This window comes from Pelodiscus sinensis, chromosome 17 (assembly GCF_052426305.1).
Source record: "Pelodiscus sinensis isolate ZL-2025 chromosome 17, ASM5242630v1, whole genome shotgun sequence".
Taxonomy (NCBI): Eukaryota; Metazoa; Chordata; order Testudines; family Trionychidae; genus Pelodiscus; species Pelodiscus sinensis.
In genome coordinates, this window is record NC_143068.1 from 15748660 (window position 1) to 15820748 (window position 72089).

General features: G+C 45.8%; 1 protein-coding gene across 1 annotated transcript; it reads left to right on the forward strand.

The window, feature by feature from the left end:
- Nucleotides 1–25874: 25874 nt before the first annotated feature.
- LOC149523461 (uncharacterized) lies at nt 25875–27648 on the forward strand. Its single transcript, XM_089769664.1, has 2 exons — nt 25875–26726; nt 26922–27648. Exons 1-2 carry the CDS (start codon nt 26177–26179, stop codon nt 27512–27514), a joined length of 1143 nt encoding a protein of 380 aa, XP_089625790.1. The 5' UTR covers nt 25875–26176; the 3' UTR covers nt 27515–27648.
- The last annotated feature ends 44441 nt before the right edge of the window (nt 27649–72089 follow it).

Here is a 72089-nt window from a genome sequence, read left to right on the forward strand (position 1 = left end):
CCGGGAGCAAAGGAGGCGGAAGGGCGCTGGGGTATAAGATGAAACCCTATCGTTTAATTAAAAAGATAGGGGGTCGTCTTATACGCCCAGTCGCCCTATACGCCGGAAAATACGGTATGTAAGACAGGACAAAAGAAGAAAATGGGAGAATATTAACAGTCAGACTCCTATGGAAAGGAGATGCACAAGAAGACCCAAAGTGATCAGAATTTTAAATCCATCAACTTCTGCATGGTTTCTCAGGAGCTTTACTGCTCCTGTAGCCCATCCCCTCCGAGGCTCGGTCTACACTACAGCAGAAGGTCGAAATAAGATACGCAACTGCAGCTACATTCATTACATAGCTGGAGTTGTCCTACCTTAAATTGAGTTTCCACGTCATCCACACAGCAGGAGGCTAATGGGAGCCAACGCACCCATCGACTTCCCTTACTCCTCAGAAAAGGAGGAGTCCTAGGCACCAGCCAGAGCTGCCCTCAGCATTTGATGTATGGGTCCATACTTGATCCACTAAATCGAATGCCAGAAGACTAGCCTCTGTCGCATCAGTCTTCTGTGTAGTGTAAATGTGCCCTGAATGGCATATAGACTTGACTACAAGTGAACCAAAACAAAACACCTACTTATGCCATTGCAAACAATTTCTTGACAAATTTCTCTTAAAAACTGAGTGTTTCTAGAAATGGGGATCTGAATTTTAGTAGAATTTCTCACTGATAAGTCTCAACAGATGTTCCAGTTACAGATGAACAGAGTTAAGTATCTGAAATGGGACTGTCTCCAAAATCCAAAATGTACGTTTCCATCCACATCTCCATGGAATATAATTTTTCTTGAATCATCTCTTCCTATGCATCTAGCATTGATTTAATTGTATTTTTTGGCACAGCTTTAAAGCTTAAAGTGCTTTTAATTGATAAAATGTGTTGTCTGTTATTTGTCAGTATTCTACAGGGAATCTTATTGTTCTGAATGTGTTCTTAGACACTCATCAATACACAAACCCCTGCAGACATCAGTTCGAGTACTGGACCCAGGGAACAATGACTAACAGGCTTACTAAAATGAAGGACTCAATTTAAGGTCCAGAACTGGGTTGCAAAAACTATTCTTTGTAGATTTCCTTTAACAAATGCACTGTTTGTAATTTGTAAACATCTAATTATACTCATATTTACATGGGTCAGGCCAAACATCCCCAAGACCACAAAGTAGAGAAGAATGGAAAGGAAGATGAAAAACATACAGCATAATCAGAACATAATCTGATCTGAATTTTTAAAATCTTATGTTTGCATGGCATGAAAAACCATGTTAAAAAGCTAGTTTGAGTAGCTTAGATCTTTGTCATGTGTTTTACATGAGAACATTTTTGGAGTTGCTGGAAATTTTGCTTGAAGGCTAAACATTGCAATGGGCAGTATTTGAGAAATATTTCAAATTTCTAATTTAGACTGTTGTTTTTGGGTATTATTCATGACTGATTCATGAAAAGCCATGGCTATTTTTAATTTAAGAAAACATTTAGAAGACCAAAGAAAAGTGCCATTTGTTTTTATCATAATTTTATTTTCCTTGTTCACCCCCATTCCTCTTAATCCTCTTTCACTAAAAATTAATCTAGATGTCAAATTATGTTTTGCTTTAATACCCCCCTCCCCCGTTTCATGCCAGATATCTTGTCCGGACGAGGCATGGCTGAAGTTTCTTTCTATTTCACTGGAAAATCATTACTATTCCATTTCCATTTTAGTATCAGATGAATAATTCCTGTATCATTCCTTTTTAACATGATCAGAACATCTCTATAGGGCATATACTTCCTGTCAGTCTCCAGTCGCCTTTGTTTTTTAGTCAGTCTTTGCAAACTCACAGATGACCCCATCAGAATGGCATTAGAGAAGAGACCTGAGAGGACTAGTGACAGCATGCAGCCTTGTTTTATCCTATTAGATATGGGGAATAGTTTAGAGAGGATGTCCTTGAAAGGTCTTTGACCAGTCACATTTCTTGGAAATGCTATGTAATATTAACAGATTTGGGGACATGACCAACCTCTTTTAGAATTTTCCAGTGGTTATTTCTGGCCAGCGAGTTGAATGCTTCCTTCAGATCACTGAAGACAGTATCCAGTTCCAAGTTTTGCAATGTATTTGCAAAAGTCATGTTGTGATGCTCTGACTTGATCTAAATATACATTGGGCATTGGGCCTCTGGTAGAATAAGCTGCTTGAGGAAAATACCAGGTAGCAGGAAATACCCCAGTAAATGCCAGTGTCAGTTTTGTGGTCTTTATTTCTGTATAGCGTATAATTGCATCTTTGATATCATGAGGATTTTTTTCTGTTTCCCAGTTAGTTTTAGTATTTTTTCTAGAAGACTGACAGTTTTGAGGACTGCAAATGCATAGGCTTCAGCAGGTTTTCTGTTTTTGCCTGGTTGTTTTCCTGACTTAGTTTATTTAATAGCTTTCTGCATTTCATCAACAGTGGATAACTAGATGATTTCTCCATGAATGGGGTGCTATGCTAGTTCTTCTAATATCTGTGCATTGAGAGCAGAAGGATTGTTTCAGCAAAGAGCTCAGTGAAGTGCTGCACCCATCTTTCAGAGACCGCTCACTTCTCCCTGATGAGGGTAGATCCATCTGCACGCTTTACTGGAGCTAATCACAGTTTCAGTTGGCCATAAAAGGGTGTCACAAGGAGGAAGGAGAAAATTTGTTCCTCTTGGTTTCTGAGGACAGGACAAGGAGTAATGGGCTTAAAGTGCAGCAAGGGAGGTTTAGATTGGACATTAGGAAAAAATTCCTGTCAGGGTGGTCAAATATTGGAATAAATTGCCAAGGGAGGTGGTGGAATCTCCCTCTCTGGAGATATTTAAGAACAGGTTAGATAGACATCTATCAGGGATGGAATAGACAGAGCTTGGTCCTGCCTTGAGGGTGGGGGGCTGGACTCGATGACCTCTCGAGGTCCCTTCCAGTCCTATGATTCTATGATTCTATGATAAATGCCCTTTGGGGAGTCATAAACCAGCTTTGTGTTGTTAGCATTAGCATACAGCTATACTGCTTCTGCTTATTTCTCCCTCAGTTGTCCTGGGAACTGCAAAGCCATCTTTGAGCCTTAGATTGCAGGTATAGGTTGAAAACCTCTGTGGTTCAGGACTCTCTGGTTCAGCAACTCCCGTGGTCTGGCAGGACTACAGATGTTGCTGGATTAGAGAGCACCAGCGGCAGCGGTTGCCAGCGGCTCAGATTGGCTTCGGCTGGTGGAGCAATGGAACCTGCTAGGACACCAAAGTCCACATCTGGTAGAGCAGGAAACTAGCAGGGGAGGGGCTTGAGCTCACGGGGATGTGGGGCCACTGGAACTAGGGCAGAGCTGTTGCAGTTCATGAGGTTGGGGAAAGGAGGCTGTGGAGAAGAGCCCAGGTGGAGGGTAGATAAGAGTAGCCCAGCAGGGAGGCTGGCACCCCTGTTCCCAGACCTTTTCTGGTCTAGCAAATTCCCTTGTCTGGGAACAATCAGGTGGGGAAGTTGGTGCCCATGATCCTGATGTCCTTTTGCTAGACAGTGACCACTCAGGCAGGTGTCAGTGCTTTGGTCTTGGATGCACCCACCAAGTTTTCTATTTGTAAGCTTGTCTGAAAACTCTGTTGGTAATAGAGAGCTCTTGCTTTGCATACTTGTTGAGTAAGAGTAGATCATTGCTGTTGATTTTTCCAGCTCTATTGTTCTTTCTCACACCACTCCATGCGTCATTATCATTTCCAACTCTTGAAATAAAGTCTCCCAGAAGAATAAGTGTATCTTCACTGGGAATAGAGTTGATTATGTCATCCAAATCAGAACGGACTTGTTCTTTTATTTGTTCTATATTGTTCACAGTTGGTGCATAAAAGAGCCGCAAAATGTGAATTTCCAGCAGGAAGCTATAGAGTCATTAAGTGTTCATTTTTTGCCAATAGGCAAGGCTCTGTGAATTGAGAGAGCTACTTTTTATTGCAAAACCAATGTAATGAAACTCACTTCCTTGCTTTTTTCCAAAAGAAGTTGTAGTCACCTTCCTCCAAAAAATATTTTAAATGACTGTAGATGCAAACAACCATTTAGATGTTTAGCTCAGCAGTTCTATGCAAAAATGTCTCACTTGTGCAAACAACTGCATTAATGAAACCATGGTGTGGAGGATATGGGGGAAAGAGAGTTGTGTACAAACATCCCCACTCTTTTGCCTCTCAAAATAGGGCAATGAATAGTGCAATGGCTTTTCTCTGTCACTGACAAGTGAGGTGAAGGCTTCAAAGCTTTTCATGGAGTTGCCTCCGTATGTGGGAGTCACATTCAGCTAAAATGAAATACCAGCAGAACAACTTTAATTTAAAACAGATCATAGTTGTACTGCTGGGAAAGAGGATAGTATGAGACCAACATTTCTCTTTCCCCAGTTATTCACTGCACACCTTCCAACTTCTGCCACAAAGGAGGCAGGGATCTTACAGGCTACAGCCTTCTTTCATTATATAATCCTGGTTCATCCCCAAAGCAGGTCCAACTTGTGCACTGAACAAGGCAGGGGTCCTGTGGAAAAACAATGTGTGATTATGTAATTAAAGATTATATTTTGTAGGCACAGTAACGGCATTTCCCAACTTTTGAGTGCTTAACTGTGCAACCTTAATGTTCTTTTAAGGTAGCTTTTTATATGCAATATATATTTAGAAACCAATCTACAGGGGTGTGTGTGTGTGTGTGTGTGTGTGTGTGTATGTGCGCCCATGTGATATCCAGTATGGATAAGAGCAGGATTACTCAGAACAGAACGACACTGCGGTCACAATGACCCTTATGCAGCGAGAGGCTTAAATTACCCAAAGCAAGGCCTCTCGCTTGTTAGATCAGGAATCCTGACAACCGCTCCTTCGTGCTTAGGGATCATTTTACTTTGAGCCACACACAGCAGATACTTGCGGGGAAAGGCAGCCATAATATAATATACTAAGTTATAATATACTAAAGAACATATACACAGAGATGGAGATAAGAAGAAAGCAGTCTGGGCAATCTGAATTCTTGTCCCTCAAGTCAGTGCTCTCATGCTGCCCATCTCCCACCACACTGCATTACTGTGAGGAAAATCCTTTCTCTTTTCTGTTTCTTTTTCTTTTCTATGCTGTATTTCACTTTTCTTCTTCTTGGCATATTGTTTTAACAAGGCCTTTTGGAAGACACTGACCACTTTGACGTGGTTGCTGTTTGTCTGTTAATGTTGTGCTAATGAAAAGTGCGGACTGGACAGCCTATGAAACCAACATCATCAGTTTTTCACAGACTGCAGATGGCAGAGGCAGCAGCTCATTTGTTTTCCCCTATATTGTCCCAGCAGCGTAGCTTGGCTCTGATCTGGGGGTGTAGATTCTGATCTCAGTTACAGCGCTTAAAGCTAGAATGACTCCATTCACTTTTTACATTAGACCCTAACACAACATCACTCAGCTCAAACCTTTGCGTAGGCCACTCAATGCTCAAGCTATTAAAGGTGAGCCCGACTCTAGGGAATGTTGGATCCAAATCCACTCTCAGTAGCTGGCTGGCCCCACTCTCTGCAAAATACATTGATGGGTTCCAACGCAAGAACACTGATGGACCAAAATCTGAGAAGTGAAAACTCCCTGAACTTCAAGGAAGTTGAGCACTAGACAAAGATCAGGAACTGAACTGGACAGTACCAGCCCATCTTTCCCATGCTATACAGGGGTATGCAAAGCTTAATGCCTTATAATAATGCATCCCCATGATAGGATCCCAGTGCTGTCACCTTGAGTGTTTATTTGAGTGTTTATTTCTCCAACCACAGCATCACTACTGGTTGATGCACATTATAGTTTTTACAAAATGCTCCATTTAGAAGCACACACTTTTCACAGCCTGACTTGGGAACTGGGCGCTGAAGTGGGATGTGTAAAATTCACCAACTTCTGTTCCCATGGCGTTCATATGCTCCACTGGAACTGCTCTACTTCACCAGGATTTCCAGAGCAGTACGCACTCCGGCCTTACCCCCATCCAAATCACCTATCTCTTTCATTATGGTGGAGCATATCAAATCTTGAGGATTTTGTTACCCCAAAAAATTCCTACTGGAGACCAGCCAAGGTTACACTAGCATTGGTTTATTGTTTGAGGAATTAGCACTCCACGGTATTCACTAAAAAAAATAGAGTAGCCACCAAAGGTTCTAACTAAAGAGGGAACCAGCTTTCTCTCTCTCTCTCACACACACACACAAACACCTCCATCCCCCACTCCATTAATTCACTCATTCACACACATTCATTCCTGCCCTCAGGCACTCACACACTTACACAGGCATATGGGTTGCAGAAAGAACCAATGCATGTTGGTTCTGGAGGATCTGTCTGCTGATCATGGCTGGGAAGCTGGTCAGGAAAGACACTTGCTGTAGTGAAGAGTTTCTCAGGAGCAGGGGAAGAAAGAGACTCACATGTGTCTCCCTCTCCTTTACATTGTGTCTGAATGGCCCCTCTGACTCAACCACCTCGTCACCAGGGAGCATGCCCAGATTTCCCTTTATCCAGGAAAGCAGCAGTCTGATGACTCATCACCATGTGCTCCAGCCTTGCACCTCCTAACAATCTCTCTCTCTCTTTCTCCATCAGTCGGGGAGAATGTTACAAAGTGGTGCTGAGTTACAAAGATTACAAAGTTGCAGTTTACAGTACATTTCTGAGGATTACAAAGTTTTACAAAGATTACAGCAAGTTGCAAGGTTTGACAAAGGTTACAATGAGTTGAAGTTTAAAACCTTAGACTTTACAGTTAGGCTGTGTCTACACTGGCATGAATTTCCGGAACTACTTAAAACGGAATAATATTCTGTTTTCAGTTTTTCCGGAAAAGGAGCATGTACATTGGCAGGCTGCTTTTCCGGAAAAGCCCTTTTTCCGGAAAAGCGTCTGTGGCCAATGTAGACGTGCTTTTCCGGAAAAGAGCCCCGATCGCCATTTTCGCGATCGGGGCTTTTGTCCGGAAAAGACTACTGGGCTGTCTACACTGGCCCTTTTCCAGAACAGTGTTCTGGAATAAGGACTTATGCCTGAGCAGAAGCAGAATAGTTTTTTCTGGAATAGCGGCGGATTTTGTACAGTAGAGCGTCGTTGCTTTTCTGGAAATTCAAGGGCCAGTGTAGACAGCTCGCAGCTTATTCCAGAAAAGCGGCTGATTTTCTGGAATAAGTGGCCCAGTGTAGACACAGCCTTAGTGTATTTTCAGAAAATGCACGTGTAAAATCAAGTAAGCTCAGGTGGAGGCTTTTTTTATGTAACAGATTTTTCCTCAGGTCACCTTGACTTGCTCTGACAGGGAACAAAAATTTGCAGTGGCCAAGGATCTGGCTATAGAGGTTCATGATGCACTAAGGGTACGTCTACACTACAGCGCTAATTCGAACTAACTTAGTTCGAATTAGTTAATTCGAACTAAGCTAATTCGAACTAACGCATCTAGACTAAAAAACTAGTTCGAATTAGCGTTTTGCTAATTCGAACTAGCATGTCCACATTAAGTGGACCCTGAACCGGGCTTAAGGATGGCCGGAAGCAGTGCTGGCAGGGCATCAGATTAGGACTTAGAGTATGGAGCTGCTGTCTAAAGCTAGCCCAGGGCTGTGCTTAAAGGGACCTGACCCCCACCCCAGACAGACAGTTCTCAGGGTGCCCCACTTGCAAAGCAGTCCTGTCTTGGAGTGCCCTGAATGCCCACACTGGGCACATCACAGCACTCGGCCATCAGACCGGCTGCACTTGCCGCAGGCTGCTATCCGGGGGGGGTGTCAATCGGGGGGCTGCAGGAGAGCTTCCACCCCGAGGAGCCCGCAGAGCCACCCCAGTCCTCCCCATCGGGGGCTCGTACCCCATTCCTCCCTCACCTCCTTCCACTTACCCCTCCCTAGCCCCCCTTCCTGATGTACAAAATAAAGGACACGTGTGTTCAAAAATAGAAACTCTTTTTATTGAAAAGAACTCGGGGAGACTGGGAAAAGGAGGTGGGAGAGGGGAAGAGAGAAGGTGGGAGAGGGGAGGGGGAAAGCTGGGAGGAGGGAGCTGGAAGGGGGAAGCCAGGGAAAGGAGGGGGTGGGGAAACTCAAGGATCAGGGGTGGGGGTCTCACCGGGCCAACCGCCTCCCAGCATGGCGAGGGAGGGGGCCTTGGCATCCCTGGGGGGATGGGGTGGAGGGTGCGGAGGTTGAGGTGGGGGGTGTGGACATTGAGGAAGAGGGTGTGGGGGTTGAGGAGGAAGAGGTGGGAGGGGGGGCAGGAGTGGGAGGAGGGACAGCAGTTGGGGGGCAGCAGGCGCAGGACCAGCACGGGGCACCATGCTCTGCAGCAGGACCTGCAGGTTTGTGCTCAGCCCTCGGACGTCAGCCAGCAGCTCATGGCGGAGCTGGAGGTCTGCCCGCATCCAGGCCTCCAGTGTGCGGTGCACGGCTCGCAGGGCCCCCAGGTGCTGGTCACAATACTCCTGCTCCGTGCTGGCGGTCCGGAGCAGGCCGCGGGTGCGGGAGCATGTCCCGGGCGGGGTGGTGCGCCGTGCACGAGCAGCTGGTGCAGCTGTAGAGAAAGAAGAGAAGTGGTCAGTTCTCCCTGGGGACGCAGAAGATGATGCCCAGCCCTCTCCCCCACCCCGCAACATAATTAGAACTACTTACCCGGTACGGTCTCCCTGGATGCTGGGACATCCTGCGGTGGCCCCTCTGGCGTGCCCGGGTCAGGGCCCTCCGGTCCTGGCTCGCTGTCCCCCGGGTTGGCACGGACCGCCCCGCCCCCCAAGAGTCTGTCAAGGGCGGGAAGTAGGGGCAGGTGGCAGCCCCTGCTGCGGCACCGCCCCTGATGGCCCTGGCGTGCGCCTGCTGCAGTTGCTTTATTTTCAGGCGCACCTGCTCCTGGGTGCGCCTGTGGCCTTTTCGGGCCATGGTGGCTGCTATGCGGCCATAGACGGCCGCGTTCCTCCTCCTAGTGCAGAGATCATGGAGGTTGGGTGCCTGCCCCCAAACCTCAATGAGGTCCATATCCTCCGCACTAGTCCAGGAGGCCATGCGCCGTCTACGGCCCCTGGATGGCCCCTGGGTGCTGGGGGACTGGGCAGGGGATGGCTCGCTGCCACTGGCTGCCTGGCTCATCATGCAGCCACTGGGTCAGGGGCAGAGACTGCTGGCAGGGCTGGCTGTCTCAAGTGCCGTCTGGCCACAGTCTACCCCTTTAAGGGCCCGGGGCTGGGGGAGAGGAGAGGAGTTTTCCTGGTTGTGCCCAGAGAGGCCACCAGGGGGAACCTGGGAAGGGCTAGCCTCCCACTAGTTCGAATTAAGGGTCTACACAGCCCTTAATTCGAACTAGTAAGTTCGAACTAGGCTTAGTCCTCGTAGAATGAGGTTTACCTAGTTCGAACTAAGCGCTCCGCTAGTTCGAATTAAGTTCGAACTAACGGAGCGCTAGTGTAGCGCCTATCAAAGTTAATTCGAACTAACATCCATTAGTTCGAATTAACTTTGTAGTGTAGACATACCCTAAGTGGCCAGTGAGAAAGGAGAATGTTGCTCTTGGACTTCAGCTGACCGGACAACTTGGCAAGAAATTATCATAAAATCATTAGCAGAGTAACAAGCTGAGGTTCATTTTGGGCCAGATTCTCAGCTGGCACCAAGTGCCATAATTTAAGGTTTGTCTTCCATAAACAGTGGATTGATGCTGCAGCGATTGATCCACTGGCGGTGTTTTTATCGCACCTGCTTAGATGTGATAAATGGATCTCCCATTGACTCCGGTACTCACCAGGGTGAGAAGAGTAGTTGAAGTCAACAGGAGAGCAGCCCCTACTGGCCTTACCACACACAAGACGCCACAGTAGGTACGTTGACTTCAGCTATTTTATTTGTGTAGTTGAAGTTGTATGGATTAGATCGACAGGGAGGGAGGGAGGGAGGGAGGTAGTGTGCACAAGGCCTCAGTTAACTGGAGGTACATCACTTGCTCGGGGGGAGAAGGAGGGGAGGCTGGCCCTCTAAATGCATTTGGGGACAGTTTCTGCATCCTCTGCTGACAAAGTCAATAGACATTTTACCTCAGCACAGGCAGGTTTCTTTTTCTGTTGTTACTGGGTTTTCCATCATTGCTTTTTTCCCACTGATCTCATATCCATTTAAGTTTGTTCCTAAATTTTAGAGCTTCCTCTTATCCCTTTACTCTCCCAGTCCATTTTCAGACTTTATTATTCCAGCTCTTCATAATTCTCCATGTTCTGACCTTTCTCCTCTCCTTGTGTCACCTCTTTCTGCTTTGGGTCTGTTTTGCACCGCTCTTCCTTCAGTTGCTTTTGCTTTTCCGCCTGCCCCCTCCTCTCTGCAACAACTGTTTTCCTACAACACCAAAGCTGCGCAGCATACAACAGGAAAGAACCCTTCCCCTAACATCCACCCCAGAAGGTGACAATGAGCAAGGTTGTTTTGATCATGCAGGTGCACAAAACTGGAGTCTGCAGAAACACTTAGCAAGTCAAAGGATCTGAGTCTCACTTATACTAAAGCCTCCACAGGGGTGCCGACTGCCTCCTTGAGCCCCTGGGCAAGGTGTGTGTGTGGGGGGGGAGGAGTGGGAGTGGTGGTGATGGCTCAGCACTTCTGCAGCAGCGAGAACTCCAGGGCCCTTTTGAATCACCAGCCCCCTTTGTCCCTTTCCCATTGGTGGGCCTAGGGCTCCATTAGACTATTCAGGGGGGAATGGTGTAAAGGAGCTTGGCTGATACAGACTACTGTTAGCCCCTGAGGTGAAAGGCTGGGTTGCAGTTGGCTGCTAAGGCAAGTGGTGGGACTAAGGACTGCCAGTCTCCCAGGAGGAGGGAGATAGCGGAGAGGGACAGAGCTGGAGGGCTGTGCCCAGAAGAGGACGCTGCGGTCTGGGGTTCTTCGTGATCCCAGAGTGGTGGAGAGAGGGGAAGTGACCATGGGCAAGACACCGCCTGGCAAGGGTGCGCTGTTAGAATGAGCTAATTCCTAGGACAGCCAGTAGGAGGTGCCGCAGTGGTGAGCACAACCTGTTACAAATCCCAACAGGAGTAAGGATGACAAACTTACCACAGAAATTAGTGGATCTGTTGCTCTCTCAATATTACTTTTGGTGGCTAAAAAAACTGCAGCTGCTGCTTATTTACTTTGAATAAGCAGAATGGCATCTGCTGTTACTGTGAGTTTAAATTGCCATATATGGAAAATAAATTAGTGCTGATAATGCCTTGTTTGGCAGGTGATCATGCATTTTGGACTAGGATATTTTTTGCTGATGAGAGTCTCATTAATCTGACTTGATAGAAGATACTACCTTCTACCATCTTGTTTCTGTGGGACTTGTAAAAGGATGGTCTGCTCCTTACCGATTATAGACTCCTTACTTCCAAGGGTGGCAAGAGAAACCAGAAAGAAAAATACTGTATTTTAAAATCCACTCCCTATGTTCATAGTGCATTTCTGATGCATTTTGATTTTGTGCATTTTATTTTTGTCATGTGGGAACTGACCATGTAAGGATGAATCTGGATTGAAACGAATTGTAAAAAAGGGAAACTGAGGCACATGGTCATCCAATTTAGGCTTGATCAATTTTTCACCTTTATAATTTTTCAGTCAGAATCATTGGCATTTATAGTTTCTGATCATATATATATGCCAGACAATAAAGGGTACGTCTAGACTACAGGCTTTTGTGGACAGAGGCTTTGTCGACAAAGAGCATCTGGACTCCAGCCAGTTCTGTAGACAAAGCAAGCCGCTTTTTCAACAGAGAGTTTATACGCTCTCTTTTGAAAAAGCACAGTGTGGATGCAATAGCGCCTTTTGTCGACATAACTGTCGAAAAAAAGGTGTTATTCCTCATAGAATGAGGTTTACTGCCTTCAACAAAACTGCCTCATTCTGTCAACTTACTGTCGACAGAACTTGATGGTAGTGTAGACGCAGGTATAGTTTTGTCAACAAAAGTCCACTTTTGTCAACAAAACCCTGTAGTCTAGACACACCCTAAGGGTACGTCTAGACTACATGCCTCTGTCGCCAGAGGCATGTAGATTAGGCTACCAGACATAGGAAAATGAAGCGGTGATTTAAATAATCGCCGCTTCATTTAAATTTACATGGCTGCCGCGCTGAGCCGACAAACAGCTGATCAGCTGTTTGTCGGCTCAGCGCGATAGTCTGGACGCGCGGGTGTCGACATCAAAGGTATTTGTCGACCACCCAGGTATTCCTCATTCCAGGATAAACTGGAACAGATTACTAAATTCCAGGGTACCAGTAGGTTCCCCACGTCGTGGTACTCGCTTCAGTCTCTGGATTGGTGTTTTCTAGTTTGGCCCCTTTGCCACCTGATTTTTATACACTGAATTGCTCTCTATATCACCTGTCATTCCACATACCCAGTTACACATTTACTCAAGCTGTTTTTTTATTCTGCATTCTATATTATAAATCATCAACATTCCATTAACCCGGCTCCATTCTCCTTTTACCATTCTACACACATTGTCAAAAACTATTTTCGTTAAACAAACAAGACCTAGCCTATATTTTTCCCATTCAGCTATTTTCCCTCTTTTAGCATCATAGTTCAATACATGTCAATCATCCCAAATTATTCATTGACATAATCTTATTTTCTCTTATTTGAATAGGAAAGTTAGGGGGAACACCATTGCCTAACACCAGTATATTCTTACATTTCCCAAACATGGGTTTTCAAGGGACTTTTGCCATGAGATTAGCATGTTTCTAGATTATTAGAAAGCTGTATTAGCAATTTTGCCTGCAGTATTTTGTGGGTGCTTATTCAGTTAGGGCCTAGATTTTATAGCTTTCCCCCACCAGAATGCTGTCTGTGGAACACACTTCCTCCACTTCAGACTCACGCCTGAGCTTTGGGGAAGTTCAGATCTGGACCCTAAGTCACGTAATGGAAGCACTAGACCTGAGATCAAACTTTGGGAAAATTTAGCCCTGAATCTTCCACAAAGTAATTTGGTGAATTTGCTCAACTTGCAACCACGCATCCCTCAGTGCAAAGGGAAACTATGGAGACTAGATCTGGAGAGGCAGACCAAAGTCCAAATTTCATGACTTTAGTCCGTGTCTATGAAAGTGTTTGTGACGGCGCGTTGGGGTCCCCCGTCTCCTGCACCCCGAAATGGCGCAAACAGACTGCACCAGCCAGTGGAATTGAGGGTGGTTTATTGCTCCTCCAGCACAGCGCAGCACAGATGTAGTCTGGTCACAGGAACTGGGCTAGGATGCCTCAGGCCCCCTTGAGATGGGGGAGACTGGGCCCCTAAACTCCAGCTCCTCTCCCTAGGCTGTCTCATCCATCCTCACAGACCGCCACCAACCAACTCACTCACTTCCAGCCCTGCCCCCCAGCCAAGGCAGCGTTCCACCTTCCTTTGTTCCTCTCCATGGGGGGTGTCTGGCCACTGGTTTGCATAGTGACTCATCCTGTTTTGCTGGGTCGTGGTACCCACAGCAGCCAGTGGGGGTTCCCCCAGAGCCAGCAGCATAGAAACCAGCCAGGTACCCCCACTACGTCACAGTTCTCCCCCCTCCGAGAGCGAACTGAGCAGGGTCACTCCGCTCGTGACCTAGGGAAGTTCGGGTCCTCTGCGTGGGAACCCGCCCTGAGGACATGGGTGCTCCCCTTGACTCGGGCCGGCCGTGGCGAGGCCCCACATGAATTGGCTTCCCTCTGTCCACTCGCCGCCCCGCTCCAGGGTGACTGGCCCAGGCCTGTCCTCGGGGGTCACACCCACCCTTCCGCTGGCCTTGATCTCTGGCCGGGGTCTCTCGGGCCAGGGCCATGAGCCCAGCGAGCCTTCTCTGGACAGCCAGGGCGGCTTCCACCCCCGATGCTCCATCCAGGGAGGACTTCCCCTCCCATAACTCTCTCAGCAAGCCCAGAGGGTCCTCTATCTGGGGTAGAGACCCCCAAGCCGCGTTCCTCCTGTCTTGGGCCTTCCCGCCCCTCTGGCAGGAGTCACAGGACCGGCAGTACCGCTGCACGGCTGTAAAGATTCCCGGCCAATAGAAGTGCTGGAGCAGCTTCAGCCGGGTGCTCCGGATCCCCCGGTGGCCCCCAACGGGGACATCGTGGGCCAAATACAGCAGCTTGAGGCGATACTTTCGGGGGACGACCAGCTGCCGCTCTACCCTCCATGCCCTCGCCTTCCTGGGGGGGAGCCACTCACGGAACAGGAGCCCACGCTCCCGCAGGAATCTCTCCTGGCCACCTCTCCCCCGGGGCTGAGCTGCACGGAGGCCAGCCTGGTCCCTCAGCCTCTGCAAGGAGGGGTCTGCCTGCACCTCAGCCTGGAATTCAGCTGCTGAGGCAGGGATCGGGACCTGTCCCCCACCTCTGCCTAGGTCCGGAGTCCCAGCCTGGCTGGACCCCGTGTCCACTGGGATGGGACCCTGAGGACGCTGCCAGGAGTCCTTCCCTGGACCCACGTTGTCAGCCCCCCGCTGGCTCTGGCTCCGGGTAGTGACTAGAGCCCGCTGGGATTCATGGGGCCACTCCTCTAGGTCGTTCCCCATCAGCACCTCAGTGGGCAAGTGCGGGTGCACCCCCACTTCCTTGAGGCCTTCCTTCGCCCCCCATTTCAGATGCACCCTGGCTACAGGCACCTTAAACGGGGACCCGTCTATGCCCTTCAGGGTCAGCTGCGCGTGGGGTAGTATCCGCTCCTGGGCCACTATGTCAGATCGGGCCAGAGTCACCTCCGCCCCCGTGTCCCAGAAGCCCGTCACCTTCCTACCATCCACCTCCAGGGGTATGAGGCACTCGCTCCGCAGGGGCCGTCCTGCCCCCACCCGGTACACGGAGGAATCCGCCTCCTGAGAATCAGACCTCCCAGGGGAGGTGCACTGAGCATCCTTCCCCTCTCTCTGAGCTGAGGTTTGCCTGCCAGCCCCTGCCTCTGGGGCAGCCTGCCCTTCCTCCCGCCCCAGCCAGTTAACCCTGGACAGTCCCCGGTCCTGGGACCTGGTGCACTGAGCCCTCTTGTGGCCTTTTTGCCCACAGCGATGGCAAGTTAGGCTTTGGGCTGTCTCTGTCCAGGCCCTGGCTGGTTCTCTGGGGCGCAGACGACCTGTTCCTTGGTCTCGCCCCGTAGTTGACTCCCTCCGTCGCTCAGCCGAGATCCGGTCTCTGCGCGGTTCCCTTTCTCTCCGGGACTCCCGTTCACACCCGGACCGGCTCTCCGTGAACTCATCCGCCAGTCTCCCGGCCTCCTGGGGGTTCTCTGGTCTCCGGTCCTTGAGCCACAGCCTCAGTTTGGGTGGGCACGCTTCATAGAACTGCTCCATCATGACCAGCTTGAGCAGCTCCTCTGCGGTCTCGGCTCCAACTCCAGACACCCACTTGCGGCAGTATTGCGCCAGGCGGGAGGCCAGGTCCACATAGGTCTCCCGTGGCCCTTTCTGTACCCCCCGGAACTTCTTCCTGTATATCTCGGGGGTCAGCCCGAACTTGTGCAGCAGGGCCTCCTTGACTCGGTTGTAATCCCCTGGCTGTAGGTCCTCCAGCTGACTGAGCACTCCGGCCGCCTCCTGGCTCAGTGCGGGGATGAGCTCCTGCAGCCAGTCAGCTGGGGGAACCCGTTGCAGTCCACAGGCCCTCTCAAAGGAGCTGAGGAACCCGTCTATGTCACCCATGTCCTTCAATTGGGCCACCACGAGCCTCTCCAAGTGGCTGGCAGCCCTGGGACCTTGGGGCCCATCCGCACTTGGCGCAGCCGGTGCCCCGCCGGTTCTCCGCTCTGCCATGGCCAGCTCATGCTGTCGCTGCCTCTCTCGATCTTGGCGCTCCCTCTCTCGGTCCTGGCGGTCCTTCTCTCGGTCCTCTACTTCCAATTCCCTGATCCGCAGCTGGATCTCCAGCCGCCGCAGCTCCGCTGGGCTGGCCCCTGCCCTAGATGGGCTACGGCTTGCAGGCCTCCCGGGAGACGCTGTCTCATCTCTCCGTTGGGTTCCAGCGCTCCTCCCCCTCTCTGAGCCTGACACACTCTCAGGGGGGGTCTGGCTGCTTCCCCTGGGGACAAGATCCTGGCCTTGTGGCTGGTCATTCTCTTCCAGCTGGGTAATCAGCTGGGCCTTGGCTGCTTTCCGCACAGGCAAGCCCCTCTCTCTGCACAGCCCCACCAGCTCTGCCTTCAAGAGTCGGGCGTAGGCCATCTGCCCGCTGGTCCCCTCGGTGCAGACTCACCAGTCTAGTGCTGCAGCGCCCCACGATTCCCAGGAACCGCTTCGCTCTGTCTCCAGCACGCCTGGCTCCAGGGCTCTTGCTTCTACTGCGCCTTGTCGCTTGCCGCTGGAAGCTCCATCCACGGGGTGCAGTGCATCCCACTTCTGACACCAGTGTGACGGCGCGTTGGGGTCCCCCGTCTCCTGCACCCCGAAATGGCGCAAACAGACTGCACCAGCCAGTGGAATTGAGGGTGGTTTATTGCTCCTCCAGCACAGCGCAGCACAGATGTAGTCTGGTCACAGGAACTGGGCTAGGATGCCTCAGGCCCCCTTGAGATGGGGGAGACTGGGCCCCTAAACTCCAGCTCCTCTCCCTAGGCTGTCTCATCCATCCTCACAGACCGCCACCAACCAACTCACTCACTTCCAGCCCTGCCCCCCAGCCAAGGCAGCGTTCCACCTTCCTTTGTTCCTCTCCATGGGGGGTGTCTGGCCACTGGTTTGCATAGTGACTCATCCTGTTTTGCTGGGTCGTGGTACCCACAGCAGCCAGTGGGGGTTCCCCCAGAGCCAGCAGCATAGAAACCAGCCAGGTACCCCCACTACGTCACAGTGTTCCTTGTTAGAACTATCATAATATGCAAACATGCTAAGAAAGGAGTCTTTAAGGCCTTTACCAGAGGGGTAGCCGTGATAGTCTGTATCTGCAAAAACAACGAGGAGTCTTGTGGCATCTTAAAGTCTAACATTTATTTGGGCATCAGCTTTCATGGGCAAAGACCATTAGACCCATTGTAGCAGAAATTGGAGGCAGATATAAATATATTAGTGTATGAAAAGAAATTAGTTACCCTATAAAGCTTTTTAAAAATAGAGGCTAGGATAAAATGCGTAAGTGCAGTGCATGATTCACTATGTCCAACCATGGCTGGAATGCAATGAAGATTTGGTTGAGGAGAGCAACAGAACCTGGAATTTTACCCTAACCTCAGGAAAACCTCACAAGATTCACTGAAATTCAGAATATTGAACTTCATAGATAACTACCATCAAGTGTGCTATGATGGTAGCATAAGCTGGAGACAGTATAGAGCAATCAGAGATCTTCACAGAGGGGAAGGCTCAATGTTTTAGCAAGGAGAGGACTCAAAGCATTTCTGTGACTCTGGCTGTGCCTTTTCCATATTGTTTCTTCTGCTGCTTTGTTTTGGTTATGGGAAGGGCACAGGAAAGGAGTAGTGAGAAAGACCCAGCATTGTTATTTCAGCTGTAGGGGAACATACCTAATAAAAATGATTTGGAAAGAATAGTCCTGAGAACTCACATGGCAATCATTTTAAGTATGTGAAATATTTTTACTAGAATGAGTTTGTTTTTATTTCATGCTTCAGATGTTTAGATTTGGAGGAGCATTGTTGAACCTATGACAATCGATAGTGGCTGAGAATTTAAATACTACCAGATAGTAGTATGGTACTCTTTTTACTCTTAAAAGATTGAGAGAGAGAGAGGGAGGTTGAGGGGCTGAATGGCTCTATTTCAAACCCTCTTGGGCTGGAAGTGATCAGAAGTTACCACCTATTATTATTAATAGTATTGTGGTAGTGCCTAGAAGCTCCATTCATAGATCCAGGACTTCACTGTGCTTAGCACTGTACAGACATAAAACCAAAATATCGACCCTGTCTTCTAGTGCATGTTTGATGAATTGTAGTTTTGTTCAGTTTCTGATGGGCCAGATGATAAACCACAATTGCCATTTCTGGTCATTAGAGCTGGTTTGAAAATCAGGGTTTCCCCATGAGAATTTAGAAAGAACCTGACTCTTTTTTAACCTGTCCTCTTTAAAATATACTACGGATAAACATCAACTTTTGGTGAAATATCGTAGCTGAAATATTTAATCCAAAAGCAGAATATTTCTGATTTTGGTGTATTGAGTTTTTTGACAAAATCTTGGTATATTTAATGGAAATCAGGTACTTTTTCCTGGAAAATATGTTGGATCAACCCTCCAATTTTCTATAAAAAATCTGTTTCCTGGTTCTGATGCAGTGTATTATGTTTAGGATCTGATTATACATTTGTTACTGTTGCTGAACTCCCACTGAGTTAACTGGGAGCCCTGCCTGAATGAAGAGTACAGGATCGGTTTCATTCTTTGGCCCAATTTCATTGCATGTTTTGAGCTAATTTTCATTCTTCGTTTATAGACCCACCCCACCACTGTTTGTTTTATGAATATATTTTCTAGCCACCCGCTCCACCTTCAGCAGGTAGAATGGGCTTGTAATTTAATTTAATTACCCAAGGTGTTTCCAAAATTAATTTGATGTTAGGGCTAAAAATAGTACTATGAATTATAAATCTAAACATGCCATAGTTTACAGAGAGCTTACTAATTAATATTCATTTCATGCTCTGGACAGAGTGAGAAGGTTGCACAAATGCAAGGTATTTACATATTGATTGAATCATTTTGTGACCATTTGAAAGAGTTTATGTAAAGTCAAGTGACATATTATCAATAATAATTCCACTCACCTTTGGAAAAAGCTATGAAGTCAGGTGACAGTTCTGGTTTTTTTTTCTGGATGTTTATTGGAGATACTAAAAATGTTTTCTTGAAATTTAAACATTTCAGGGATACAAAATATCATTGTAAAAACCAGGGAACCTTTTTTACATGTACAATAGAGATAACTCTTAGGAATACATGTCACTGTAAAATATCTTCATGATTCTCAAACACTCCTCTTAAGAAGCATGAAGAATAAATACAAATAACAGTACACAGATAAATGACCCATATAGTGTTCAAACACCTATGCACAATGGGTCATAGTGTGATCATTAACGTGACGAGTTGTTTTGCTGGATTGGGGGATGTGAGAACTGAGTTACTATCTTTGGAAAATAACATATATAAAATAATGCTAACACCTAGTAATTATAAAGTCAGATATTCACATTTGCATACTGGTTTTTGCCCATGTTTAACTTGAAAATGCCCCAACAGAGTTAAATAAAGGGAGCTATTTGCCTGTAACCAAAATTAAAAGTAAGGGTATTGGTGTGAGTAGCTCCTGGAGAAGACATTTCAGAGACATTGCGAAAGCTAAAGCCTGTGTATTGAGTAGATTCATCCTGGAAATAAGGTACAGAATTTTAAATAATGAGCTATTGAAACAAGTTTCCAAGGATCATGAGAGCTACTCCATTGCTGGAAGTAAAACAGGAATTAATTCAGGGATGCTCTATGGCCTGTGTTAGACAGAAGGTCAGACTAAATGGTCCTTTCTGGATTTATAATTTGTGACTGTACCTAGCCTCAGGTTCACTACAGTCCAAATGTGGAGCAGGTTTGAGTAGATTTGATGGGACGAAGCAAACCAAAATCAAAGCAGAATGAGATGTTTTCCTTTGCCAAGGTGCACCATGATTGACAGCAGTTCCGAATTGGACAGCTGAAAAATCTAAGCCCAGGGCAGGGAAAATAATTCTGCTTTTTATTATTACCAACAGAAGTTATTTCCAACAAAAGTCCAGCTCTGTGAATGGTTTACAGTGTTAGAAAGATAGGAATTTGTCAGGAGAACATTGTAAAATACTTGGCAGGATTAATATTCCATATTGAATAGATCAAGGTGTTTGACAAAATGCATTTAGTCCTAAGCATTTTTTGACAGAATATATTTTATCCACATAAGGGGTTTAGTGGAGCTGTCAGTGATGTCTCATGACGGATGGCAAGATGAAGCGCTCTGAAAGCCCAAATGGAGAAAGCACCAGAGGAACAAATGTGGTGACAGTCTGTCTGACTCAAATATGGGAGGGGGGAGGGATCATCTAATGGCAATTTTATCTTTCTCCTTTTAAAAATAATGGGAATCTGTAACCAATGAAGAACAGGACTGGGCAGTAAAACATTATGGAGGAATTTATTTACAGAAAGGGCAATTTATTTGTGATTGGGCTATCCAAGCAGATCTAGAAATTACAGCTCTGTGTATATTATATAAAGAGTCAGGCAGGCATATAAGTGGAGAAAAAGTTCTGAAATGGATATAAGCACAGCTGGGTTGGGGGATGGATCCACTGGGCCAGCTTCAATCTCAGTTAGACAGAAGTGAATTAGTTACTCAGTATTTGTATAGGCCTAACACCCAGTTTGTCAACCTGGGCATCATGAGTGCCATGGAGTATCAAGAACGGATGTCGGAGGGGCTACAATCGTTCACTCCTTCCTGTTGAATGAGAGGAAGTGTCACAGGTGGGTCTTGGCTAGAGAGCAGGGAGGTCTTTGCTGGGCAGATTGAGTTGCCTTAAGCCTAGTCTACACTATACCCCACTGTCAATCTAATCTATATGGGTATGTCTACACTACAAAGTTAGTTCGAACTAACGGACGTTAATTCGAACTAACTTTCCTAGGCGCCACACTAGTGCTCCGTTAGTTCGAACTTAATTCGAATTAACGGAGCGTTTAGTTCGAACTAGGTAAACCTCATTTTACGAGGATTAAGCCTAGTTCGAACTAGCTAGTTCGAATTAAGGGCTGTGTAGACCCTTAATTCAAACTAGTGGGAGGCTAAGGCTTCCCAGGTTTCTCTGGTGGCCACTCTGGCCAACACCAGGGAAACTCTATTGCCCCCCTCCCGGCCCCGGAGCCCTTAAAGGGCCACGGGCTGGCTACACAGTTTGTGCCAGTTGCAAGGCTGCAAGCACCTGTGCCTGCACAGCCTGCACCTGCCACACGATGAGCCAGCCACCCAAGGACTCCCAGCCCTCCACTGCTCCCCAGGACCAGCCTGGCGGCTCCCAGGAGCCTGCCCAGGGGCGCAAAAGGCGGGCGCCCGCCTAGTCAAGTGCGGAGATCGTGGACCTCATCGAGGTTTGGGGGGAAGCCTCCAATGTCCACGATCTCCGCACTAGCCACCGGAACGCGGCCGTCTACGGCCGCATGGCTGCCAGCCTGGCCGCCAGGGGCCACCAGCGCAGCCGGGAGCAGGTCCGCTGGAAAATTAAGGACTTGCGGCAGTCCTACTCCCGGGCCTGCCTGCCAGGGGCCGACCCGGAGGCCTGCCCCCACTTCCACGCCCTGGACCGCCTCCTGGGGGCTCATGCCGTCCCTGCCCCCCGGGACGTGATTGACCCCGGGGCAGAGGGACCGCTCCTGGACACGGAGGAGGAGGAAGAGGGCTCTGAGAGCTAGGAGCCTGCCGCCAGCCTGCCCAGGACCCGGGACCCCCGAGGCACGCCACAGAGCCGCTCGCCTGCGTCGTCTGAGGCCGGGGAGGCGTCCACCTGTGAGTACCCTCATGTTCCCCTTATGTGTACGGGGGGCTGGGGCGAGAGGGAGCCCCAGGACCGTGCGCCTGGGCCTTGCCCACCACGGAGCAGCAGCTGGGGATCCTGCAGGGGCCCTGGCCTTGCAGAGGGGAGCTGGGTTTCACACACCTGGGCCCCTGGGGTAATTGACCGCTGGTCTTCTTGCACCACAGCTGCAGCACCTGGGCCTGCAGGGCGCACCACACCGCCTGCAGCAGCCGCCCGTGCCCGGGCAAGCAGGACAGCCAGGAACCAGGAGGAGTACCAGAGGCGGCACCTCCGGTTCCTGGATCAACAGCTCCGTCTCCAGGACCACTGGGTCCAGGAGGACCTGAGGCTGCGCTGGAGGAGTCTGGAGGCCCTGGAGGAGCAGGGCCGTGCCCTGCGAGGCCACCTCCAGAGCCTGCTGGACCGCTTCCCATTTCCTCCTCCCCCTGCTCCCCCTGCTCCCCCTCTTGCTTTACCTTTTGGTCCCCCTGCTCCCCCTCTTGCTCCCCCTGCTCCCCCTGCTCCCGCTCCTGCTTCCGCTCCTGCTTCCTCCACACCCCCTGTCCCTCCTGCCCCCCCCTCCACAACCATTTCCCACCGACGCCCCCGGACCCGCAGTGTGGCGAGATGGGAGAGGCAGCCGGACTCCCACCCCTGAGCTTTCCTTTCCCTTCCTCACTTCCCTCCCCTTCCCTTCCAGCTCCCTCGTCCCAGGTTTCCCCCTCCCCTCTCCAACTCTCATTCCTCCCTTCCCGCACTCAGTTATGTTAAATAAACAGACGTTTTTGTTTCAAAAACAGGTGTCTTTATTTTACAGTAGATAGGGAGGGGAAAGGGGAAGGGAGGTAGGGTGGAAGAAGGCCCCAGTGGGGCATGCAGGGAGAGGTCAGTCCTCCTCCTCCTCCACCAGGAAGCTCTCCCGCAGGGCTTCCCGGATCCGGACGGCCCCCCGCTGGGCTTCCCGGATGGCGGCAGTGCGGGGCTGACCGTAGTGTCCAGCCATGCGGTCAGCCTCAGCCATCCAGGCTGGCAGGAAAGCCTCCCCCTTTCGCTCACACAAATTGTGGAGCACACAACATGCCGCCACCACGGGAGGGATGCTGTGCTCGGCCAGGTCCAGACGGGTGAGGAGGCATCGAAAGCGGGCTTTCAGTCACCCGAAGGCCCCCTCCACCATGATGCGGGCCCTGCTCAGCCTGGCATTGAAGGCCTGGCGGGAGGGATTGAGGTGCCCCGTGTAGGGCTTCATGAGCCAGGGCTGCAGTGGGTAGGCGGCATCCCCCACCAGGCACACGGGCATGTCCACGTCCCCGACCCTGATGTGGCGGTCGGGGAAGAAGGTCCCAGCCTGCAGCCGCTGGCACACGGAGGAGTTGCGGTACACCCGGGCGTCGTGTGCTTTGCCGGACCAGCCCACATTAATGTCCGTGAACTGGCCCCGGTGGTCACACACGGCCTGCAGGATCACGGAGAAGTACCCCTTTCTGTTGACGTACCGGGACGCCTGGTGTTCCGGGGCAAGGATGGGGATGTGCGTCCCGTCGATGGCCCCCCCGCAGTTGGGGAAGCCGAGGGCGCCGAATCCCCGGATGACGGCATCCGGATCGGCGAGGCGGACCACCCTGCGGAGCAGCACCCGGTTGATGGCCTTGACCACCTGCGGAGAGAGACACAGCAAAGCGCCAATCAGTGGGGCGCCCGGGTGGCTGGGAGCGTGCGTGCCCTGGCAGTGCCCCGCGCCCCACTCCCGGAAGCAACCCCCCTGGCAGCGTGTAGTACGGCCGGGACAGCCCGACCCCTCTGGTGCGGGGCGCTTTCGCCTCCTCCCGCCCCCCCTTTGTCCCTGGGGCGGCCCATCCCCTCCTTGCAGCCTCCCTCCCCCCCCGGCTCGGTGGCCGACGAGTGCCATACCTGCATGAGCACCGCTCCGACGGTGGATCTCCCCACGCCGAACTGGTTCCCGACGGATCGGTAGCTGTCCGGCGTGGAGAGCTTCCAGAGGGCGATGGCCACCTGCTTCTGGAGGGGGATGGCGGGTCTCATGTGAGTGTCCCTTCTGCGCAGGGCAGGGGCGAGCCACTCGCAGAGCTCCAGGAAGGTGTCCCTCCTCATCCTGAAGTTCTGGGTCCACTGTCGGTCCTCCCAGCACTCCAGGATGATGCGGTCCCACCAGTCGGTGCTGGTGTCCAGACGCCAGACGCGGCGGGGCACGCCAGTGCCGGGGCACTGCCGCGGCTCCTCCATGGCCCCCAGGGCGGCCAGGCGGAGAGGCAGGGGGCTGATGTTCACCAGGTGGTGCCAGGCAGCCTCGAGCCATTGCTGGCAGGCTTGCAGCAGCAAGTCCAGAACGTGCACCAGAAGGTGCAGGGCGAGCCGTGGCTCCATGTTGCCACCTGCGGCGGCCCCTCCGAAGGGAAGCACCGACACAGACGGGCACAGAGACCAACGCTTCGCTGTCCCTCGGCGAGGTTGGCAAGCAAGCAGGAAAAGCTGAGAACCGGCTGTCCAGGGGGGGTCCCTTTAAGCTCGAGCCTCAGATAGCCTCAGACAGCAGCCACACAAAGCAACTACTGACCTGATACCCTGCCAGAACCGGTTTCAGCTGCCCTTAAATGCCCCCCTGCATCCAATCAGTGTGGACGTGCTAGTTCGAATTAGCAAAACGCTAATTCGAACTAGTTTTTAGTTCTAGATGCGCTAATTCGAATTAGCTTAGTTCGAATTAGCGCTGTAGTGTAGACGTACCCTATGACTTCAGCTACACAAATAGTTGACATACTTACTATGGTGTCTTCTATGTGGTAAGGTCGGTAGAGGCTGCTCTTCTGTCGACTCCAGCTACTCTTCTTATCCTGGTGAGTACCAGAGTCAAAAGGAGAGGGCTCTGAAATTGATTTATTATGTCTAAGTCTGAAGTGTCAATCCACTGCACAGTGAAGACAAGCCTGGAGAGTGGAAAAGGTAGAAAACTGGGGATGGGAGGGACAGAATGCAAACTTTGGCTCATATCTGTATCCTCTCACATTACTGTGTATCCTGTTAGAGTTACCATGAGTAAGAATCTCCTGTGCGCTGCAGTACATCAAAAGGACAGTTCTCTGGTGTTGCCAAGCCACCTTTGAGAGATTTTGGGATGAATGTTGACAATCTTGGGCAATGATGGCATTTGAGGGAGATTAATGTGGTGAATAATATAGAAGTATGTAATGGGGAGCAAACCCCATTCAGGGTGGGTGAAAATTATGGGGAGACCCATAGCATTTAGGAAGGGCAGGAAGAGTAGCTGAGAGGGAACAGATGATAACTAGGGTCTTGGTCCTGGACAGACCTGTATTGTTACTCTGGTATCAGCTGAGTGTTTGAATGTGTTGTCATGCTTGAAGTGTATCATTCTCACATTGACTAAGAATGAAGAAGTTTCCAAGATCCACAATCCTGAGTTTCACATAGATCTCATTCTGATAATGTTCCTTTTCCTTTCTCTCATGACTGGTCTTGTTTTCAGTGGCGTCATTCCTTGCACCTGGTTGGAATTGGCTGAAAAATGTAGAGGGAAGGAAAACTGTTTCCAATGACCAGGAGAGATGGAACAAGAACTGAAATGGTTGGGAATATTTCCATTGCTTCCCTCTTTCATCTGGGTGATGCATTTCATTACAGGGCTGAAGAAGCATGTTGGGCTATCTCTCTCTGTCATATTACTAAGGCACCTTGTTACTTATGTACATCTAGGTTACTCTCTGCTGTCCTGCCAATACAACAAGCCAGCACCAAGACATTTTCTAAGTGGTAATGAGAGAACAGATTATTTTTGAATGCTCTGAGCCGGATCCTTGGCTGTTACAAATCAATGTAGGTCTGTCGTCTGTGGCAAGACACCAATTTGCACTAGCTGAGGAGCTGGTCTTGAGAGTCTTTATGCCTAGGGAGTGGCTTTCTGGAGAGGGTGAGGAAACAAATTGTTTTGTTTTGGAAATTCCTGTTCTCTTAGGGACATTTAAAAACTTTTCTAGTTAAAATGCCAAGCAGAGACTTGTTATCCTACTTCTGGGAATAAGATGGCTGAGTTAACAACCACCCCCACCAACTTGCTCTTCAGTTCACAGGCACCTTTTTCAAAACATGTCCAAGCTACCTACCTAAATGCTGGCTTCCATAAAAGTAGTCTTCCAGGGTATGTCTACACTAGAAAGTTAGTTCGAACTAACGGACGTTAGTTCGAACTAACTTTCCTATGCGCTACACTAGCGCTCCGTTAGTTCGAACTTAATTCGAACTAACGGAGCGCTTAGTTCGAACTAGGTAAACCTCATTTTACGAGGACTAACGCCTAGTTCGAACTAGCTAGTTCGAACTAAGGGCTGTGTAGCCCTTTAGTTCGAACTAGTGGGAGGCTAAGGCTTCCCAGGTTTCCCTGGTGGCCACTCTGGCCAACACCAGGGAAACTCTATTGCCCCCCTCCCGGCCCCGGAGCCCTTAAAGGGCCACGGGCTGGCTACTCACTTTGTGCCAGTTGCAAGGCTGCCAGCACCCGTGCCTGCACAGCCTGCACCTGCCACACCATGAGCCAGCCATCCGAGGGCTCCCAGCCCTCCACTGCTCCCCACGACCAGCCTGGCGGCTCCCGGGAGCCTGCCCGGGGGCGCACAAGGCGGGCGCCCGCCTGGTCAAGTGCGGAGATCGTGGACCTCATCGAGGTTTGGGGGGAAGCCTCAAATGTCCACGATCTCCGCACTAGCCACCGGAACGCGGCCGTCTATGGACGCATGGCTGCCAGCCTGGCCGCCAGGGGCCACCAGCGCAGCCGGGAGCAGGTGCGCTGCAAGATTAAAGACTTGCGGCAGTCCTACTCCCGGGCCTGCCTGCCAGGGGCTGACCCGGAGGCCTGCCCCCACTTCCATGCCCTGGACCGCATCCTGGGGCCTCATGCCGTCCCTGCCCCCCGGGACGTGATTGACCCCGGGGCAGAGGGACCGCTCCTGGACACCGAGGAGGAGCAAGAGGGCTCTGAGAGCCAGGAGCCTGCTGCCAGCCTTCCCAGGACCCGGGACCCCCGAGGCACCCCACAGAGCCGCTCGCCTGCATCATCAGAGGCCGGGGAGGCGTCCACCTGTGAGTACCCTCGTGTTCCCCTTATGTGTACGGGGGGCTGGGGCGAGAGGGAGCCCCGGGACCGTGCGCCTGGGCCTTGCCCACCACGGAGCAGCAGCTGGGGATCCTGCAGGGGCCCTGGCCTTGCAGAGGGGAGCTGGGTTTCACACACCTGGGCCCCTGGGGTAATTGACCGCTGGTCTTCTTGCACCACAGCTGCAGCACCAGGGACTGCAGGGCGCACCACACCGCCTGCAGCAGCCGCCCGCGCCCGGGCAAGCAGGACAGCCAGGAACCAGGAGGACTACCAGAGGCGGCATCTCCGGTTCCTGGACCGACAGCTCCGTCTCCAGGACCACTGGGTCCAGGAGGACCTCAGGCTGCGCCAGAGGAGTCTGGAGGCCCTGGAGGAGCAGGGCCGTGCCCTGCGAGGCCACCTCCAGAGCCTGCTAGACCGCTTTCCATTTCCTCCTCCCCCTGCTCCCCCTCTTGCTCCCCCTCTTGCTCCCCCTGCTCCCCCTCTTGCTCCCCCTCTTGCTCCTCCTGCTCCCCCTCTTGCTCCCCCTCTTGCTCCCCCTGCTCCCCCTCTTGCTCCCCCTCTTGCTCCTCCTGCTCCCCCTCTTGCTCCCCCTCTTGCTCCCCCTGCTCCCCCTCTTGCTCCTCCTGCTCCTCCTGCTCCTCCTGCTTCCGCTCCTGCTTCCTCCACACCCCCTGTCCTCTCTGCCCCCCCCTCCACAACCATTCCCCACCGACGCCCCCGGACCCGCAGTGTGGCGAGACGGGAGAGGCACCCAGACTCCCACCCCTGAGCTTTCCTTTCCCTTCCTCCCTTCCCTCCCCTCCCCTCCCAGCTCCCTCGTCCCAGGTTTCCCCCTCCCTTCTCCCACCTTCATTCCTCCCTCCCCCACCCCAGTTCTCTGAAATAAACAGACGTTTTTGTTTGAAAAACAGGTGTCTTTATTGTACAGTAGCTAGGGAGGGGAAAGGGGAAGGGGGGGGGTAGGGTGGAAGAAGGCCCCGGTGGGGCATGCAGGGAGAGGTCAGTCCTCCTCCTCCTCCACCTGGAAGCTCTCCCGCAGGGCTTCCCGGATCCGGATGGCCCCCCGCTGGGCTTCCCGGACGGCGGCGGTGCGGGGCTGACCGTAGTGTCCAGCCATGCGGTCAGCCTCAGCCATCCAGGCTGGCAAGAAAGCCTCCCCCTTCCGCTCACACAAATTGTGGAGCACACAACATGCCGCCACCACGGGAGGGATGTTGTGCTCGGCCAGGTCCAGACGGGTGAGGAGGCATCGAAAGCGGGCTTTCAGTCGCCCGAAGGCCCCCTCCACCACGATGCGGGCCCTGCTCAGCCTGTTATTGAAGGCCTGGCGGGAGGGATTGAGGTGTCCCGTGTAGGGCTTCATGAGCCAGGGCTGCAGTGGGTAGGCGGCATCCCCCACCAGGCAGACGGGCATGTCCACGTCCCCGACCCTGATGTGGCGGTCGGGGAAGAAGGTCCCGTCCTGCAGCCGCTGGCACACGGAGGAGTTCCGGTACACCCGGGCGTCGTGTGCTTTGCCGGACCAGCCCACATTTATGTCCGTCAACTGTCCCCGGTGGTCACATACGGCCTGCAGGATGACGGAGAAGTACCCCTTGCGGTTCACATACCGGGACGCCTGGTGTTCCGGGGCACGGATGGGGATGTGCGTCCCGTCGATGGCCCCCCCGCAGTTGGGGAAGCCGAGGGCGCCGAATCCCCGGATGACGGCATCCGGGTCGGCGAGGCGGACCACCCTGCGGAGCAGCACCCGGTTGATGGCCTTGACCACCTGCGGAGAGAGACACAGCAAAGCGTCAATCAGTGGGGCGCCCGGGTGGCTGGGAGCGTGCGTGCCCTGGCAGTGCCCCGCGCCCCACTCCCGGAAGCAACCCCCCTGGCGGCGTGTAGTACGGCCGGGACAGCCCGACCCCTCCGGTGCGGGGCGCTTTCGCCTCCTCCCGCCCCCCCCTTTGTCCCTGGGGCGGCCCATCCCCTCCTCGCAGCCCCCCTGCCCCCCGGCTCGGTGGCCGACGAGCGCCGTACCTGCATGAGCACTGCTCCGACAGTGGATCTCCCCACGCCGAACTGGTTCCCGACGGATCGGTAGCTGTCCGGCGTGGAGAGCTTCCAGAGGGCGATGGCCACCCGCTTCTGGAGGGGGATGGCGGGCCTCATGCGAGTGTCCCTTCTTTGCAGGGCAGGGGCGAGCCACTCGCAGAGCTCCAGGAAGGTGTCCCTCCTCATCCTAAAGTTCTGGGTCCACTGTCGGTCGTCCCAGCGCTCCAGGACGATGCGGTCCCACCAGTCGCTGCTGGTGTCCAGACGCCAGATGCGGCGGGGCACGCCGGTGCCGGGGCGCCGCCGCGGCTCCTCCACGGCCCCCAGGGCGGCCAGGCGGAGAGGCAGGGGGCTGACGTTCCCCAGGTGGTGCCAGGCAGCCTCGAGCCATTGCTGGCAGGCTTGCAGCAGCAAGTCCAGAACGTGCACCAGAAGGTGCAGGGCGAGCTGTGGCTCCATGTTGCCACCTGCGGCGGTCCCCCCCGAAGGGAAGCACCGACACAGACGGGCACAGAGACCGACGCTTTGCTGTCCCTCGGCGAGGTTGGCAAGCAAGCAGGAAAAGCTGAGAACCGGCTGTCCAGGGGGGGTCCCTTTAAGCACGAGCCTCAGATAGCCTCAGACAGCAGCCACACAAAGCAACTGCTGACCTGATGCCCTGCCAGAACCGGTTTCAGCTGCCCTTAAATGCCCCCCTGCGTCCAATCAGTGTGGACGCGCTAGTTCGAACTAGCAAAACGCTAGTTCGAACTAGTTTTTAGTTCTAGATGCGCTAGTTCGAACTAGCTTAGTTCGAATTAACTAATTCGAACTAAGTTAGTTCGAACTAGCGCTGTAGTGTAGACGTACCCCCAATTACTTATGTTTCATTGTGTACAGCATGTTTCCATGGCACATAGGGTTGCCAAATAAAGCAATCTGCAGCCCATTTAGTTTATCTTGAAGCCTTTTAAATCTGTCTCCTTGAAGCTTGAAATTTTCTCATTCAGGCATCCAATGTTGTTGAAATCCCTATGCCAATAATTCTTAATGACGTGTGTGTCTAGCCAGAGTAATTCTCCTCATTCAATTTGCAGTTTTCCAAGTCAATCTTTTCAGCATTCTGACTGTAGCAGTTTATTTTTCATTCTGAGACATGCAGGTTCTCTCAGTCAAAAGGATCCTGAGTCTATAGTTGAAGCTATGCATTTTAATTTGAGTCTGGCTGCCCTTAATGTCTGGTTGGGAAACCTGGGGGAGCTATATCCTGTGCTTGCCGGCTTCTTTCTCTTGCACTCACTCACAGTGAAGGTTTTATATAAAGGACAAAACACAGACCTTGCTCCATGCCTCCAAATTCAGGAATAATGCAGTCTTTACTCCGCCACAAATGACATACATGGTTGAGGGATATCTCTTGCTCAGGAATTAATACTTCTGATAAGCAAATGAAACTCTATATCTAATGCAGAGAATCTTTTTGTGTGTGGGGGGGGGGGGGAGTGAGGGACTGTTATGGCAGCAAGCTCAGGCTTATGTGGAGGTCAGACAGCATAGGACCACTTAGCTGCTTTCAGTGAGTGATCTCAGCTTTCTATTGAGGTAGGTTGACAACTCAAGAGGAAAACATCTCAACATAACACAAAATCCAAAAGAATACACACACTTTTTTTCAGTGGCCACTGGGATTTGTTTTATTCTGGATACTAAAAGGTTTCTTGAGCACTTAATGAGCAGGATTTGTGTGACCCATGAAGGTTTTTTTGTTTTTGGCAATGGTGCAAGAAGGATTTAATTTCCATGCCTCCCACGACTATTTCATGCATTTATTTTTGACTGTTCTTTAATATCCATTCAAGGAACGGCTACATTTAAAGATGTTTTCATTAGTCCTTGAGTCTGGAAAGGTTTTGTCATCTGTGTCTGCCCCATAATGGATATAACACTTTGCATATGGCAGCACTTAACAGAATCCCACTTCAGACCACTGGCTTTCTGCCTTCGGAAAAAAAAACAAATGGGCCAGATTCACCTCTGTGTAATTCCATTGCAATCAGTGGAATTACACCAAAGGAGTAATCTGACCCAAAATCACGAACAAAGAGAAGCATTAAAGTGCTTCCTGCTGGCATATTATGAGCATGAGGCACTGTGACTGTATCTCTGTTGACAATTTCAATGTAAATGTATTGAATTGTGTTTATTTTTCCTGATTATTGAAAATTATTGGCTTCCTTTAACCACTTAGCTGCTCCTCTTTTGGTCTAGGGGTGGTTTAAAAATGCCGCCTTGAATTCCAGCCACAGAGTTTTAGATTTGGGAATATGAGCAGGGCCTCCATGCAGAAATTGGGAATGCGCCTGATATCTTTTGGTTGAAGCAAGGAAGCAGATGCCTCAACTGGATTAAATTGGATTTTATTTTCTTTAAGCCACCTCACAAAATATAACATGTCTACCATCTTAATACTCACTGCTCCATCTTCCCCTAAAAGCTTTCTAGAATTCTTACAGATGTGCTGCATTTAGTTACTCCATGCACTACACTAAGATTCTGCCCTTGATTCTCCATGGGATAGCCCTGCTGACATCAATGGAAGAAATAATGGAAGAAGATGTTATGCAGCTGAAGTAAGAGCTGACAGAATCTGGCCCTTTTTTAGATTACAATGACCATAGCTCCCTGCTTACATTGTAAAAAGCAATTCCATTCTCAAGCCCTGTTTTCACTCTCCCCATAAGTTTATTTTTTCTCTGTTTTATTCTGCTGCAGCTTGATTTGTATGTTTCAGTTACAGAACAGTACAGAGCAGAGAGTTGGCTATAGCACAGGTTTGGATACGGAAGGAACAGTTTAACATTTTTAGTTTGGGAGGGGGGGGAGAAACTACTTGGGATGAAATGTTTCAAGTTTATCCTCAGCGCAAAATGTCATCTGTTTTGGAAAGTGTGAAGAAAATTGGTTTCAACCTCACTTGAGCTAAGGGAGGATGTGGGGATGGAAAAGCAGCAGTTTGACATTTTATTTTTTCCCTTCCCATCCTATGACACAGAAGGAGAGGTGAAGAGTAAAACAGAATTTCCCTTTTGAAGTGATTGCCACTGACTGCCGACAGAGCATGCAAGGTCTGTTAGGAAGAGTCTAATCCCAGTCAGGCTGCAGATTTAAGGGAAATGAAGAAATTAGCTCACTTCCCCATGCCTTTGCTTACTCTTGTACCCTTTGCCTGTCTTGTTGGATTGTAGGGACTCTTTCTTACCAAGTCTGTACTGCAACAGTACCATTGGGACCCAGCAGTGCAAGGGTAGGCAAATAATAAGAATTTAATTTGATTGGCTAGCAGAAATCCCATGTGATACAACAGCTGGCACTGTTACCCCTTGGTGAATTGTTGTGGTGGAAGATAGCAGTGTCCAACCAGCTACTGCTATAGTGAACTAACCACACTCAACCAGCCAAATAGCCACATGTGGCTAGTGGTGAGTGTGTTGGATCCCACGGTTCTAAACCTTGATCAATTGAGAACTAATCTCAATGCTAGTTGCAGAGTTATTCTCAGGAAGGGCTACAGGATGGGAAAGGCGGGAAGCTTCAAGATGCCCATGTCATGGCAAAGGCTGACATAGTCTTCTCGGTGGTTACACATCTGAGGCATCAACCTTAAAAAAATTCTTCAGAGATTTGTCGGCTACTGGCAAAGTTCCAGAGCTTTAACAAGGTTAATGCAGCACACCCTGAGCTCTTTTGGCTCACAGTATTATCAAGTCTCTCCTACCTCTCCCCCAATCAATCCCACCACTGAGATGAATCAATTAGCTCAGCTCAGCACAGCACCCAGCCAGCCAGAATAACTATCCTGGCTTGTTCGTTTTTAAATATGACACACGGGTAGTGAAGTGCGAATAGAAATGAGTTAACAATTTACAGTCCTGCAGGAACCAAAATATTTGGAGCTAAACTTTCAACAGGCCCGCAACCTGCTCATAAGCAGATGTATAATTTTAAGCATGTGTGTCCTTCTGAATTGAGGACTGAGATGCTTTTAGAAGTCTCAGTTCTTAAGTGAAAAAATGACTCAGTGGCTGTTTGGGGTATTTCAATGGGAAAGTTTTCCCTGAATATTTTGTAGTGATGGTTCCCTGGCCCAGGAACTGCAACTGTGACAGCTGCCCTCATGGCTGACACGCAAAATTGTGCTAGGGACCCTCTGGAGCCAAAAGCACAATCTGCTATATTGTGAGCTAAAGAGGTAAGTCTCTCTAGCTGGGCAGTGGGAAACCTATGCAGATGGCACACAGGGACACCTGTACACTTACGAATAGTTTGCACAAGGCTGCACCTTTTCACTTTAGTTTAGGGAGGATGTACAGGAAACTCTTGGATTCACATTATTTGCTGAACCCCTGCATCCTACCTCTTGGTTCATTCTTATTCTGGCAGGCAACCCCTGTGAAGTCTCTAGGGTCTCCCCTTCATTCCCGCAGGGTTTTCTCCATGTAAATAGCTCTTGCAGGCATTCTCAAGCTTGGTAATCACTGCCACTATTTTTATTGCTTTTTTTAAAGATTAATTAGTCAATGCTACCAAATTACCTTTTGCAATTAAAAGCATAATTTACTAAGAGTGATTAAGTAGATGGGTCTAATTTATCATTAAACCGCTTGTAACTGAGGCTATTGTGTGCTGGTAAAAACAACATCAATTAAAATAAAAAGCCTACTGGAGTGCTTAGAATGACTCAGATTTGTCCTTCAGTATTTAGGACAAAAAAAGACTTAGGATTGCAATTGACATAGTTAATAAAGATTATTTGGGCTTTGGGAGCGCTGAACTGAGCTGTTGTCCTACGGAGTTGAAAGGGCAATAGTTGAAAACAGGCATTATTTAAATTGTCACTTAAAAAGGAATGGCAAATATGGTACCTCAAACGTGATGTCCTTTGTAAAAAAAAAAAAAATCAGTTCTTGCCAGTATAACTGTTTAAGTATCCATCAAATTACTACAGACTGCATTTGTGTACCCTTTCAAAGTGCGGTGGTGTAGACTGGCAGACCTTTACAGCTGAGGAATTCAATGATTTGCCCCATGGGAGTGACCGGGCATCCTGGAGTTCACTTAATGACACTGATGGGTCAATTCTCTGCCAGAATCAACAACTCATCTTCATCATCTTCTCAACTTCACATCCACTAACGATCAGTCTTCATAATGAAGGCATTTTTCACCCTGCTAGGAGTTGCAAGGAGAAAAATTGATTGACAGAGCTATCTGGATTGTAGTAATTAAATCAGGGTAGACAAATCCCTGCTCTCATTATATTTCAGACATGCCTGAACCATGAAAAACAGAGGTGAAGTGTGATGATTTGCTTCCTCCAGTTCAAAACATGGCACTATGTCTGTATATACTGAGAAATTGTATCGAAATATGAATTAATTATAAAAGGAGGATTATAAGTGATAGAAGTGCTGATTAGGAGTATCCAGTAACCACTCTCATTGGAACTTGGGTCTCAAATCCAATATAAACAGTTAATATATAAATATGAAGCATTAACACATTCTAGAAAAGTACTTTACCTTCATTTCAAAGTGCATCTGTGATCAGTTATACAGGTGTTCTGCACACATACAGTTTGTATATACTTCAGTATTACACAGTACAGAGATTGCAGAGGCAGACGGATAGAGCCATATACACAGTGCATATTAGTTGTATTACAGTTACAGTAATTTGAGCATGAACAGAAAATGGAACTTGTACATATTTTACAAATGGAATTGCAATCTGCAAATGACCATACAGATATACTACGTATTATTCTAAACAGAACTTTAAATTCTATTTGGCTTCCTTTGTTCCTGACTCACTTGCTGTGTGGTGACTGTCTTGAGGAAGAGTAGGAAATGATGGATAGGTTAGAAAGGTTTGTCTTTGAGTACTGCTGCTATCTAAATTCAAGCTTTTTTCCTTTAATACTTTTCTCCCCTCATTTTCTTCCATTTTTACTCTGAAGTTGAGCCCTGTTTTAGGTACGGAAACATTGCACCTGCTTATGCGCATGAACAGATTACAGTCTGAACTGCCCTTAACCTTCTGATTAAGTGACTTATGTAAACAGGTGAACTTAGTTTACTTTGATTCTGAAAGACCTGCACACATGAGGCCAGCTCCTCAATGTCACTTCGCTGAGGTCAGTTTACACCACCAACTGACAGCAGCTGAGGATGTGACTTATGGATTAGCTTTGGCAACAACTTTCAGACATGGAGATGAAATCTGGAAGTAGAATTTAGACAGCAGCAGCATCAATCCAGAAGAAATAATTTCAAAAGAGAATGAAGGCTTGAGGAAGCTAATGCCCATTCCCCTAGCTTGATGAGTTTCATGAATCCTTCCTTTTTCGCTGGGTGAAATATTACAAGTCCTTACTTGAGAGCAAGAGTCTGTAAATAAATGCTTTGCCTCTGGTGCTGCTGCAGGCTGAGTGTAGAATCTGTCTTACGGTTTTCTGCCTCTCCCCAGTGCCAGTCAGCATTTCAACAGAGTCAGAGTGCCTTAAATGAGGATCAAAGAACATGCTGATAAAGATGGATAATTAGAGAGAGGCTTTACATGTAGTTATTTTAAGTATTATTTTCCCAGGCCTCAGGTTTTTAATCGTTTTGACCTTCCTATATTACAGTACAAGGCTGTGTTTTACAGAACTATGATGTGGGACTCAGATTTGAAAAGTCAAGGTTTTGAACGAGCTTCCAGAACCAACTTTCACAGACAATTTTGCAAATACTCCCGGCTGCCAAAACCTCTGCTATAGCCCTTTCCTGGGAAAGCAGGGCCAGGTCTATACTACAGGAGAATGTTGACCTAAAATATATAACTGCAGCTATGAGAATAGCGTAGCTGGAGTTGATGTATCGTGGGTTGAATTTCTTCCACTGCATTCCCACTGCGGAGGTCAATGGGAGAGTTTCTCCCATCAACTTCCCTTAGTCCTCCTGAACAGGTGGAGTACCAGGATCGATGGGGTGTTATCAGCAGTCAATTTAGTGGGGACTTACTAGACTCGCTAAATCGAACCCCGGTAGATGGTTCTTGGGGTAAGTGAAGAAAGCCCAGAATGTGGTCTTAGTAGATCAGACACTCAACTGGGATTCTGGACCCATGGGGTCTACTACGGTAATTTAGTGAATATAACCCACGGGTTATATTCATTTTTACATACCCCGCACCTCCCTCCCCCCCGTGGGGTATACTCAGGTGCGGGGTATACAAAATTTTTTTACACAACAGCTCACCGCCCGGTTCCTCCACAACCATAGGAAGGGGCAGGTGGAGCGCTCATCCGACTGTGCAGGAACTGGGTGGTGGTGGCTGGTTAATTTCTTCCCTCTCCCCCCCCCCCCTTCCCCTGCACCATAAATATACCCCCGGCACAGCCTTGTATACCTCGCGGGTTATACTCGTGCGCGGGGTATATACACGATTTTTTTAACTCAAAAGGCAAAAACCGTGGGGTATATTCGGGTGCGGGGTATATTCGCTAAAAGACGGTAATGGCCCTACTGACTTTAATGGCAGAACTCCCATGACTTTTATGGGGCCAATAATTCCTCTTTAGATCCTGTTCCCTGCTCTTCAGTGACTTGCTGCGTGGATGGACAAGTCACTTCAAAAAGTCTTTGCAATTAAAGACTCCCTTCCTCCACTTTTAAGCTACCAATCTTTTGAAAAGAAGGATCTATTCTGGATCTGCTTAAAAACCAGGGTACTTCCTCTTTTAACGGGTCTCTTGCATTGGAGATACAAATGTGGTCTAGAAGAATGAGTAGAGGGTTGGGAATTGATATCCCAAAACCAGATAGCAATCCTGGTCTGATGCTGACCCCCTTTTGTGGCCTTGGAAAATTCAAACAAATTCTCTGCCTGACATTCCTCCAGTTATAAAATGGTCATCGATATTTCTTTCTTCCTTGCCTCTTGGTAGGGGAGAGTAGGAGCTTACGTGGGGGTATGCAGTTAGGTGGGATGAGGTGCTTAAATACCACAGTGGGCAACAAGGGATTAAAATATTATTTTGGGCTCAGACAGCCCTGCCCTGCCCTGCCCTGTCACACCCACAACCACTGCTCTATTTACTGGAAGAACTGAAAGGCAGGGAATAAGATCGTTTGGGTAGCAGAACTGGAGGTGAACAGACCTGCAGCCCACAGTTTTCTGAGGACAGAGCAGAGGGAAGCCTAAAGGCACCCACATAACTGCCTAAAGGTCTCCATCCCCTGAGGGAAGGGAGCAGCCACCCCACAGACAACCTGAGAGGGAAGTATCCTGTGGACCTTGGACATTGGTAACCCCCTCTTACTTATTTTGGTTTGGATTTCCAGCCTTGGACTAAGCTGGTGGGGATGAGGGGAGGAATGAGAGGGAGAGGCCTTGAGCTCCCATCTCCACAACTAGACCCCGAGAGAGGCCCAGGATATGAAGACAAGGCTAAGAGTCTAAGAGCTTAGCTATAAAGAAACCCTTTTTACCATGCTCGTTGTCCACATGTTCTAGACACAACTCAAACTGACCCCAAGATAAATGTTTTGGGGGAAAATGGAACTAGGGACAGTTCCTATTTCCATTTTAGACAGAGGGTACGTCTAGACTACCGGGTTTTGTTGACAGAAGTTTTGTCGACAGTATCTGTCGACAAAACTTCTGTCGACAAAGAGCGTCCAGACAGATTGAGTTCTGTCGACAAAGCAAGCTGCTTTGTCGACAGAACCCTGTAGTCTAGACGCAACCCTACAGGCAATAACACCTTCTGTCGACAGAACTCTGTCGACAGAAGGTGTTATGCCTCGTAAAATGAGGTTTACCAGCATCGACAAAACTGAGTTCTGTCGACGTTATGTCGACAGAACTCAGCGGTAGTGTAGACGCTGGTATAGTTTTGTCGACAGAAGTCCACTTTTGTCGACAAAAATCAGTAGTCTAGACACACCCAGAGTGGGCATCTTCTCAGAGAATGACAGCTAACAAACCAGGACAGTTTCTGTCCAGGAATCCCTAGAGCCTCATTAGTGTTTTCAGTTGTTTCCAGGGGAGACCTGGAAATCCATATCTGACATAGGTCTAAGATATGTGTACACTGAAATTCCACAGTTGACTTCCATTGTTGATATCTGTATAAGGCAAATTACCTTCAAGTGGCGTATTATGCAACCTCCTTCTTAGAGTTTGGGAGTTTGCTATTGAGTAGTGCTATCTGTGACCAGTACTCAGAGTCTCAGGAGTGAAGAAAAATGCAGGTGTATGCTATTGATTGCAATGAAAAATGCAGTGTACTGTAAATTAGCAAACTGTCCAAATTTGATGAAAAGCAGAAGTTTGCACAAAGTTTCACAATGAAGACAAAAGAAGTCGACTGAACTATATAGACATGTGGTTCATAACATAGGAGATCAAGACAGAAATAAAAGGACAGTACAAGTCAAAAAGCAGATGGTAGAAGAGCAGCTAGATTACATAATGAAGAAATAGGTCATTTTTTTATACATAAGGCTTGGTGTTGGAAGGGCTGATAAATAGAAGAGAATGGGTCAGATTCTCCCCACATGAGGGCTGCCTGGTGTTGCAAAGTTGCACTCAGGGAAATATATGTGGCTAAGGGAGGATCAGCTTATGGTAAAAGGGTACCCTAGCAGTGTAAAGCCAGAGTAGCGACTCCTACCAGTGGCCAGTTGTCATGGAGAGCTACCCTCCTGCATGCCCGCTTCTGGCTTTGCAGATGCATTGCACTCAGAGCACCCTCAGCTTCTTTCAGTCAAATACCCCTACTGACCTGGTTCATGATATGTACCCCCTTCAAGGAGTCTGGTTAACTAAGTCTTTCTACCAAGGATAACTGTCTTTATTATCCCCAGGTCACCCCATTCTGGGTGCATATAAGAGTCCTGGTCAGCTCTCTCAGAACAGGAGTCACAAACTCTCCTACTTGGAGCTGAACTGCAAGTTAGGCAGCACTAGAGCCTTGGCTAGATTCTCCCTCAGCTGATCCCTTCTCCCCTGTTAGACCTCAGGTTCAAGCGGTTCACCGGGCCAGCCTTTGTTTTTTGGTGTATGCCCAGCTATGCGGGCGAAGGCAGCATTTATGGTTCTCCCCTGACTCATCCCCCTTGCACTGTCACACCACTTCCAATCTGCAAGATAAGCGATACCACCAAGTGATCCCTCCCGTCACCCATTCCCAGCATCTGACAAACAGAGGCTAGGAACACCATTCCTGCCAAGCCTCGCTAATAGCCATTGATGGACCTACCCTCCATGAATTTATCTAGTACTTTTTTAAACCCTGTTGAAATCCTGGATTTCACAGTATCATGTGGCAAAGGGTGCCACAGATTGACTGTGTGTTGCATGAAGAAATATTTCCTTTTGTTTTGTTTGTTTTCATTTGGTGACCCCTAGTTCTTATGTTATGGGAACAAATAAATAACTTTTCCTTATTCACTTTCTCCACACAAGTCATGATTTTATAGACTTTATCATATCCCCCTTTAGTCTCCTCTTTTCTAAGCTAAAGAGTCCCCATTTTTTAAATTTATTTTCATATGGCAGCCTTTCCAAATCCCTAATAATTTTTGTTGTCCTTTTCCAAATTTTTCCCAATGCCAAGATATCTGACTAATTTCTAGACACCACCCTATTTGTGTGTCCTAAGTCCTTATGTGTGTATATCTATCTAAGTAGGACCTTTCAAAATCACAAAGGGCCATATGAGGCAGATGGGCTGACCACTAGAGCCTACTACCTTTTTTATTTGCATGGAAATAGCAACATCTACACATGAATAGAAAGATTTGAAATCATTTTGAGGACTTCAGGAAATGCAGAGTGCCCCTTTGCGATACCGTCTGGAAATGAAAAGATGGGGCACTTTTTCACAATGGTTTGATGGTTTGGCAGTCTCCATATGTGAATTGCGGCACATCCTACATTCTCCATTTGTGCACCACGTGTGTGCATCTTCCATGTAACAGCTTAATACACTTGATGGTCATGCACTGTCTTCAGCAGAGCAAGAACTTGGACGATTTGACAATGAGATCATCTATGACGAGCTTGTTGTGTATATCAAAGCCAGTCCAGGTGTGTTCTGGGTTGCAGTTAGCTGACAGATGAGCTTCTCCCAATGCCTGGAATATTTGGTGGGCTTAAAATGAGTGTGAGGTGGGTAGACAAGGTTGTAGTGCTGTGGAAGCTTTTAGTTACTGAGGGTATGTCTACACTACCACCCTAGTTCGAACTAGGGTGGTTAATGTAGGCAACCGGAGTTGCAAATGAAGCCCGGGATTTGAATTTCCCGGGCTTCATTTGCATATTGCCGGGCGCCGCCATTTTTAAATGTCCGCTAGTTCGGACTCTGTGCCCGCGGCTACATGCGGCACGAACTAGGTAGTTCGGAACGAGGTGTACCGGTAGTTCGGAATACGAAGCCTAATCCAAACTACTTAGTTTGTGCCGCGTACAGCCGCGGGCACGGAGTCCGAACTAGCGGACATTTAAAAATGGCAGCGCCCGGCAATATGCAAATGAAGCCTGGGAAATTCAAATCCTGGGCTTCATTTGCAACTCTGGTTGCCTACATTAACCACCCTAGTTTGAACTAGGGTGGTAGTGTAGACATACCCTGAGAGCTTTCCTGCACTCGCATAACATAACCATCTCTTGCAGTATGGTTGGAGGGAGACTGGGAAGCCAAGGCAGGAGAGTGAATTTCAGGGAGCCAGTTACAAGTATCACACCCATATTTAACTGAATGTCAATGACATTCAGCTAAATATGTGAGCTTCTTCCTCCAACAAGTGTGCAAAGACAGGCTGTGGAATAAACTACCAGGGAAGCCATTTATAGCTTTCTGAGCTTCACAGTCCCAGCTAGAAACTGCTCACTTTTTGAATATAGCGGTATGGCTCTCCTGCTTCACATATTGACAGGCCAGACTGTGATTGAGGTTGACACCTAGGGAGCAGGGTTAGGATTGTTGGCAATCGCCTTGCCTCGGAGGATTATGTTCAGCATCCTCTTAGCTTCAGAATTACTGAGGTGGAAAGCTGACAACACCATTTTTGGTGGGTTTGATCTGAGTCACTAGTACCGAAAGCGATTTTTCCTTCCTCTTTGGGTCAGCATCAAGGATGTCTATCACTTCCTTGCCTAGTGGCTTGTGGCATTAGTGCCAGGTCACTGGCTTGCATGAACTTGTAGCATGTTGTCTTGGGTACCTCGGGATGGTGCTATTACTGATCGTGCGCAAGAAGCCCTTTTGCAGACTGCTTTTTGTTAACTGACTTCTCAGCTGGACATGGAACATTCTGTCTGTAAGGACTGACCTAACGATGAGATGAGATGGGTGGTTGCATTGAATCAGGTTGGATAGCAACTACTGTCTGAAATGGGGCAGACTCCCCTGATGCAGCAGGGCACAGGGAGAAGCCAGGAAATAGGGGGCCCAGCTGGGTCTTTCTTTGTCCTGATGATCTTCAGTTGGCATTGACAGCTGATGCACTTTAGGGTAGCCTTCCCTGATGCCAGCAGATAAGAGTAGCCTGCAGCAGACTCAGGATCAGAGGAGCAGCAAGGTGTCTTGATGCTCCCATCTGAGTTGTTCTGAGGTTTGGGCTATTGAGAGTAGCTCAGTCAATGGATGCACCTAGTGCTGACTCATTAGAAAATGGAGGCTATTGCATCCGACAAGGCTGAGCACCGTTCGATACATGGAATTAAAAGGAGTCAAAAAGTCAAGTGTGGGTAGCATAAAATATGGATGAGTGAGTGTAAAATAATTGAATGACAAGTCTCTGCGTTCCATTACATAGGCGGGAGAAATGCCAGCAGCAAAGTTTGCTGCTACAGAAAAAAAAAAAAAGACAACTGGTTAAGCAACCCAAAGCACAAGGAACTGGGATGAAGATGAAGAGTGTATATGAAAAACTGTCCTTAAAGAAATAGAGAATCATTCTTATAAAATCTGGGCCAGATCCTTGGCTGGTGTAAATCAATGGAGTCATAGGGGCCTCAATAGAGCTATGCTGATTTATGTCCGCTGCGAAGCTGGCTCCCTGATTCTGACTGCCTGGGAGATTGTAAATAACTCTGATACTGGGTAGATGGCTGCAGAAATGATGGCTGAAGAAACGGCATGGAGGAGGATGAGTCAGTAGCTCATGAAGGAAGGATCAGTGAAAAATGAGACAAAGAAAGGCAGCCATAGGGAGGAAAAGATTCAGAGCACTGAAAAGCATAAACGATGATGACTTCTCAGGGCAGAAGAACAAGGACATTATCTTATTTGTCTATGTGCATTAAAATAATGAAATGGGATACTGAGAATGGATGGGAGTCAAGCTTGTTCAGATCTCAGTGTGTGTCAGTAACAAATGAGGAGAAACACAAGGAAAAGTATTTGATGGCTATACCAGTCTGGATTTTGGTTTGTTGTCCTCTCCCAGTTCAGCATGTCTGCAGATAATATGAAATAGAGATGAGAGAATGCTGCAGAAAGGGCCTATATGTTTTCTTGGACACTTTTAAATCATTTCAACCAAATTCATGACCCTTTAGTGTTCACCAGAAATCTGGTCATTGATCTGATCCTGCAATATACTGAATGCCTCCTGAGAAGTACCGAGCACTCCTAATTCCTAATTCAGGCACCCTCCACTTTATTTTAATGGTAGTTGAAAGAGCTCAGCATCCCCTCTACTGAGCTGGATTAGTCTTCATAGCCCCAACTCAACAATGCCCATAAGCACCTGCATAACTTTCACCACATGCTTAAGGACTTGCCACTTTGGCAAAGCATGTGACATGTTCCTGCATTTTGACTTAGTGGGACTTAAGCACATGCCTACGTACTTTGCTGAATGGGAAGTTACTTGAGCATGTACTTAGCTGAATTGGAGCTTATTGGTATTACTCTCATCCCATCAGGGAAAACCAGTAGTAACATGTAACTTTTCTGACCAGTTGCCACAGAGCAACAGATGCTGAATTAACAACGAAAAGTCCTGTGACACCTTATAGACTAACAGATTTATTGGAACATAAGCTTTCGTGGGCAAAGACCCACTTCATCAGATGCATGTAGTGGAAATTCAAGAGGCAGGCATAAATATACAGGCACATGAAAAGAAAGGAGTACCAATCAAGAGGAAGGCCAGAGATAACAAGGTCAAGTCAGTCAGGGAGGATGTGGCCCACTTCTAGCAGCTGATGTGGAAGTGTGAAAACCAAAAGAGGAGAAACTGCTTTTGTAGTTGGCTATCCATTCACAGTCTTTGTTTAATCCTAAATTGATAGTGTCAAATTTGCAAATGCATTGAAGCTCTACAGTTTCTCTTTGAAGTCTGTTTTTGAAGATTTTGTTGCAGGATGGCTACTTTTAAACTTGCTACTGTGTGTCCAGGGAGATTGAAGTGTTCTCCTACAGGTTTTTGTATGTTACCATTCTTTATATCTGATTTGTGTCCTGATGCTGAATTGAAAGTTATGGAGTAAATAGAATTTATGAAATAAAAAGTCTCGGATAGCGTGGAATGATAGATGAATGGCAGAGGTTCAAGTCCCATTGGATTCAACGAATAAGTGGACTACTTGTTGGCTCAGCTGTGGAGCAAATCATTCCAAAGCTTAGGTGTTACATGAAAATGATGAGCCAAAATGATCTCTTATTTTATTCCAAATAGTAATTGCACTTACTGAACTCAAAGAGATGAGATATTGGTTATTTAAGGTAAAATAACATGACGACAACTAACATGTTTCAACTATTAACTTAAATCTCCTTGAGGGAAAACAGAAGTAGAATTACATCACATAAGACCTCCCCCCACCTTCCCAAATCCACTGTTTCTTCGTCCCTGGGAACTGTCTGTAGGAAGAACAAGTTTCCAAGTCTTTCAAATAACCATCCCTCATGAAGAAATAGGACCTATCCTGAGGATTGACAGGGGAAACACATCCTTGTGCCATCGCTCAGTGATGGTAGCAGGACTGCAGGCCACAAAGTGGCAAGCCAAACACTAATGCTGTGTCTACATTGGAAAGATTTTGCGCAAAAGCAATTGCTTTTGTGCAAAATCTTGCAGCCTGTCTGGACTGGCCACGAGTATTTGCGCAAGAACACTGACATTGTAATGTACAAAATCAGTGTTTCTTGCGCAAATACTCCCGCTCAGGGATAAGTCCTCTTGTGCAAGTGTTCTTGCGCAAAAGGCCAGTGTAGACAGGTAACATCAATTTCTTGCGCAAGAAAGCCCGATGGCTAAAATGGCCATCGGAGCTTTCTTGCGCAAGAGAGCGTCTATACTGGCACGGATGCTTTTGCACAAAAGGAAATCTTTTGCACAGAGGCTCATGCCAGTATAGACGTTCTCTTGCGTAAATACTTTTAACGGAAAAACTCTTCCGTTAAAAGTATTTGTGCAAAATCATGTCAGTGTAGACACAGCCTAAAATTCTTTTCCCAGAGATATTTCTCAGCTGACACCTCACTCTCACAGGTCTGAGTTCACCACCTGACCCAGTCTATTATTGCACTTCTAGCTGCCTTGAAAAGTTGGCTTTCATTCCACTGAGGATGCTTGTTCTCCTGATCCTGCTCATTGTTCTGTCTGGTGGGAGTTGTCCCTCTGTTTGCTAAACAACTCCCTGTACATCTCAACCATGGGGAAGGGCTTAAATGGCAATCTCTGGGTGTGCCGTTAGACAAAAGGAAAAGAGGTGAATGTTTTCAAATGATTTGTTACAAATTATTTGTCTAAAGGAAATATGTGGCTGTGTGTGATTAGTCCTTAGAAGGTAGGAACTAGAATATTTAAACAATAAATGAAAAAATGATTTTGGGGCTAAAAACCAATTGTCTGCTAAAATTAAAAAATATTGCCAACAAATCAACTTTTCACATAAAACAGGAAATTTTTTGGTGCCAACTAGATATTTGAAGTAGAAAAAAAAATTAGAAAAAACCACAACCCTTGATATTTCCCTATGCATTTTCTTACCCAGTTGGAAATGAGTAGGTGTCAAGGATGTCCCCTTGGCTTTCAAAGTGCTCATTTTTGGCTATCCTCTAGTTTGCTTTTAATTTCAGCTGATCTGCTGATGAAGGTTTTGGATCTCCTCCTTTTAGCATTTAACTTGGGACTCTCTCCCTAGATTCTTTTGCTTTTCCCATTCACGATAGATTGGATCAGTTAAATCCACTGCCTGGTCTAGTTGGGACAATCAGCAAATTTGTAGAGCAATTCAGTTATGTTTTTTCAATGCTGTAATATTTCACTAAACGTTTATTTGTCTGTAAAGCTGGCATTCAATTCTGAAATAAAGTGGGGTTGAAAGGAGTATCATAGATGGGTGATTTCAGTGCAAATTTGGATATTATGTAGGGTCAGGATATGAGACAATTACCCTAAACTCATATTTGGCATATATTTATGCCAATACCATGGAAATACTAGAATGAATGCTGAATTAGAATTGAGTGAGTTACTCAGTTTATGCAGTGTATTTGTAGCTGTTCTACCAGAGAAACAGATCCAATCATGCATGGGCCATTCAAATACCTTGAAGAAACCTGCTTCAATTAAAAAATAAAACCCTCTGTGACCATATAACCCTTCTTGTCATCTACCGACTGTCACTGAAGCCCACACTGAGTATCATCAAACAACTACAATCTGTACTCAATGGGGACCTCATTCTGAAAAAAAATATTTCCTGAACCCCCATTTCTGGCCTTCAAACAACTTCTCTAAGCTCATCATCAGAAACAAGTCCCCACCAGACCAGGACACAGCGATTCAGAGCAGTACCAGACCCTACCAGAACTATAGATGCAAAACCTGCCGCCATCTCTCCACTGCTACGCTGATCAGCACCCCCCTCAGCACACAGTACAAGATCTATGGGTCCTACACATGCTTATCACAACGTGTAGTGAGCCTTGTCCAAAGCAATATATGTCCCCATGACTACGTGGGTGAAACAAAACAATCATAAAGCTCTTGAATGAACTCAAACAGGAAAATGATAAAAGACAAAAATCCCCTGTCACTTGTAGTCAAACACTTTTGACAAGCAACCACTCCATACCTGACCTCATCCTCAAAGGAAACCTGCACACCACTTTCAGAAGATGAGCCTGAAAGCTTACATTTGGATAGACATTTAAAAATCACAGACAGAACAGAGACACTGGATTTATATGTGTAACCCACCAATGCCTCTTTTTGCCCTATGATTGCAGAGATGTGGAGAAGCCACTCTACCTTGAATGGTCTTATATGTGCTAATTACTTCTGCTAAACAAGCACTTATCACTGATGCTTGTAGGAACTCAACCAGACCTGAAATAGAGTTCTATGTTTCCAAAGCTTGTTTCTTTCACCAACAGAAGCTGGTCCTATAAAAGATATTAACTTGCTCACCTTGTCTCGCGCTAAGTTACTCATTTGCAGAGATGAGCTTGAAGCAAAGCTCCAAATGAGAAACCCCATGCCCTCAAACTTCAGAGGGGGAAGGAGGCTAATTAAATCCAGATGCAACACTGAAAATGGCTACCCAGCCTTCCCCCTCCATCCAAGATATACACAGCCACTAGATTTATTATTGCAGTATGAAAAGGAAGAATAAGTATACAGCACTGTGAGATGAAAAATAACATGTGGCTTACTCACAACCTTCTACATTTCAAAGAGTTTTCAGAGAGGGATCTCTCATTTGATGAAGATCCTTTTTTCTGTTTAGTCATAAACAGATGAATCCTATAATAGCCTCTGTTTCCTCTGCTACAGGAGGTCTGTATGATTAATAAGATCTCCCTGTAGTGGATGCCAAGCCAAACAGATGAATGCAAGATGCATCTGCTGTAGATTAAACATTTGGAAAAAACATTTTATAAATATTTTTCCACAACATCATATCCATATGGCAGTTAACTAGGGTATATATTTAAAACCTTGCATGTACGGTATATAGCCATGCGTTTGTATTTAATATACACAGTCTAATAAGTACTTATGTTGTCACTCAACAAATAACTCTCTGATATGACTTCTAATTTATTTGAGATGTCACATCAGACTATTTGAAAGGACCACATGTGCCTTTGCAGGCAAAATATGTGAAATTTTCTGAGTAGGTGGGATGGTAGGAAGCAAACCTTTTATTAGTTCTCAGAAACAGAAATATGTAAGAGGAGATCTCTCTGTTAGGAAGAGGTAAATGTAAAAGAAGATATAGTGCAAACTGTCCTATGTTGAAATTGGTTAGAAATATAAGGCTGTCTTTGGGAAGAACATAAACAGAATTTTTAAGGAGATTTTAGGAAAAGACAAAAAGGAAGAAGGAAGAAGTTTCAATTTTAGTTTCCAGAATAATTCACAACTGTGGGCCTGATCCTCATAATAATTAAATACATCCCTTTAAAAATCACTTTACATGATAAAGTGGTGTAAAGAGCGTTGGTGTAAATGAAAATGAGGCACATGACACTTTACTCTAATTGTATTACATGATATGATAAAGGAAAGGTCTGTTCTTTCTTTTTTCTCTTTGATGTCTGAGCATTCCACATGCTTCTGAAATCCCGATCAACTTCAGCGATACTTTGGGGTATATGTGGAAGACTGGGCCATCATTTTGAAACTAATAGGAAATGAAACGTGTGACAGTTAAACTCAAGCAAAGACAAATATTGTTCAAACCAGATCCATCTCTGTCTCAGACATTCTAAACTCTCAATCACATGCATGTTGTCCTTGTAAGACAAAGAAGTATTAGCTAGTGCATTAGAATGTTGAAGGCTTTTTAAAGACCAACAGTTTTATTATGGTGTAAGCTTTCATGTTGCAACTCACAGAAGCTTATGCCATAATAAAATGTGTTAGTCTTGCAGGTGCCACTGGATTCCTTGTTGTTTTTGCTGAAACAGACTAACACAGGCTACCTCTCTGAAATTTGTAGGCTTTTGATGCTTAATAATCATGAGAGCGTAAGAACCTAGTACATGATTCAAATAATCTGATCCAAGAAATGTTCTATTGTTCTCTTGCTACCTTTAGTAATTCCTCTAGTCTGTCTCAAAACACAGATAACAACCTTCCGTCCCCCAGCCCTTCAGCCCAGAGGTACTTGCTTGGATGGCTTGTTAAACATTAAAGTCTGACTTGAACAATGCTCATCCAAAGAGAAGAGCTCACTGAACTGACATTCCATTTGCACTAGCTGGGACAAACCCCTCAAGGGGAAGTTCTATGCTTGTCAGTTCATGTCTGCCTGGACTCCGAGAATATGGCTTTTCGTGGCTTTACATCATGATAGTCTCTTCCACCATGACATTTCCACGTATGCCTCTACACAGGTTGCAACACAGAAGCAACTTCCCTCCTCCCAAACCTATTTTTTCAGCTTTTAATTGCTGAAAATAAGTATTTTCAGTTTTCAGGGGGGTTTTAAACAAAAATCCAAACATTTTAGAGGAAAAGTTTTAATGAAAACAAGGGGGAAATATATTTGTCACAACATTTTCGTCTGACAAATACTTCCTGACCAGCTGGAGTTGAAACAACAATGTATACACAGCTTCATAGCTTCCTGCATCTTTTCTCTAGCTCCATCCTCTTTTGACTGTCCTTGAGAGGCACCCACAAGTCTTTGACAATGTGTTTCTATTATTTGGCTCCATTTCCTGCCACAGAGCTCAGCTAGATACAGACCCATGGCTTCTGTACTGTGGAAATCTGAATAATAATTTCTGCTGCAGACAACCCCGGTGAATCACTGTTCTACTTTGGATTCCCGGGGGACACTGAATTTCAATAATTTGGGAGCAACTGCTTCAGTAAATGTTTCCATTTATTCAATGAGCAGGTCAAGAAAGAAAAAAAATCATAAAAGTTAACCCAACAGCTCTGTATTACTGTCCCAAAAGTCATTGTAATCTAAGCCCTCAAGGGATATAATTATTTTTTAAAAGAAATTCACTCTGTGTTGGATTCTAATTAAATGAAAACAATACTTAGAAATCAATGATTAAAGAAAACTAATTTTCATGTCATTATCTGTATGTCCTTTGGTATAAAGATATACATAAAGATATACATATACATATGTATTTTTTCTTAACTTTCTTTATATTATGTACCCATGTATAAACTAGTGACAAGCAGCACTATTACCTCAGAACAAAGCAGCCCTGAGCTTTTGCAGGATTTAAAATGTGAAGTCAGATCTGTATCTGAAGTTGACAGCTCAGGCCCCTCACTAGAAATATCATGAGCGGGGCACGAATTACAACCCCCATATACATAATAGGGTTTGTTGAATACAAACTGCACTAATGTTTGAGAGGATGTGAGGGGTTTGAATCTGATGGTCTGATCTGGACCCATCTCTGGAAGAAATGTATTTCCTATTTTCCTTTCCATATGACTCAGATCCGTCATTCGTAGTGACAAGACAATGTCCCTTCCTGCTCTGTGTCCACTCAGCCTTTGAACAAAACCAATGGTTTTTTGACTGTCTGAGAGGCTGACAAATTATTTTTCCCATTATTATGTGCTTCTGTGCCCCGCAGACCTTCTGACTTCTGGCTGGGACCTGAAACAGCACAGTCTTTCTCACGCTATTTCTGGCCGATGGTCCAGACACGACTGAGAATCACACAATAACGCCTGTTCTTAGGAAGTTTCGAGCCCAGTGTTTCAGATGTGAGGAATTCACAAGGCACAGAAGAGCCTGAAGTGTAGGTGATTCTTTGCACTGAATCCCAAATCTTCTGCGACTCATTCATTAGTTTGCTAATTCCTTTGCTGAAATCAAACCCTTAATTAAGAAAAGGACCGGAGGACAGCAGTCAGGACTGGAGTCCCCTGATTCTTTGCATGGTGAGGAATACAGGGTGGGATGCAGTGGGATAGGCAGGGAAACAGAAAAATCACATACAATTGCACTCCCTGAACATGAGGATATGTAGGGGTTTCCTCCCTGCCCCTTGAAGGTGCACACTGCTGCAGAGTCTAGGGGGCTGAGACAGCAAGATGGCACAGCTTACACGGTATCCCAGTGTACCAGGAAAGAAGAAGCATGGACCCTTTTAATTATAGGAGTATGAATATAACCATACCCAAATAGCTAACGTGGTACATCTATACATAGACAAACCTTTAGGGGAAAGGAGTCAAAAACCACCAATCAAATATTTGGGTTGCAAAAATCAGGTTTTCATTGTACATTAGAAATCTGATTATATTTCATCTTTGTGTTGTCTGAGGATCAAACATGCTTGGTCCATCCATCATAATCTAGATGTAAAACCTTTAGGAAATTTGGTTTTTAAGGATTTGAAGAAGAAAAATATCATTTACAGCAGTTTTCCTTGAACGGAAGGAACAGTGAAAGACAGCAGTGCAGTTTCAAGTTCTAATTGATTATTGGATTAATTAAAAGTGGGGCACCTGAAGCAGACAATATGGTTAGAGTTAGAACTAGATTTCTATTGGTAAATGTCAATGTTACTGTATACATTAAACCAACAAAAATATTTTCATCAATAATAATATTTCACAGATAGGCAAAGTAAGAAAAATGCTGTTTGCAAACTTATTTTTATTTTAAGGATAGTTACACAGTATATTTTGATACGGGATGTTGACAGTTTGTGTTTTAATTATTATGAAGCTTAAACTTTTTGAATCTCAGTGTCTACTATAATTAAATAATTATTGTCTGTCCTCCCCTATTGTCTAACTCCCCCATAATTCCTTGCAACTGTGAAAACTGAAATAGATAAAAATTGAAAAAATGATTGAAAATGAACATTGAATTTGTCTGTTGAAATCTTAAAAAATTAAAATTGAAGTCTGCTAAATCTAAGGACATGTCTAAATTAACAAATTTTGGTCACCAAAACCTGCCTTTTGGTGACAAAATAGTGTTTGTTAAGAAAAACACCTAGTTTCAGCAACAAAATCTTCTACTCCTATGATAGACTTTTGTCTTTTCTTCTCCATTTATTGTTGACAAAAAGCCAATGCAGACTGTGCTGCTTGTTTTGTTGATAGAGCTGGCTTCCACCAGTATCCCACAATGCCTGGCCTCATCACTCTGCTGAGTGTGATCTCTGCTGCCCTACAGGCCCCTCCCCTTTCAAAATTCCGGGAAGTATCTGACAGCAGAGTGTGCTGCTTCATTTGGGGAACAAACAAATTAAAAATCATTGAACTGCTCCTGTTCTTCCCTGCTAGGAACACAGAGGCAGGCAGACTGCTACAGTAGGAGAGGTTCAGGCTGCTGTGCTTCTTTGACATTCCTCAGCAGGGAGAGCTTGCAGAGCTGATCATGATGCCACTCAAGATGCCATCTCAAGATGTTCAGTGATGAGTGATACATGCCCACAATGCACTGCTCACACTGTTGATGATGGTGTCCCCAGTGTGGTCATGATCTGTCAACAGAGGGAGTAAGCACGAACACTCTCTGGCACTTTTGTTGACTTTTGGGTAGCAAACATATGTTTTGTCAAGAAAACTTGATAGTGTAGACATACCCTAAATCTAGGCAAACTCTAGAGAAAGTAGGCCAACGGAGGTTTTCTCTTGGTATAATTTTTGTCTAATGACTAGAAGTTTCTTCAAGCCATTTTTCATTTTTTTGGTAAACAATCACCCACTTGATCTTGGATTTTAGCACCTAATAAAAGGCTTTATCTTCGTGACAGAGGGAAAAACACAAATAGAGCTCAAACAAGGAAGTCTCTGTAATGGGTCAGGCCAGTTATGTGACCCCTTTTTCTCACTGAGAAAGGTCATTTGTGTTTCCCAGGTTGGTTTTATATTTTACACATATTTGTAATGTTCCCTCCACGTGTCTCATTATGTCAGGGAAAATGTGCGGTTTTCATACAAGGCAGGATTTTCTAAAGCAACACAGAATTAGCTTATTTCTCCTCCCATTAGAGTGGACGATGAAGCTCCCATTGTCTTAAGGGGATCAGAGTTAGGCCAATGCTGAGCACTTATGAAAATCCCACCCTTAAATGTGTTGTCAGGTTTTACAGTGTCTCACTCCACTGAAATCACGCAGGAAGGGTATGTATCTAGCTCACGTTGTTTCGGTTGACAGGAATCAGTGTTCCTAATAAGCAGTGTGAGTGAGAGTTAGGACCCTTGGATTCTCTTCCTGTGTTTTGCCACTGATAGGCAAGGAGGATTATGTGATCATTCTGTATGTCTATAAATAAGGGTGTGTCTAGACTACATGCCTCCGTCGATGGAGGCATGTAGATTAGACAGATCGGCAGAGGGAAATGAAGCCACAATGAAAATAATCGTGGCTTCATTTAAATTTAAATGGCTGCCCCGCTCTGCCGATCAGCTGTTTGTCGGCAGATCGGGGCAGTCTGGATGCGCCGCGTCGACAAAGAAGCCTTTCTTGATCGGCACAGGTATGCCTCGTGAAACCAGGTTTACCTGTGCCGATCAAGAAAGGCTTCTTTGTCGGCGTGGCGCGTGCAGACTGCCCCGATCTGCTGACAAACAGCTGATCGGCAGAGCGGGGCAGCCATTTAAATTTAAATGAAGCCGCGATTATTTTAATCCCAGCTTCATTTCCCTCTGCCGATCTGTCTAATCTACATGCCTCCGTCGACGGAGGCATGTAGTTTAGACGTACCCTAAAATAGAAAATACCTGCCTATCCCACAGATCTGTTGTGAAGCTTAATTGACCAATAACTGGGAAGGGCTGTTGAATCTTGGTTCAAAAGTGCTTATCTACAGCAACATGTAACTAGGTTCTCTTACTGACATGGTCAGCTGGTATCATAAGCACTGGAAGGCTTTGCCTTCTCATGCTGCCTGACAAGTCCCTGCCCATGCTCCACCTCCAGGCTATCTCCTGCCTGCTGCTCTGTGTCAGAGGCTGGGGCAGGCAGGCTGGGGGCTGCATCACTCTTGCTGCCCTCAGCCCAGCTCATTGTCCCAGCACTGGGGCTGCTCCGGATGCATTAACTGAAGTGGGGAGGCTGAGGCCACACTGCCTAGCTTTCCAGGGCTGTGGGAGGCTGAAGCCATGTTGCCTAGCTGCCCAGTACCCCAGGTTGGAGGGAGGGCTTTGGGGGCACTGGTCTGGGGCAGGATTATGGCCATAATGGGGACTGGGCTCCGGTCAGCACAAAAGGGGCTGGGCTGAGGGCTAGCCTTCTAAGGGGTTTGCCCACTGCCCATGCCTATGGAGGAAGTTTAATAAGCTCAATAGGGAGATGTGATGAAGAAAACAAGACACAGATACAGCTTGTGAAAAATGAATTTGACAACTTCTTAAGCCTCCTGTGTTGTCAAAAGCTAAAATTGCACATCTGCACTTGATTGCTGACGGGCCACCTGTGCTCAAGAGTTGATCAGAAGAACGAATTTTTAAAGAGCACAGCTACTTGGGACCAAAAAAAACCCAAAACCCTCTTTATTTTTTGTAGATCCATTGATTGCAGAGCGACATGCTTCAAGCACTCATATGAACAGACAAAATGACAAGCAAGAAAGAGCCAGTCACATGGGAAACATCATCAGATAGACTGTTATCCAAAGGAGAGCAGAAATTGTGTAACTGTTGTGATGGCAAAAGCTGGATGATGGTCAACAATCTTTACATCAGAAATGTCATTTGAAGAAGAAGTAGTATACTGCAAGTGCCACGTATGTATATTGCATGTACAAAACACTTTTAGTTCTCCCCATGTTAGCAGCTCTGCTCTTCTTTGTGGCCACAACCCAGCCTTCCTTTCTTCCTCCTTAGCCATCTATGTGAAGTTGATTTCATTTAGCCATGTAACTACTCATAGCAGAGTTCATAGCAGAGTTTTACATCTAAATGAGTAATTGCCACTGCAAAAAAATGTGCATGAAAAAATGCACAGATATTTGCAAGTGACATTAATTGAAAAACACTAAGGAAATTTCTCTAACCTTCTTGACGAGAGAAAATCCTGCAGGCCCATATTGTTTGCCCTATCCTTACCATATACGTCTACCAAATCAGTGTTAGGATGAGCTGATAAGAGCAGTGGACAATAAGTGTGTTCTCACTAGTACCTCTGCAGGACAAGAATAATTCCTTTGACTTATATTCCATGCTTCAGATAGCACATGTCCTCATTCTGCCCAGGAGCAGTTCTCCAATGCAAGAGTATGAGGCTGCATGCCACATCTTCGTGGTCTCCTCCTCCACTGCTGGGTGGTTGGTAGCATTTGTCCCTTCTGAGTATTTGTCTTTTGTTTCCTTTGTATGCTTGCATCCATGGAGCTACATGAGGTATTTGAGACTCCCTTCTGAAATGATGCTGACACATCCCACGCCATCTGATTGTGCTTTCCTGCCTATATATGTTCCCCACTGACCCTGCAGAACACATTTTCCTGTCTCAGATGGCTCCCAATCAGAAATAACCTCAATCTTACCTGTCAGTGCTGTTTTTTAAAACTTCAGTGGGGCCAGGATTTCTCCTAATGTGTCTAGAACTGGTGCATGCTCTAGTAAAGGAGCATAGGAAACAGAGCACCTAGATTTCCTGGCAAAGAAATAGAGAGAGGGGAACCTATAGTGTCTTCCAGCCAGCGCTGCCATAAAAAGGAGAACAGTCAGATTTCCTGGAGGACCTGAGTTATCCTGCTCCCCAGAGTGCTCAATAACACACAACAGCTCCTATTGCACACCACATACTATTGGATCTTGTGCAATGCAACCTTTCCATCTGTTTGTCGTTGGGTGGGTCCCGTGTGGCTTCAAGTTTGACAGTAATGCCTGAGCTGCCCCTGGCAGGAGAACTTAGCTCTACTGCATTTCTGTGCCTAGAATACAGAGCGAATTATATCTCCTGTTGTGACCCTAAAGAGCTCCTCTTTATTCAGATTATTTATTTGTGCACTGGTTCTTGAATATGGCCCTAAAGGTTGTATTTATACCCTGCACTAGGAGGTTGGACATGGCGAGATGCAGGGTGAATTATCAACAGTTTCTCTTTCTCATGCAGTCTTTTACAGCAGAGTTACATGCATTGTATCACTTTTGTAATTCTCAAGAGGTGTGATCTAGGAGTTAGGATGGTGGGGAGGCAATCTTAAATTTTAATTCATTGCCTTTACAAATTAATAAGAGCAGTTAATATAAACTAGGATTATCAAACCTATTTAAAAAAACATTCTGCCCTAGTTAAGGTTAAATCTTATAACCTGATTTTATTAAAAAAAAAGAAAGAAAAAAGATTGACAATCTCTGTCCATCCTCTATCTGAGAACTTCATCATCAAGAATATTTTTCACACCACTGGAAAACCACCTGATGCCTGATCCTACCAACAGTTAGTTGTGATCCTATTATATATTCTCTTTCACAAGTGTTCAGTTCATATCCAAGTCTCACATATGACTCCATATAGCTGCTAGAACATAGCAGTAGTCATATAGTACACCACTTTGGTGGGCAGATTAAACCACGTAAAGCGTAGCCAGGAGGGGAAATGCATGTCCTCAGCACACTAAATTTGGCATGGCAGACTGGATGGAGAAGACTGGTTCGACATCTAGAAGTGCACTGCAACAATGTATTGAGGACTAAGTAAGGGTTGACAGGGCACAAAAGGTGTCGGTGATTATCTATTGCAGCTAATGAAGTTCCCAGACATTGCAACTTTTGTGTCAGTGGCTTCTGACTTCAGAAACCAAGATTATTCCCACACAATGGTCATCTCAACTGAAAGAAAAAAAAATCCCTCACACAAGGCATTCTCAGGTCATTAAAGAAAGTCCTGCAGCAAATAGTGAAGCAAAAGCACCATGAGTGCTAGAAGTCATAGTCAGACACCTACAAGCAGGCAATCTCATACTCTGGTTGCTCAGCCTTGAATTCTGGAGAGCAAAGATGTAACATACTAGATGATATTAGGTAGGTCTACACTATGTGAGAAATTTGACTTAAGATACATAACTCCAGCTGGAGTTGCCGTACTTTAAATCAAATTTCCGGGACAACCCTGCCATTGGAGATCAATGGGAGAAACTCTCCTCTCAACTTCCCTTACTCCTCATGACTCTGTGGAGCACCAACGTCAATGGGGGCGCCTTCTGATTCGATTTGTGGATCCTCACTAAACCCTCTAAATCGAACCCCCCAACATCTATCTCCAGAGCATCAATCTCTGGGTAAGTATAGACAAGGCCTAAGCAGTATGTTTAAAGACAACACTGCTCATCCCAGAAAGGGAAATTGAAGGAAAAGTTGCCCTGAACATTCCCTGCCCAACTTTAATCTGGCTATTTCATCGTGACTGGTTCATCCACATTCTATGAGAAAAGTAAGAGCTTTCACTGTTGTAATAAGGATCCTACAGACCCTAATGGATACCAATAATACATTAAAACCTGATAGATTTACAGCTTTATTGCAAGGAACTTACTACATACAGCATCAACATAGCTGCTTTCAGTGAAAGGAGATGAAGACCAAGACTCCATAAAGGAACTTAGAAAGTTGCTACATCTTCTTTTGGGAAAGAAGGCCAGCAGAGGAAGGATGAGCTTTTGGCATTGAAAACAGCCCAATTCTCTGAAAGAATTGCCTGTGTGCAAAAATGAAAGTCTAATGATTCTGCAACTTCCATTGGAAATTAATGCTTTCCAAAGGCTAACAGGCCTTATGCCCCAACTGTGAACAGAGCAGAAGAAATAAAATAACAATTCCATGTGGATTTAAGTGATATAATCAAATCTATACCCAGTGAAGATGAATTTATACTTCTGGAAAAGTTTCATGCCAGACTTAGAAAGGACAATGATGCTTGGCATGCTGTAATAAAGAACAATAGAGTTGGAAAGGTGAACAACACTAACCTATTACTTTTCAGTAAGTATGCTGAGTATGTGGTCCATATTGCTAACTCAATCTTCAGGCAAGCCAATAAATATAAAATGCAGTGGATGCATCAGAGATCAAAGCACTGGACCTGATTATGTCACCATGTGGTAAAGAGATACCAAGGACATCGAGATCAGCAAAGCAATGTGAGGAGAAAATGAATGGACTGACCGCAAGATGATCAAAGCCATTTTCAACTTACATGTTTTTACCCTCAATAAAACAGTGTGAACAGATTGCCTTGAAAAAGCAAATAACAAAATTGAGACATCCATTTCCTCAAGAAAAACTGAGGAAAGTTTTAGAGGAAGATTTGATAGCATTACATCATCGCCCAATAACACACTTGAAAAATGGTATATATTCAAATCAACCAGCCTTCAAGCTACAGAAACAACTGTAGGCAAAAATTGAAGACAGCTCTGAGTAGTTTGATGAAAAGAATGACGAGCTTATGTCTTGGCAAAATGACAAAGAAACAACATTAAAAAAGATGTATTCAAGTACCTGCAAGCCAAGGCTCAGATGGCTTAGTCTTATGCAGTATAACTGGTGGGAAAAGAAAGAAGAAGGAATACAGAGTGCCATGCTAGTACTACCCACACAGAGTTGTTTTATGACACCCTGAATGTGATTTATGGCCCATCAAATTGGGACCAGTTCCATAGAGTTCGGATGGGTTGAACTTGATCAAGGACAAGTGAGACATCTCTGAAAGAAGGGGGCAGCACTTTATCGAGCTATTAAACCATCCCTCTACTGTCAACCCTCAGATGTTAGAGGAATAAATCCAGTACCGCACGGGTGGTGAAATCTTCTAGTTACTACACATGAGGAAGTGCAAAAAGCTCTCAAACAAATGAAGTCAGGCAAAAAACAGAATGTCAGCTGAAATCTATAATTTTATAGTCCCCAAAACTGTTGGTTGTCTAGACAAAATTCTTAAGGACATCTGTGAAACTGAGAAGATTCCTCAGGATTTCAAAGATGCAATCATAGTCAAACTATACAAAATTAAAGGCCACAAAACTGATTGTGGCAACTACCAGGATGCCTCTCTGCTGTCTGTAGGGCTACGTCTAGATTCCATCCCTCTGTCAACAGAGGGTTGTAAATGAGGCACTTCCAAAATGCAAATGAAGCAGGGATTTAAATATCCTGTGCTTCATTTGCATAATTGTGTCATAGTGCTCTTTTGAACAAGCGCCATTTTGAATGTAAAACCATGATCTAGACACGGTCCTTTAAAAACAGCAGGCTTTTTCGAAAGATCCCATAAACCTCAAAAAATGGTCTAGACTGTGGTTTTACTTTTGAAATGTTGCTTGTTTGAATCGCCGTGACACGATTATGCAAATGAAGCGTGGGGTATTTGAAAGTGCAAATGAAGCGGGGATTTAAAGTGCCTCATTTACATCCCTCTGTCGACAGAGGGATGTAATCTAGACGTACCGTAGGTGGTAAAGTCATTGCCTATATTTTGCTCAATTGGGCTGTCAAAATAGTAACAGAAAAGCTTCTATCAGAAATAGAATGTGGATTTGGATCAGGTCAGAGCACCACAGAAGGGACTTTCATTGTGAGACAGAGTCAGGGAAAAAAAAGAACTGTGTGCTAACTTAATTGATCTTAAACAAGCATTCCACACGGTGAGAAGAAAAGGCCTTTATCAATCATATTCAAGCAATAAAACTTTATGGATCAGATTTTGATGTCACACCAATGTAAACCTGGAATAACTCCACTGAAGTCACAATGACAATTACAAGCAAGTGGACTAGTGCACGTTTTTCATTTCAGTAAAACCAGCAAGAATAGATTGGTTTTGGTGCTGAAAATCATTAATTTTATATCCTGATGGAAAGACTCATTAGTTGCTTAACTTGTTTTAGAAATCCAGATTGAAGATTTAGATAGGCAGCTGGAAAAAGGAGTGGAGGGCTAGATCCTACTCACCTTATGCAGACTGAACTCCTACCAAAGTTAGTACAGAGTGAATCTCTCTAGCCTGGCACTCTCTGTTCTGGCAACATCGGTGGTCCTGCATGATTTTAGTTAGCTGGATGGCCACTTATCAAGGGTGTGGCCAAGTTTCCTATGATCCCATGAAGTTTGTTTACAGCCACCAGTCCTGGCTCTCAGTGTTCTGTGCAGTTTATTTAACTCTAATTTACCCCTACATGTCTTGTAAGAGCCTAGTAAGCAGTGTTGCTGATACTGCTAGAAACTATTGACTTTCTGTGGGTTGGCAAATTATCTGGTTCTGCACCAATCAGGTCCCGAGTGTGCAGGACTAGAGAGGTTCAACCTGTACATAAGTCAGGATACTAAAAATGGAGCCTAAACAGGACATTCATTTTGGGCCCTAACTCATTAACACGGAATCACTGTGTTCCCCTTATTAATAAATCTTCCCACAGAAAAGTTTTTATGCCCAATTTTTAATTATGTTGTCAGGTCTATAGATTGTACAGCAAAATTAAGTATACTTTTTATATGCTAATGGAAAAATTATTTCTTGAATAAATTCCCATCGATGACAGCAGTTAGGGATTACTATCTATGGGCCTGCAGTATTGGAATTTCAGCAATCTGGAAGAAATCTACTCTGAAATGCAATAGCATAATCTAAACCAAGATGGGCTTTCTGTGCTTTCGAGATGCTAATGTTTACAGAAACTAACTGCACACTTTTCAATACCCCTGATCACATGTTAAATTCAGATGTCTGTGGATTTATTATTTTTTCTTGCATTTTGTTTTAACAATTTCCACATTTAATTCTATGTTGCTAAGGTCTTCCCACATAGGCAATAAACCTGGTCAGGAAGGCCAGTTGACTGAACTGTGCCAGATTCTAGCTAACCTACCATTGTTTCAACAGCCAATGACAAAAAGGGGTCATGGAACACAGCTATACTATTCAGGGATGTTTCCTTCTCTAAGGAGCAGTGAATAACACAAACCTGCCATTTTATCTTTATAAAACAGAGGTAATTTTACATCCATTGTTCTCTCCAGAAGCAGTCAGCATTGTGTCCCTTTGGGATAGGACCTGTACAAACCCTGAAACAGACATTGTTCCTAGTCTTGACAGCTAAGTCTGAAGCTGTACAGACATACTGTGCTTAACTTGGAACATGAGAACTGTCTTACTAACTTCTATGGTGCTATTCACATATTTACAGTGAGGCATATGTTTATGAATCTTGCTTTATCAGTCCCCTAGTGACAAAATAAATCAAAGCTCCCAAAACAGAGGTGTATAACTAGTTCTTCACGTCAATCAAAGCAATTTGGAGTGAGTAAATCATCAGCAGCACTTTGCAGTAATCTTTGCACTTTTTAACTCTTAGTATATTTGTGTGACATGTTTGACTGAAATCCTTAAAAGTGCCCAAGCAAAGATGCACATATAAGACCTGTACCACTTCCAATGTCTGACCCCATTTAAGCATGTACTTAATATAAGGACATGCTCATAATCCTACTGAACACGAAATTGAACTACTACTCTACTTAAAGCTAAGCATGTGCTGGGCCCGTACATACCTAGCTGAGGTTTGCCCACAGATGACTACTTGGAATTGTGATGGGGCGAAGCAGCCCTGCATTGAACCTGCAGGGACCAGCCAGGGTTACCTGGCTGCAGAGGCCCCTCCCCCACAGCCGTACCGAGCATGCCCGGGCTGTAGCTCCACTATAAAAGCTTGGGGAAGGACTCAGTCTGGGGAGACAGCTGGAGGAGAAGGACCTGTGAAGGGAGTGCCTGCATCGCTGTTGCTGGAGACTCCACGTGAGGCTGGAGGGGACGCGGAGGCGAGCTGGTGCGACCCAGGGACTGCCTGCTGAGGAGACGCCGGGCTGAAGGTCGCAGCAAGCAGGGTGAGTACAGGGGAAGGAACCCCAGGGAAACAGGTAGGAAGTGGCCCAGGGCAGGAGCGGGAGCCTCCTCTCCCGCCCAGAGAACCTCGGTGCGTTTCAGCCGGATTGCCCCGCCAAGGCAGTGACCCGCTACCCGGTTGCTCACAGGGCCCTGGGAGTAGGGTGGGCCCAGGTTCCCTTATCTAGGGTGCGTCCCCGCTACAACCCTGAACTGTGTTATGGACTCAGGCTGGAGGGCCTTGGACTTGCCAAAAATGGCCGGACGTGGACTGTGCTTCGGATGCAGGCCAGAGGGCCTTGGACTTAAGAGGGTAAGCAGGAGGGGCCCACCACAGGCATGAAATGTAAAAAACAAGGCTTGTGCAATTTAAGGCTGATGAATCAATCTTCTGATCTAATTCTAAGAGAAAATGCTAACCTTCTGAAAGGTGTCATCATAGAATCATAGAATCCTAGGGCTGGAAGAGACCTCAGGAGGTCTTCCAGTTCAGCCCCCTGCCCAAAGAAGGACCAACCCCAACTAAATCAACCCAGCCAGGACTTTGTCAAGCTGGGACTTAAAAACCTCTAGGGATGGAGAATCTACCATTATGGACCATTCCATAGAATAAATTTCTATCCCTGCTGTCAAATTCTAGCGAAGAAGTCAAAGAACACCTACAAAAGAATCCAAACTCTGTTAAGGGTGAGAGATTTTAGGGGTAATTTCTATAGAAAGTTGATAAAGTTCTATAGTAACTTACAGGTTTTATCTTTATTGAATCCTTTTCATAATGGAATTTTCCAGTCTTTCATCGTGTCCCATTTCCTTACATGTATACTTCCTTCTGTTATAGCCAGCTGATTCACAAAGGGACTAGGGCGAAATAGAGAATCGGGCTGGTTTGTAAGTTATGAGCAGCGGGTTGACTTCAATATCCAAAATATTAAAATAAAACATTTTACAAATATAATAAATATACTCCAAAAGATAAAGGGATGTGCTCAAATTCGGGGAACATTTGGTCTACCGCTGTGTGATAGTTCACAATGACAATACAACCTGGATGTTAGATGAGCTGTTTTTTCAGCCCTCTGCCCTCTAGTACTTTAACTTGTCCCCTGAAAAATTTGATAAGAACATGCTTTATGTTGTGTAATTGAGCAAACTTTTTTCTCATGTTCTGTGAAGACATTATGTATAATTCAAATAATATTTATTAGATTACTACAGATATTCAAATTGTGTTTTTAAAAATTAGATACAAGAAGGAAAATACAAATGAAGTTAAGTTGAAAAAATCTCTCTTAATTTCAGCCTATACCATTAGATGCAATAGTCTGTGTACAAATGGATTAACAGGCCAAAAAAACTAACTTGAGGCTAGAAGCATAACATCACTCAGTAAATTAACATCAATAATTATAAGCTGTAAACAGTAGCAGATATAATTAAGATTTGAGGCCCAAGGGTTATGTATGCCTAGCTACAACTGACATCATCAGACACTGTGATCTTGATGTTTGAGTCCCTGAGGAAGAGCAAAGTTACCAACGTTACACTACATGGAATAATGTGCCAACATGTTAAAAGAACTTGCAAAGTTTTTCATTCTATGACAAAGAGGGCTCTTTTAAAATGAGTAAAACGATAATATTCTGATTCCTTTAAAATGATTCTGTTGTTGCTCAGGATAACTCTACAGCCAAAGATGTGTCAGCACTTCCCATATATATTTTTTTCAGAGGGCTAAATTAAAATGAGCTAGTACATTCCTCTGCAGCCTGAAAACTGCCCCCCCCCAAAAAAAAATCTGAGGAGGATCTTGCTTAGTTAAATTTTAAGGGGACTTTGTGGTGGGAGGGGAGAGAGAAATATTATTGGTGTGTTGCTGAGCTGTAGGAAAGAAAAGGAAAGGAAAGGTAAATGGATGGTTGGTTTGAGAAGATCTTTTTTGTGCTTTGAATAAAAATAATAAATAAAAAGGGAGAAGTCCTGTGGCACCTTATAGACTAAGATTTATTGGAGCATAAGCTTTTGTCAGATGCATTATTCAAAGTGGGTCTAATCTTACTCTTCATTGGAACTCTTTTCTTATGTCTGTACATATATATACCTGCCTCTGGAATTTCCACTACATGCATCTGACGAAGTGGGTCTTTTCCCACTGAAGCTTATGCTACAATAAATCTGTTAGTCTATAAGGTGCCACAGGACTTCTCGTTGTTTATGCAGATTCAGACTAACATGGCTACCCCTCTAATATTTGTCACAAATAAAAAGGGGTCATGAACTTTCCAACTAATCTATTCAAGCACTTATGGAGATGGTGTCAGTACCCCAAATGAGGTGATTAGCACTTTCCAGGATTGGACCCTTAGTCTTTTGTGAAAACCGATTGCATTGGAAAATAATAAAATAATAGTTGTGCAGGAACTAGCACTTCAACAAAGCACTTATTAGGGGCAATGGACCTTATTACTATTTAAAATAAGTCCACAGGACAGTTATCCTGATAAAAGCTGGATATGGATACAGCTATATAGGCATTTTAATGCATGATACCAGTGATTCTCAAACTTTAGCAACCTGAGCACTCCCATTTTGATTTATAAATTTTCCCACACCTAAAGCCTACTGATATTTATTTACATTTGAAGAAAAAAACTCTGTGTTCATGAAAGGGTCTATTATTATTTTTTATTTATAAATGAATGTATCCTAATATTGTTATGTAAGATTACACCAAAATGCATAAATATGTCTGTGCAAGGAGCCATTATTTAGGTTTCTTATCATTACATCTTAAAAGCTAGATGACTTCTGTGACATATGCTCAGAAAGGGTTAAGCATTCTGTAGAGTTAATTACCCAAATTTAATGTTTAGGGGCATAGTGGTAGATAATATTTGTGTTTTTGTGTGTTTACATTTATGGTTAGAGGTTAATCAAACAGTTCCTGTCTATAATGTATTCTCTCTTTGAAGTGTATAGCAAATCATGTGTGAATGGTAGAAAACAATTGTATTATGTTAATCCATATAACTAATTAGCAGTGATCCTTGGGAAATAGATCTATGATTGCCTATTAATCGCCTAAAGACCCTAAAATAGGAAGGGAAAATGGGATTATATAAAGATCATTGGGATTTGATCCTTTTTATCTTGGATCAAATTAGGCTTCATCATGGATAATTTGAGTCACAAGATTGAGATCTCCAAGTCTGCCTTCCACTTTTAAGGATAGTTACAGCTATCCCTTGTAGGCTCAAATTTAGTCTATTCAAATAAGAGAAAATATTTATCAAGTATGCTAGCATAGCTAACCATGAAAAATCAGTTACAGGTTGAACCTCTCTAATCTAGAGCTCTCTGGTCTGGAAACATCCATTGTCCAGAATTATTTTAGTTAGTTGGAGGGCCACTTATCATGGCTGTGGCCAAGTTTCCTATCGTCCCACAAAGTTTGTTTCCAGCCACCTGTCCTGGATCTTAGTGTTCTGTGCTGTTATTTAGCTCTAATTTACCCCTAAATGTCCTTGAACAGTCCAGTTGTTATGCTTATAAGAAGCACATGGGATCTATTTTAGGGAAAAGGCAATGAATGCACCATGTTTATTGAGAATACAATGGAAAAGCAGTTAGTATATGCTTCATAAAGACAAGCCCACTGTAATGGGGCAGCGCTGTCCGCTCTGAAGCCCCAGAAGCTCCCCTGGCCCACCTGGCCAAACAGGCCACACACACCCGGCCCTGCTGGGCATGCTCGAGAGTGAGGCTGGGGATAAAAGCCCGGGTAGGCAGTCAGTCAGGGGGAATAGCTAGATGGGAAGGGATGAAAAAATAGTGAATTAGATTGTTCAAGTTACAAGAAGCTGATAAGAACAATTTGCACCTCTGTAAGTACCCATTGTTTGTTCAGTTAAGTCATTAGGATGTGGAAGGTAGTGTGGAAGCCAGCCAATGTCTTTATTCGTTCCTCTCTGATAGGAATCAAACTTGTAAATCAAGTTAAGTTCCAACCCTTCTCTCTGTATCTGGCTTGTGGAATTGGCCTGAAACAACACAGTGACTTTGAGATCCATTAATGAGTACCCGGGCAGGTTAAAGTGTTTGCCAGTAGGTTTCTGTGTGTTGCTTTTTCGGATATCTGATTTGTGTCCATTAATTCTTTCCCCTAGAGACTGTCCAGATTGGCCAATATACATGGCAGTGTGGCATTGCTGGCATTTGATGGCATAGATCACATTAGTGGAAATGCAGTTAAATGAGACCAAGTGTCTAGTGTAGATGAGCCTTAGCCCACTTTATGCCCTCTAGTAATATAAAGGGGCTATAAAGTAAGTGTAATTTACTCCCACTTAAGGGTCTGTTCACTTGACGTGACCTAAGTGTAAACAAGAATCAGGCACAGAAAGTTAACATATTTTCTGGATCAATTCCGGCACCCCTTAGATCAATGAGAGTTTTGCCATTTGCTTCAATATGTGCAGGATGGAGTGTTAAGAGCCCAGCTCTGCAAATACACCTGGATTTGACTTCATGGGATGACCCAGCTGCTAGTTGGGAAAAATTGCTGTGACAAATCTGTTTCACCCAGTTTGATCCTCCTGAAATATTTGCGTTCCCTGAAAAGCTACAGAAATGATCATTTCATAGCAAGGCAACTCAATCAGGAAACTGCATCCAAACAATTTTGCGCCTAATTGTGGATTTTCTTTTTCTTGAAAATAAGTCTTTATTTCTATGGGGGAAAAAGCCAAAATAAGTTAGCAAAGGTGGGGAGGAGAGAGGGGCATTTTCATTTGTCCAGGAGAGCTAGTAACTGAGAACACAGGGTGTGGAGAGTTAAAGGCTCCTATTCATGTCTGGAAAAGTGGCTATACAAGACTTTATCCCTTCCCAGCATTACAGCACACCATCCCGGATTCAGGCTCCAAGAGAGAGTTTAGGCCAAAGCATCAAGATTTTTTTTTACTCTAGCATACATGTGGGGATCACAGTCAGAACCCAAAATGGCTGCCTGCAGAGTAATAAAGAGACCATGTGGCAGAGGAGTCTGAAGTAGATGATCCCTTTATAATAGCTGTGGTGTGAAGACTGCCCGGACTACGATGCAAGTAGGCATGGGAACTCCCTGTATCTCAAATGCCCATGGCTGGAGGGACTCATATTTTTATAATGCAATTCAGCTTCTTTCCTGGCATGATATTTCAAATGTACAGCCTGAGGTTTGAAGGCAGCCTTGAGGATTTGGATGCTGAACGAACTGGGTGTTCTTATCCCACAAGCAGCTTTGATAATGTCAGCCACAATATTTTCCCACACACTTTTATTTTCCTTTAGGAGAGGAAAACCCAATCTTCTCCATTTTCTTTCCATCAGACGCCCTCCTGAGGTCAGGAAGCATGTAGAAATGCGAGCTGCCTGAATTCTATATGAGAAGAAAATAGGTTAAAAGTGCTACTTAGTGATTGTAGCGCTTTACAAAAGTGCGTTTTGTTTGACAGGACATTATGAAAAAAATCTTTTAATCTCTGTCACAGTGGGTAGGTGGAAAGGCCAGAAGTCTAAATGTTTTAAAGGAAAAATCTAATTAATATGCAAATTTGACTTTCTGCATTAAAATGTCATTTGCTAAGTAAATGTTGTTGCACTGCAAGTTCAGGTATTTGATCATGTTCTGTCAAGGTGCCTTTGCAAATTTCCTGAATGTAATAACAACATTTCAAAAACAAAATGAAATTCTCCCTTCGTTACAATGCATTGGGGTACACTCCTCCAAAGAGTATGTGACTAGAATATCTTAAGCCACCCACTGATTTCTTCTGCTGGTCCCACATCCACTCCCTACCCCCACAATTTTGCAACCTCTTTTCTATACTTGGTGTCTGCAGAATCTATCTGAAACAGAGGATCAGAGAAGTATACCCCTGCATACTATAAAAGCAAATTCTTCAAGCATACCAAAGAAATGATTACAGAAGCTATTGTAGTCATTAAAGTCAAAGGAAGTACCATCTGAGTTATTGTCAATTACCACTGAAGGTTACAACAGTGATAGCATTTACAGTGTTTGGAAATGAATTATGTACATTTTGATAGTTAACTAATTTCATTGTCTCAATAAAATACACATATTCCTGTCTGTCGAGGAAGGACACGAATAAGATCAGTGGCTGATGGACTTGCCTTGTGCTCAATGTGAAGATAAATGATCTAATATAAAAATGATAGGAAAATAATGGTCAGGAAAAAAATTGGAGTGAACAATAAAGACCAAGAATTCCAAGTGTGGTTACCCACTGATTAAATGGATCCAGTGCCTTCCTATCCCAGCATACATCTCAGACTCTGTACTACACATGTTTGCCATCAGTTACTGAGAATTGAGGGTCAAGGGTGCAAAGTGATTTTAGAAAATCAATTTTTTATGCTCTCTAGTAAAAAAAATAAAATAAAATCTGGCAATGGGAGGGAAGGATATTTTGTGATACCACATAGCAATGTTGTTAAGAAAGGATAGACCTCCTGTAAAAGAGCAGGTTTTTGCTGCATTGTGTGGGTTGTCTAGCGAAAGCTATGATATACTGATATATAATGAAATTAGTGAATATAATGTCATCAGAGTTCACAGATGTATATGCTCACAGTTAAGGGACTATGCATGAGCATCTAATCTGGTCGTTGAAAGCCAAGAGTAATTCTGAATGTCCAGACACCTGTCCACTTGGAGGGAGACGGGACTATGACTAATTTTGTCTTATTTACATTTTTGCAAACCTATCAGTGTCCCCACCCAGAAGGGCTAAATGGTGCATGGAGACTGGCTAACCCTCTTACACCTAGACGTTGTCTTTTTATGGTGGACTTAAGGCACATTACAAAAGGAAAAGAGAGGTTGCTCTACCATTGTCCATGTCAATTCTGTGGATAATCGGTGCCCATTAATTCCTGGCACTGTTAAGTTGGCCCTTTTGTTGAGTGCTAAATTCATGTAATAAGAGGAAACTATAATAGATTTCTATTTATTTGTATTGTAGCAATTGTGCTGGTTTTAAAAAAAAGATTACCAGCTCCACTGCAGAGAAATGCCTTTGCTGCATTAGCAATTTTTATATCTTATTGGCAACACTCTAAAACAAGGAAGAGTCAGACTCCCTGGGTCCCCGGAGAATCTTGTAATTATAGCACTGAGTGCTGGAGCATGAATAAAAAAGTCATTTGGCAAAATGGCCATCTTGGCTTGCTCTGTCTTACCCTCCCCTCTTCATGACTTCTAAGTCCTGTTTGCTCAGTTTACTAGAGAAACACACTGTTTGCTCTTTGCCAAGACAGATGTTTGTTTAACTCAGCACCTTCTGCTTCCTTCCCTAGGCTCAGGAAAGTCATTCTTTTTGCTGTTCTTTCTTCTCTGTTTACATCCCCTCCCCACTGCCAGCCAAGGTGCAGGGAAGAGAAGGAACAATGGCTGCTTTGGGGAATTGCTTATTCAATACATGAAAGTGGCTCCATTTGCAATAGTTTATGGGCCCTTAACCGCACACTTTTGTGTTTTATAAACGACACAGAACACAACCCAGGGAGTGCTGGCTACACTGTGCCACTATGCAAATGTGCTGCATCCAGCCACTGAATATTTATGTGTTAAATATAAAATCTTGTCTTGTAAAAGAACACTTTTAAGGTTCAAATTTGAATTGGCTGATTGCCTATACCCTGAAAGGCAGGGAAGTGTGGAGAGCCAAAGCACTAGTGCCATGGGTGCAGATAAATAGAGCCCCATATATCCGTGGATATCCGCTTTATATTCACAAGTATCCACATCCCCAGATGTCAATGCAGATATCTGCAGCTCATTTTTGCTGATCCAGATGTGGATGTGGCTACGACACAGGCCTCTACAGATAAATAAACCCACTTCCCAGCAGAGTGAGCAAAACTTTTTTGCCCTCCGAAGGAAATTCCCCCTTTGTAAGGGGTCAGCACAAAGCCTTCAGTGCTGAGAATACTTAAATGCTGCTTTGAGGTCTTAAATGAGACTGAAGTTGCACAAAGGCTGTGGGCTAGCCCTCTACATGGGGTGAATCTTATGCCCAGTGAACAGAGAAAGAAATGGGTATCATAATCATTGGGTACTGTTAGGGACTGTTAGGCTGTGTCTACACAGCTCCCTTAGCTCGAAATAAACTACGCAATTTGCACTACGGTGTCGGAATAAGCCACCTGTTGTTTCAAAATCTATTTTGAATCAAATAATGGGCTGCTTCAATAAATGGGAAGTAGTTTTTTTGGGAAATAACTCCACAGTGTAGACCTACCCATAGGGACCAGGACATAAGTAATTTGACACTTAACATCCTACACATTGTTCTACATCTAAGGCCTGCTCCAAAGCCCACTGGATTTTGATATCAATAAAAGTCTTTCCTCCTTCATTGAACTTTGGATTAGCCCCAGAATATCCTTCTTTTTAATGGCTCATAAATTTAGTACAACTCTCTCCTTATCGCACCTAAGCTTGCTTTGTGTATGTTTCTTCCCACTGCTGCCATGTTAAGTTGTGATGATGGCTCCAATTTATCCAAGGTCAGGCAAGGCCCTTCTGTATCCTTCCTCCTCACAGCACAATGCTGTGCACAGAATGGGATGCAGGAGTGGTTAAACAAACATGAATAGATCAAAGTCAACAAAGGGCTCCTCTTTTTCTTTAATAAACAGAGTGGTATGTGTCTGTGTGTGTGTGTAAAAATCAAGCTATAAATATGGTATTATTTTTTATTGACACACTATTTGTTACCAATTTTCTGTAAATATTGAAGCACCATAATTGTTGTTAAAGCCATTTGTCACAAATTGAAATTGGGTAAATAATGAACAGTCAATGTCAAGTATCAGAGGGATAGTCATATTAGCCTGAATCTTCAAGAACAACGAGAAGTCCTGTGGCACCTTTTAGACTAACAGATATATTGGTGCATAAGCTTTCGTGGGCAAAGACCCACTTCATCAGATGCATGTAGTAGAAATTCCAGAGGCAGGTATAAATATACAGGCATAAGAAAAGAGTTCCAATGAAGAGTAAATTTAGCGATAATGAAGTAAATTCAGTCAGGGAGGATGGGGCCCATTTCTAGCAGCTGATGTGGAGGTATGAATGCCAAGAGTTGAGAAATTGCTTTTGTAGTTGTCTAGCCATTCACAGTCTTTGTTTAATCCTAAACTGATAGGCTACGTCTACACTGGCAGCTTCTTGTGCAAGAATAGTCATTCTTGTGCAAACACTTGCCTGCTGTCTACACTGCACAAGCGTTCTTGCACAAGTAAATTTAGAGTATAGCGTTGTAAAACAGGACTTCTTTCGGAGGAGTTATTCCTCTCCCCACGAGGAATAAGCCCTCTTGCGCAAGAGCTCTTCCATAAGAGGGCAGTGTAGACAGGTAACATGAATTTCTTGCGGAAGAAGCCCCTATGGTTAAAATGGCCATCAGAGCTTTCTTGCACAAGAGAACGTCCACACTGCCATGGATGCTCTTGCACAAAAACACATCTCTTGCACAAAAGCACATGGCAGTGTGGACGGACTCTTGTGGAAGATTTTTTGCACAAGAACTCTTCCGCAAAAGAGTTCTTGCGTATGAAGCCGCCAGTGTAGACGTAGCCATAGTGTCAATTTTTTTAATCCTATGCCAACGTCAGTTATTCATTAAATATTGAAAAATTATAAATATTGTCTTATGAACTCTTTGCTAAAACAAGCCAAAAAAGTACCGTATAACTGGCATAGTAGCAAATGTGGGCTACGTCTAGACCGACATGATTTTCCGCAAATGCTTTTAATGGAAAAGTTTTTCCGTTAAAAGCATTTGCGGAAATGAGCGTCTAGATTGGCACGGACGCTTTTCTGCAAAAGCACTTTTTGCGGAAAAGAGTCCGTGCCAATCTAGACACGGTTTTGCGCAAGAAAGCCCCGATCGCCATTTTCGCATTGTCTACACTGGCCCTCTTGCGCAAAAGCATTTGCGCAAGAGGGCTTTTGCCCTAATGGGAGCAGCATAGCATTTCTGCAAGAACACTGACAATCTTACAAAGATCGTCAGTGTTCTTGCAGAAATTCAAGCGGCCAGTGTAGACAGCTGGCAAGTTTTTCCTCAAAAGCAGATGCTTTTGAGGAAAAACTTGCCAGTCTAGATGCAGCCGTGCTGTCTGGGGGCAACAATGCGTTTGATTTACTCATCTGAGTGTCACTTACTACTCCGGGCCTCTGTTTCCTGATTGTGCCTTCTCATTACTGCCACACCATAATCCTGGTTAATGATCATACCTTTCAGAAAAGTGTTTTCAGAAATGGCACTCACTCCTGCAATCTCCAGGTGGCAATCTCCAGCAAGAAATGCCACCTAGAAAAACCTTCAGACCTCCAAAATTCTCCTTCCCATCACTGGGTAGCAGAGAGCACTGAGGCCTGGTCTACACTAAAGGGGAAAGTCAACTTGATATATGCAACTCCAGCTCCATTAATTACATCACTGGAGTTGATGTCAGGGTTTCCTCTAAGCTGCGCGTTAGCACAGGTGCGCAGAAAAAAATTCCACCCTACCCATCTGCTACACAGAGACACACAGCCATATGGTGGGCAGCAGGAGTCTGCTATGGCGGCCAGGGCTGGAGGAGCTGTGAGCCACATGGCAGGCGTCAGGAAGCTTCTCTGGTGGCCAGGGCTGGAAAAGCCAGGAGCTGGGCAGCAGGCGGCTGCTCCGGCAGACAGGGCTGAAGGAGCCATGAGCTGCGTGGCAAGTGGCAGGAGGCTGCTCCAGTGGCCAGGGCTAAAGCCATCTTATGGGAACTCAGGCGGGAGAGCAGTGGGGCAGGTACAGAGGTCTGTACCAGCAGGGGAGGCAATGGGGCCAAATACAGCACAGAAGCCAGCCCAATTGGGGGCAAAGGCACCAGCTGTTTGTGGTGGTGGGAGGAGCTGGGCAAAGGTAAATTCCAGGGATGGGAGGTAGAGAGCGAGGTGTGGGGTCAGACACAGGTCTGTAGGCAATGTGAGGGGGAGAATAGGAGAAGTCCAGGGTCGGGCACAGATCTCTGGGCCATGTGTATGGGAAACAGGCGAGATATAGGCCCAGGTACTGGCCTTTTGTGTTTGCAGGGCAGATAGCATGGCCCTGGTATACACTCGTGGCGTATGGGGAGGGAGCAGATTGCAAGGCTGGGCATAACTACAGGGTGTGTGGAGGGGTAGACAGTTAGCCAGGACTATACAGGTATCAGTTGGCTGTGTGTGGTCCTGATGGGTACACAGGGAGTGGGGCATGCACAATGTATGTTGGGGGCAGGTGCAAGCTGGGTGGTTTTTGGGGTGAGTGGGGGCAGGGTCATGAACCTTGTTAATTATCTGGTTTTTAGTATTTTTTCTTGCATAACGATTTAAAATATATAAAAATGTTGTTAGTAACTGGTGGGTGTGACAGTGGCGCACATCCAAACAACATCAGTAT

Bases quoted from the DNA above. Each gene is read 5' to 3' on its own strand.
- LOC149523461 (XM_089769664.1), top strand. From the start codon at position 26,177: ATGAGCCAGCCATCCGAGGGCTCCCAGCCCTCCACTGCTCCCCACGAC. The intron at 26,727-26,921 runs GTGAGTACCCTC...CTTGCACCACAG, and splicing joins GGCCGGGGAGGCGTCCACCT to CTGCAGCACCAGGGACTGCA.